At 46.8% G+C, this 72,089-nt stretch overlaps 2 protein-coding genes, 1 long non-coding RNA gene and 1 pseudogene across 3 annotated transcripts; 2 read left to right on the top strand and 2 right to left on the bottom strand.

The window, feature by feature from the left end:
* The first annotated feature begins 3,357 nt into the window (after positions 1-3,357).
* LOC136487456 (uncharacterized) lies at positions 3,358-3,916 on the top strand. Its single transcript, XR_010767264.1, has 3 exons — positions 3,358-3,407; positions 3,501-3,551; positions 3,757-3,916. It is a non-coding gene; the product is annotated as an uncharacterized lncRNA (long non-coding RNA).
* Positions 3,917-4,470: 554 nt separating this feature from the next.
* LOC136487782 (receptor-like protein EIX1) lies at positions 4,471-7,490 on the top strand. The gene has a single exon (XM_066484896.1). It carries the CDS (start codon positions 4,688-4,690, stop codon positions 7,187-7,189), a length of 2,502 nt encoding a protein of 833 aa, XP_066340993.1. The 5' UTR covers positions 4,471-4,687; the 3' UTR covers positions 7,190-7,490.
* Positions 7,491-46,016: 38,526 nt separating this feature from the next.
* LOC136487910 (uncharacterized) lies at positions 46,017-61,186 on the bottom strand (annotated as a pseudogene).
* Positions 61,187-62,062: 876 nt separating this feature from the next.
* Positions 62,063-65,595, bottom strand: LOC136487594 (endochitinase A-like). Its single transcript, XM_066484712.1, has 4 exons — positions 64,399-65,595; positions 63,296-63,511; positions 63,117-63,208; positions 62,063-62,969 (listed from the first exon to the last, which is right to left on the bottom strand). The coding sequence occupies exons 1-4, from the start codon at positions 65,539-65,541 to the stop codon at positions 62,255-62,257; spliced, it is 2,166 nt and encodes a 721-aa protein (XP_066340809.1). The 5' UTR covers positions 65,542-65,595; the 3' UTR covers positions 62,063-62,254.
* Between the last annotated feature and the right edge of the window lie 6,494 nt (positions 65,596-72,089).

The raw sequence follows: 72,089 nt of genomic DNA, 5'->3' as shown, positions 1-72,089 counted from the left end.
CTCTTGTACATTTGTATCCGGAACTCTGTCCTACTTTTTTTCTTCTCCACGTCCTTCCACCTCCAGATGATATGCGCCCTGTTCGTTTGGGCTGGTTTGGCTTATAAGTCATGGCTGAAAGTACTGTTGGCTGGTTTGGTGTGAGAGAAAAATATTGTTCGTTGGCTGATAAGCCATGACTTATAAGCCAGATACGAGCAAGCGAACAGGCTGATGCTCGTGTAACTTTACGCACATGGGGGTGGATTTTTCCAGGTGCCAAAAAATTGGGAGGTGGGTTTAAGAGTTGTTGGAGATGAGTTTTTTTTAGATCTTGCCAAAATTTCTAGATTGGGAGACTGTTTTGGGTACTCTTGGAGATGCTCTTACAAGAGAGGGGTTTGAGGGGTGGTAGGCAGGCCAGGCGGTGAGGACGGCGGCTGGGTGGTTCGGGGCCTTGGCGGCGGCGGGCCAGGTCGGAGCGAGGGAGTTGCGGCTGTTAGCCGGAGTTGGAGAAGAAAGCAGGGGCGAGAGAGAGGGGAGGGAAAGAGGCCGCGGCCGCGGAGCTCTGGCGAGACCCTACCACGCCGCGGCGGATGCTGTAGGCGGCGGCAAGGGCGGGGGCTGGCGGAGGAGGACGAAAAACAGTGCCAACAAAAATCGGGTGTTGGGGCGCTGGTAAACGCGCGGAGTGCCACATAGACAGGTCGTCGTGTGACTAGAGATCATGATCTGGTCTAGCATGAGGAGTGCCGGTTTGAAGAACTTTACGTCAAAATTAACATAACCTTCCACTGTTCCACATGCTCTATCAGCTTTTCTACGCACCAAATGGAAGCTTTTGTGATGAGGTGACAGGCAATATAATATTTTGACCGCCACACTCACACGACTGATCAGTGACCACCGCACTCCAACGTGACGACGACCGAAATGCGGACCGGGCCATGTAGCCCGCCGTGCCGAGATCCTGGACACGGCACAGCCCTTGTGTTCATGTCATGCCGGACTGACCCAAAACATTTTGTGCGTGCCGTGTTTCGGGTCGTGCCAAAAGACTATGCCATAACCCACCCTCAAATGGCACGGCCTAAGTCCCAGCTCTACTCCACCCTCTTCTTCCCCAACTCCGGCGACCGACACCCGTCCCACCCCTTCTTCCCCAACTCCGGTGGGCTTACAAGAGAGGGGTTTGGGGGGAGGTAGGCAGGCCAGGTGGTGGGGACAGTGGCCGGCGGTTCGGGGTCGTGGCGGCTGTGTGGAGGCGGCCGGGCCAGGTCGGTGCGAGGGAGTTTCGGCTGTTCGCCGGAGTTGGAGAAGAAAGTAGGGGCGGGAGAGGGGGGAGGTGGAGGCCGCAGCCGCGGAGCTCCGTGAGACCCTACCGCACCACGGCGGGGCGGCGGAGGAAGAAAAAATAGTGCCAAAAAAATCGGTTGCTGAGGCGCTGGCAAACGCGCGAGTGCCGCATAGACAGGTCGTTGTCGAGTCGGGTGACCAGAGATCATGATCTGGTCTAGCATGAGGAGTGCCGGTTTGATGAACTTTACGTCAAAATTAACATAACCTTCCACTGTTCCACTTGCTCCGACACCTTTTCTACGCACCAAATGGAAGCTTTTGTGATGAGGTGACAGGCAATATAATCTTTTGACCACCGCACTCCAACATGACGACGACCTGGCACGGTCCATCCTGCATCTACTATAAACAGTCTAACACGCTACAACTGATCCAGCCATTGTAGCTATATACCATGCGTTCCAATAGCTAGAACCGTCAATCCGATCGCTGCCACATAGACAGGTCGTCGTGTGACCAGAGATCATGATCTGGTCTAGCATGAGGAGTGCCGGTTTGATGAACTTTATGTCAAAATTAACATAACCTTCCACCGGTCCACATGCTCCATCACCTTTTCTACGCACCAAATGGAAGCTTTTGTGATGAGGTGACGGGCAATATAATCTTTTGACCGCCACACTCCAACATGACGACGACCTGGCACGGTCCATCCTGCATCTCCTATAAACAGTCTAACACGCTACAACTGATCCAGCCATTGTAGCTATATACCATGCATTCCAATAGCTAGAACCGTCAATCCGATCGCTGCCACATAGACAGGTCGTCGTGTGACCAGAGATCATGATCTGGTCTAGCATGAGGAGTGCCGGTTTGATGAACTTTACGTCAAAATTAACATAACCTTCCACCGGTCCACATGCTCCATCACCTTTTCTACGCACCAAATGGAAGCTTTTGTGATGAGGTGACAGGCAATATAATCTTTTGACCACCACACTCACACGACTGATCAGTGACCGCCGCACTCCAACGTGACGACGACCGAAATGCGGACCGGACCATGTAGCCGCCCTGCCGACATCCGGAAGGTGGTGGTGTGCCTCCGGGACCCGGCCAGCATCCGGGCGGGCGCTGGAGCAGTCGGCCGACGGAACTGAGGCATACATACGCGCAGACTGGGCACAGGGCGTCAAGCTTCTTCACCTAATCTGCGTAGGAGTGCGCGTGGGCCAGTACGCAGATGCCTGATCGCTTCTACACGCAAGGTGACCTAGCGACGACCTCAGTCCACGGTCAATTGACCGACCGACCTGCAGTACTATGAGAAAAGAGGGCAACACAGGTTGACTACACAAAGCAACTGATGAGACAAGTAGAAACAGGTACCTCCCAATTCACCTTTAAATCCTAAACCGAAGGTATTTCACGAAATTGTATTGCAATGTATCGTACCATAGATGACAACACATATATAACACGTACATATTGTGAACGTAAGGAAAAAACAAGAAAAATAACTTAACCAACAGTCCGGTTCAGTATAGGAATATAAGTAAGGAAACATGGTCTGTACACGCATGCTAGTGACCTCTAAATCCTAAATCATAAGCATTTCATAAAGCTCTATTATCCATATATTTCTAAAAAGTATTTCTTGCCATGATATGTTTATATTCCGAGCAGATGGACGGTTAACAGACTGATTTCAGTGACGGTAGTGTTTATAATCTGTCTAAAAGAAATACGTTGAGTACTCCCACTTGTCTTCAGCTTCAATAATCCAATATGCTGCACACAAAAAATACTGTCATGATCCAGTCCTATATATATTTATTTTTCATTTGGAGTTCAATCTAAATTTGATTCAAACCTTTGAGTGGAATTTCCGATTTTCGTAAAACTCGCTCATCTTGTTGGGTGCTAACAGTATTACCCAATGGCTAGAGCTGCCCTGCTCCCTGTTGCTTTGTTGTTGTGCCCTTGCATTGGCCTGTCGGGCTGATGTGGCGAGGAAGACGGTTGGGGTCTATGAACTCAAGAACAAGAAGGGAGATTTCTCCATCAGGTCACCGACTGGGGAGCCAGCCACCCTCATGTCTGTTATTGAGTCCCTGATTCCAAAGGTACGGTTTCCTTGCTTCAAAATTCATGATGCATATTGTTTCGTGATACAATGCATGATGCATGACAAGCTTTGCGTGTTTCTTGCTGTGTAGGGAACCTGGGTGATGTCGTCCTTGGGTATGACAACCCTTGCAGAGTATGTGGTAATGTCACAAATCTCTGTTTTTACATACAGTTGCAGAGTCTTATGGATATAAAAGATGCTTCTAGCTAATTGTAGCATCCAGATCTAACTCACAAAATAATCGTGTGGCCGCCGCAATGGCAAAGCAAGCGAGTTTAATGTTTTTTCTTTTGACGAACCGGATTTCTTGTTTTGAACTGTAATCACGAACTATACATATTCAGGACGGCTCTTCAGCCTTAATTTGGAACTGTGGTTGGACGAGTGGCCAATACAATCGCCAACTGCAGTTTTGTACTGGATGGAATATCCATCCGTCTGAACAAAGATGGCACAACTGTACTTCACGGTAACCGGGAATTCACTTACTTTCCTCAACCTTCGTGCGTGGATCTTGTCATCTCGACGTGCGCTGTATATACGGCTGATGGTTCCCTAATTTTGTTTTGCTACCATCTTTATGTATAAATCATCATAAGGTGGCCACAGGGGGTTCCACAGAGTCATCTGGACTGCAGATTGCTCCCGTGTCTGGCACCCCTTACGACCTGCGCCGCTGGGGTCGGTCCTGCATCAGGAAGGTGGTGGTGTGCCTCCGGGACCCGGCCGGCATCCAGGCGGGCGCTGGAGCAGTCGGCCGACGGAACTGAGGCATACGTACATTCGCGCAGACTGGGCACAGGGCGTCAGTACGCAGATGCCTCACCTCGTCCACGGTCAATTGACCGACCGATCTGCAGTATCCTCTGCATCCACCTACTATAATAATAACACTCGGGCTCCAGAACTGATATATCCTGCCATTCTCTTCTAGTATTGTCGATGGTTGCCACCATGCATCGCCTAGCTGCCATGCTTGTGTCGTTGCTCTGCTGCTTCTTGTTCATCGCCACGCTGAAAGCACAGCAGCAGCCCCAGCCAGCCGCTAGTGATAACACAGCTAGTCCTCCGAGCTGCATACCCCACGAGAGGGACGCCCTACTGGCATTCAAGCACGCCGTCACCAGCGACCCTGCAGGCCTCCTCACCTCGTGGCGGCGAGATGGTGGCCACGGCGAGCAGGACTGTTGCCGATGGAGAGGCGTCCGGTGCAGCAACTGGACCGGTCACGTCCATGAGCTTCGACTTCGAAACACCGGAGAAGAAGAAGCAGCTATGGAGGGCAAGATAAGTCCTTCTTTGCTTGCTCTGGATCATCTAGAGCACCTCGACCTCAGCGGGAATGATCTAACAGGGCCAAGTGGTCGTCTTCCCGAGTTCTTGGGCTCTCTAAAGAATCTCAAGTATCTTGACCTCTCTGGCATACCGTTCTACGGTGGCCTGCCTCCCCAGTTTGGCAACTTGTCAAGGCTGCAGTATCTAGATCTTTCCAATTCCATCTTGAGGGAAGGCACAAACTCGACGGATCTATCATGGTTAACACGTCTTCCTTCCATCCAATATCTTAATCTGAACCAAGTGAACCTCAGCACAGTAGTGGATTGGCCTCATATCATAAACATGCTTCCTTCTTTGAGGGTCCTTCGTCTTTCATACTGCTCTCTTGCAAGCGCAAACCAGTTGCTGCCACACCTGAACCTTACAAACCTCGAGGAGCTAGATGCTTCCTGCAACTCCTTCGACCATCCAATGGTGACCAGCTGGTTCTGGAACATAACAAGTCTCAGATACCTTTACCTCGACGCCACTAGTATGTACGGTCAATTTCCGGATGCTCTGGGCGACATGACATCCCTTCAAGTCCTTGATCTTTCAGATAATGATAATAATGATGAGAAGTATCGCATCATGACCACGGATCTGAAGAATCTATGCAATTTGGAGGTCCTGAACCTTCAATTGGCTCTCTTATATGGCGACATAGCTCAGCTGTTACCTCGCTGTTCACCCAACAAATTGCAAGAATTGGACCTATATTGGAACCAATTAACTGGGATGCTACCAAGATGGATAGGGCAATTAACGAGCTTGGTCGTTCTGAATCTTGGTCAGAACAACATCACAGGATCCCTCCCAATATCTGTAGGGCAACTTACCGGTTTGCAGACACTTGACCTCTCTGGCAACAACCTAAATGGACATGTTCCATATGAGATTGGTATGCTCAGTAATCTGACCAATCTGAACCTAAATGGTAATAAATTGGATGGCGTGATAACGGAGGAACACCTTGTTAGTGCAAGGAGCCTGAAATACATAGACTTGTCTTATAATGCCCTGAAGATTGAGATCAGCTCAGACTGGCAACCACCATTTAGATTAGATACCGCATACTTTGCATCCTGCCAGATGGGCCCACTCTTTCCTAGTTGGCTTAAGTGGCATGTGAACATTATCAATCTCAATATCTCGAGTGCAGGTATAGCTGATAAGCTTCCACAATGGTTCTTCGATGCCTTTTCAAATGTTCGAATCATGGACATCTCCAACAATCAACTCAACGAAACTTTGCCGACCGATATGGGCTCCATGTCACTTGAAGAGCTCTATCTCCGCTCAAACCAATTAACTGGTCAGATACCCACACTGCCACCAGACATAAGTTTCTTGGACTTGTCCAACAACTTCTTGTCGGGACCTCTGCCCTCTGCTGTTGGATCCACCAATCTAGACACACTATCTCTGTTCTCCAACCGACTCACTGGTCATATTCCTGAATCTTTTTGTAAATATCAGCAATTATCTGTGTTGGACTTATCCAACAATTTTTTGGAGGGAGAACCACCGTTGTGCCTCAAGGTAATGGATTATGTAGCCTTAAGTAACAATAGTTTGTCAGGAAAGTTCCCGTCTTTTCTGCAAAACTCGACAAATGTGTTCTTCCTAGATTTGTCTTGGAACAAATTCTCTGGAAGATTGCCAATTTGGATTGGAAGCTTAACATCATTAAGATTTATACGATTAAGTCACAACAAGTTCTTTGGTAGCATTCCAATGAACATCACAAACCTTTCTTGCCTTCAGTACATGGATCTAAATAACAATAAGATATCAGGCTCTCTGCAGATCTACCTATCAAATGAGGGTTGTTATCACGGCGCTATACCAAGGACTCCTCATCTTAATAGTGTGTCTACAGTATTCAAGGGGCAGGAATTGAACTACGGTTCCATCTATAGAGTTCTGGACACAAGTATGATGAGCATTGATTTATCTTCTAACAATTTAACCGGCGAAATTCCAGAAGAAATAGTTTTCCATGATGGTTTAGTGAATTTGAATCTGTCGAGGAACCACTTGAGCGGAGTTGTTCCAAACAAGATTGGGGAAATGCAGACGCTTGAATCACTAGACCTCTCGAGGAACATGCTTTTTGGGGAAATACCAGCTAGTCTTTCAAATCTAACGTTCTTAAGCTACTTGGACTTGTCATACAACAATCTTACGGGAAGAATTCCATCAGGATCGCAACTTGATACCCTGTATGCAGAGTATCCATCTATGTACATTGGCAACACCGGTCTCTGTGGGCATCCCCTTCAAAACAATTGCTCAGGTGAGGGTCATGCGCCAAAGCAAGGTGGCCTGGGAAGAACTGAAGAACGTCATGGGATACAATTCTTTTATCTTGGGCTCAGGTGCGGCTTCGTGGTTGGTACCTGGATGGCATTTGGTGTTCTGATGTTCAAGAGAAGCTGGAGAATCGCTTGCTTTTGACTCTCAGACAAGCTGTATGACAAAGTGTATGTCCTTGTTGCTGTATGGGCAAGACAAACAGGAACTGATCACCATGCATGAAGCAAAGGCAATGGCCGGTGCTTAAAATAAATTTGGCCAATGCATGCATGCATGAAACAAAGTGTATCTAGAAGTTGTGACATAATATTGCTGGTTTTCTTTTTGGAATGAAATGTAATATCCACACCCTTTGGCGTAAGAGTTGTAATATCATTACCTTATGATGACATGGCCAAATTAAATAATAATAATTCGAGGTTGTGCTTATGTTGAGCACAGCTTGCCCTGTTTTGGGGTCGGATTCTGCCTCTAATTGCTTACTCATGTTGTGGTGCCATGTTTCCATGTTGGTCATCCACATCAAGAAAGGTTCACGTCTCCTCCATGACCATTGTTTCCATGCTCGTCGTCAACTGTTAATTGCTAAAGTGAGAAAGAGGTGAGTACACATATGTTCAGTGCAGAATTAGCACAATTTACAGACACACGTAATATCCACATCCACATTAAATTTCATGGTTGATTGCTCTGATTTTACATTTGGCCGACATCTCTTCAAGATGGAGGAGATAGATATGGGTCCCACGCTTGAGCGGCTCTCCTCTCCTGTCCTGCCGATTTCTTTTTTTTAAAAAAAAAAACAGTTGCATACTCAAAGTACCCAATAAATAACATTCACTTATACGAACATTGAACAGGCAAGGGGAGCAAATTTCTCAGAAATTGACCAACCCCTCAAAAAAAATCTCAGAAATTGAAGAGCGCAATATATGAGCACAGTTTCCTTGGTGGAGTACACTGCTACAGCAGGAGTTCCACTGCCTACTTGCCTAGTGACGAACATGCAAGGTTTCTTGTATTCTAGACGAACAAAACAAACTGTTACATCGACCGTCTGTACAATCTACTGCAAAACAGTCTATGGCGGTCTTACTGATGAGACCGACGAGACTCAGTTCTCGGAAGCACAGGACCCTGTTAGATACTACATTGTCTCTAAACCGTAGAGCAGGGGTAGGCTTCTTTCTTAGATGAGAAAATCGTTGATGTACCTCGGTCTAAGTCACCATTTGGTCTATGGACGTCGGTGTCGTGGCAGCTCCAGCGTAGTGGTAGCGAGGAGGCGAGGTCCAGTGGCCCGGTGGTGACCCTGCAGGGGCGATGCAGAGGAATCGGTGGAGCTTTCCATCGCTGGCAGCACTCGTCTTTAGATCGGATTAGATCGGATTAGGTTTCTCTATGGGTGGTTACAGTGGCTCCAGTCAACCTCGTTAGTCCGAGCCCAGTTCCCCACTCCTCTATTTATAGTGTTATGCGACAGGGGCCCACCAACCATATTAGGGTTGGGCGCCCCCGATCAGGGTGCAGATCCAAGGGCGTTGGGCCTATTGGTGGAGATCAACTAACATTCTCCTCCTTGATCTCACTACCATCTTTCAATTTCATATCATTTAATTTTGTTCATTCTATTACATATTAGCGCATAGAGCATGTTTCATCGTCACGGTCAATTGCCGATAGATTTAACAGCTACAACACACCACTCTGTTCTGAAATAGATACTTAACTTTGGGCCTTCTTTTGTCCAGAAATTTTAGACTTTCCCTTAAACCCATGCTAGCTACATGTCCTCTGAACACCATGTTCTCTGAACATGTTGGGTGGTAAGCCTTTTGTAAGCGGATCCGCGAGCATCTTTTTTGTACTTATATGCTCAAAACTTATGACATGATCCCAGACTTAATCTTTCACAACATAATACTTTATGTCAATGTGTTTGGCAGCGCCACTTGATTTATTATTGTGAGCATACTGTACTGCCGAATTATTATCGCAGTATAATTTAAGTGGTCTATAGATATCGTCAACCACCTTCCAACCGGGTATGAACTTCTTTAGCCAGTTCACCTGTCCCTTTGCCTCATAACATGCTACAAACTGTCATACATTGTGGACGATGTAGTGACGGTTTGCTTTAAGCTTTTCCATGAAATAGCTCCCCTTGCGAGAGTGAATAGATATCCCGACACGGATTTTCTATCATCTCCCGCATAATCAGAATCTGAATATCCCACTATATGGAGTGAATCAGATATTCTATACGTCATCATGAGGCCTTTCGTTCCATGCAAATAACGCAAGACTTTCTTTACTAATTTCCAGTGTTCTGTTCCAGAATTACTCTGGAATCTGCCAAGTAACCCGGTAACAAATGCCAAGTCAGGGCGCGTACATACTTGAGCATATTGCAAGCTTTAGACAGCTGAAGTATATGGAACCATTTTCATTTGATCGATCTCATATTGGTTCCTAGGGCATAAAGCCTTTTGCCACAAGTCATGTTTTATATGTCTCTATATTCCCTTGAAAGTTAAGTTTTATTTTGTAGACCCATTTACAACCTACTGTTTTGGCTCCTTTAGAAATTATCTCTAAATCCCAAACTTTATTGGCATTCATAGATTTCATTTCATCTTCCATGGCCTCAAGCCACTTTGATGAATGATCACTTCTCATAGCTTCTTCAAATGAGGTGGGATCATCCTTCATTTGAAATTCCTCAGTGTTGTACACTTCGTAATCAGTAGAAATAGCTGATTTTCTAACTCTTTGAGACCTTCTAAGGGCCTCCACATTTGGCACATCTGTTGTTTGAGGCTGTTGTTGCTCCCCCTCATTTGTGGCAATAGGTTCTACAGGATCCTGAAGAATAGGTTCCTCATCATCATTCATTGTTGCCACAGGCGGAATAACAACAGGTGTTGGCACCACAGTATCTTGCACTATCGGTGCAGCGACAGCAGGTAGTGAGAAAATTGGCTCATGAATCATCGGAGTAGGTGCATACATCCGCTTCTCTTCAAAGTCAATTTCTCGAGCTACCATGCTCCCCCTCATCATTTCATCCTCTAGGAAGACTGCGTGTCTCGTTTCCACAAACTTGGTATGTCTGTCTGGACAGTAGAAACGAAAACCTTTTGACTTTTCTAGGTAGCCAATGAAATGATAACTTACTATTTTAGGATCTATCTTCCCAATGTTTGAGTTAAATACTTTAGCCTCAGCAGGGCTCCCCCACACACGTAAGTGTTTAGTGAGGGTACTCTTCCTGTCCACAACTCATACGATGTTTTTGACACCGACTTACTTGGTACTCTATTGAGAATATGAATGGCAATTTTTAACGCCTCCATCCACAGGCTCAACGGTAAGGTGGAGTAACTTATCATACTACGCACCATATCCATCAGGGTACGATTGCGTCTTTCAGCTACTTCGTTCTGCTGAGGTTCGCCCGGTATCAAATACTGGACTACTATGCCATTCTTCTGTAAGAACCTTGTAAAAGATCCAGGAACTTGGCCATATGGGGTATGCCGACAGTAGTACTCCCCCACTGTCGGACCTAACTATCTTAATCTTTAATATCTTAAATTTATCCAATGCTTTTGTTCTTTCTTTGATTGAATAAATGTAGTTATAATGGAGTAATCATCTGTGAATGTTATGAACGAATCATAACCATCCACACTCTTTACAGGAAACTGACCATAGATGTCTATGTAAATAATCTATAAAATTCCTGCGCTTCGTTTGTCATCTTTCTTAATTTTCTTTACATACTTTCCTTTTATGCATTCTCTGCATTGTTCTAAATCTGAGAGCTCTAATGGAGGAAGAATATTATTCTTAACTAGTCTTCTATTCTCCCCCTCGAAATATGGCCTAAACGACAGTTCCATAATTTCGACGACGCATCGTGAGCTCTCTTATGCCACCATTTCCAGATTAACACTCTGTGACCAGCTGCTTTATCAGCTACGTAGCATATGTCTTTGAAGAGCTAGTGAACTGACTCTTTATTCTATCGAGGTACTCGGTGACCATGTCACACTCTGGGATTGAGCCCACAATTGCAGGCTCAATCGTGTTTTTTGTCACAGCCAAATATTTCTTGTTGGTAGTGACACACTTCCTATGCTCAAGGGCATATGACATCTTTCGGGATTCAAAATCCCTCTCTTTAGTTGCCCAAGTGGCATCAGCCTAGTTTGTCTCCCTCACCAGTGCCACATGATCAGTGGGACACGGTGAGGTGACTACCCAGTCCACCTCAGCCAAGATGAAAACCAGGTCAAACCTTTTCTTAACATAAAAATAACACCATTTGTATGCCTTGATTCCAACGTTGGTCAAAATCAAAACATACAACTGTTCGTATACACTAATTCTACATCACCGTTGGGCTGAAATAGAATTAATGTATAAAATCATTAAAATTCACAACTGTTCTTACACACTAATTCTACATCATCGTTGGGCAGAAATAGAATTAATGCATAAATCATTAAAATTCACAACTGTTCTTATACACTAATTCTACATTACAGTTGGACAGAAATAGAATTAATGCATAAAATCATTAAATTACGATATTGTTATTAACGACGTTGGTAAGAAAATAACAACATCATAATCATGTCAAAATCTCTTTTTCTCCAATTAAATATCACGTTGATTCAAAATAACTGGAGAATAAACAATTTCTTTAGCAGTGGAAAAACTCTCTTTTTCTCCAATTAAATATCACGTTGGTTCAAAATAACTGGAGAATCAACTATTTCTTTAGCAGCGGAAAAATAATTCAATTTAATGAATTTTGCCCACAGGGAAAAAACACTTTTTCTAATTTGTTTTGAGCTAATTTCCATTTTTTCAATCTTATGGGAAAAAGGAAAAACAAAAAACGGCTCGCGGGCTCATTCAGCCTTTCTTGGCCCAAAAACCGGCAAAAGCCGGCTCGGCCCACCTCTCCGCGCGCGCGCAGGCCGCACCCAGGCCACAACGTGGGCCTGGGCCGGTAAAGCTCTGCGCGCCCGCGCGCCCGCCTGGGCCGCGATGCGGCCCTTGCATCTGGCGCCGTTAGATCCGATCGGACGGCTGCGCGGCGTCTTCGGGCGAACAAAAATGCCCCGACCGCGTCGGTCGAAACCCTAACAGCCATTCGGCCTTCTCCTCTCCCTTCCCTTTCTCAGTCGAGCGAGCCCGAGCGACGAGCAAACGACGACGAGAGCGAGCAGCGAGATCATGCAGAAGTGCGGATGAAATGTAATATCCACACCCTTTGGGGTAAGAGTTGTAATATCATTACCTTATGATGACATGGCCAAATTAAATAATAATAATAATTCGAGCTTGTGCTTATGTTGAGCACAGCTTGCCCTGTTTTGGGGTCGGATTCTGCCTCTATTTGCTTACTCTGTTGTGGTGCCATGTTTTCATGTTCGTCATCCACATCAAGAAAGGCTCACATCTCGTCCATGACCATTGTTTCCATGCTTGTCGTCAACTGTTAATTGCTGAGGTGAGAAAGAGGTGACTAATTTATGTTCATTGCAGAATTAGGACAACTTACGGACACACATAATATCCATATCCACATTAAATTTCATGGTTAATTGCTCCGATTTTTACATTGAGCCGACGACATCTCTTCCAGATGGAGGAGATGCAGATGGGCCCCACTTCTCTTCCAGGTGGACCGCTCCCATGTGGGCCCAATCTGACTTTGATCCAGCAGTTCAAAAATCTGTTCCTGTGTGGTGTTGGTTAGGTAGTCGGATTGCACTGGTTGATCTAAAAAAAGATGGACTGTACTGGCGTTCAGATTTCAGAAGTTTCTTTGCTGGCAAAACATTGTTTTACTCTACTGTCGTGTCCTGCCAGTTTCTTAAAAAAAGAAACAGTTGCACACCAAAAAATCAGGCCCGCACCAGTCCTAAATTTTAGGTTGGGTCAAAAAAAAAAACAATGGCCCCTCCCAACATGCCGATTTTGGATCGGGTTGGATTTTCCTTTTGGCAGGTCGGATTGAGTTTGTCGAGGAGAAAAGCTATATGACAACCGAATGTTTTACCAAACTTTGACCACAAATTTTTTTCTCGGTGTTGGAGCGTGCGCCGCGTGCCCGACACCTCCCCCACCCCCTTCTCTTTCCCCAACTCTGGCGACCGATGCCCGCGCCTGACGCTCGTCCCACTGAGAGGTGGGACTTGGGCCGGGCCAGTGGCTCGGCCCGGCCCTCTCATGCTTCGTGCCGCTTCGGGTCGTGTCCTCTAGGCACGGGAGGCATGTCGGGCCATGCCGGTATGGTACAGTGAATCTTTTCTTCGGTCAAAGCACGGCCCGTGGCATGCCGGCACGCTTTCGTGTCGTGCCGGCCTAAGCACGGCCCTCAAAAAAAATTATGCTAGTTTTCTTTTTTCACTCGTGATATGAAATATATATATCTTGCGTGTACTATTTTAATGGAAGTTCTAATGATTTTCATAATCTAGATGAGAGATAGTATATTAAATGCTAGAAAATTGCATGTAGAGTTGTAGAAGTGTCTGCATGCTATTTTTGTGCCGTGCCGGTCCAAGCACGGCCTAAAATGCGGACCGGGCCATGTAGCCCGCCATGCCGAGATCTTGGGCACGGCATGACCTTCGTGTTCGTGTCGTGCCGGCATGGCTCAAAATATTTCGTGCGTGCCGTGCTTCGGTTCGTGCCAAAATACCGTACCATGACCCGCCCTCAAATGGCACGGCCTATGTCCCAGCTCTAGTCCCATCCCCTTCTTCCCCAACTCCGGCGACCGACACCCGCCCCACCCTTTCTTCCCCAACTTCGGTGGGCTTAGAGCATCTCCAACAATATCTAAAAAAATACTCCCGAAAATAGGTTTTCCAACCTTTGTAAAATATATTAGGACACATTCAAAAACTACAAGTCCAACAGTTTTCAAAATCTCACGCCTAAAAGACAGAAGGTAATTTTACATCAGGAATCCTGAACTATTTCTAAATTACACTAACCACCTTTATATTTTATTTCTCTCTTGTACATTTGTATCAGGAACTATGTCCTACTTTTTTTCTTCCCCACGTCCTTCCACCTCCAAATGATATGCGCCCTATTCGTTTGGGCTGGTTTGGCTTATAAGCCATGGCTGAAAGTACTGTTGGCTGGTTTGGTGTGAGAGAAAAATATTGTTCGTTGGTGGATAAGTCATGGCTTATAAGTCAGATACGAGCAAGCGAACAGGCTGATGCTCGCGTAACTTTACGCACATGGGGGTGGATTTTTCTAGGTGCCAAAAAATTGGGAGGTGGGTTTGAGAGTTGTTGGAGATGAGTTTTTTTAGATCTTGCCAAAATTTCTGGATTGGAACACTGTTTTGGGTACTCTTAGAGATGCTCTTACAAGAGAGGGGTTTGAGGGGTGGTAGGCAGGCCAGGTGGTGGTGACGGCGGCCGGGTGGTTCGGGGCCTTGGCAGCGGTGTGGAGTCGGCGGGTCAGGTCGGGGCGAGGGAGTTGCGGCTGTTAGCCGGAGTTGGAGAAGAAAGCAGGGGCCAGAGAGGGGGGAGGGAAAGAGGCCGCGACCGCGGAGCTCTGGCGAGACCATACCGTGCCGCGGCACTCGGCAAAAGGTGGCCGGCCCGTGACGGTGGCCACCTGCCGTCAGATTTTGCCGAGTGCCTAACGGCTAACACTCGGCAAATTTTTTTTTATTTTTAAAAACTTATTTTGCCGAGTGCCAGCCCCAGGCACTCGGCAATTTTTTTTTATTTTTTAAAAACATATTTTGCCGAGTGTAAGCCTTGGGCACTCGACATTTTTTTTTAATTTTTTAAAACTTATTTTGCCGAGTGCCAGCGCCAGGCACTCGGCAAATTTTTTTTATTTTTGAAAATCAACTTTGCCGAGTGCCCCCTGGGCCGGCACTCGGCAAAGTAAAGCCCACTTTGCCGAGTGCCCCCCATGGCACTCGACAATTTTTTTTTTGATTTTGGGCCCAAATTTTTTTCTGGGGCCTTGTGATAGTATTTCAAACTCTATTTTAAAATTTGAGGCAATTTTGACTTTTTTTGATATATTTCATTAGTTTATTTCGTTTCGTCGAATTTTTCGGGATATTTCAAATTTGAACTGCAGGTACATGGAATAATAGACTTTGGTCATCCAAAAATTGATACTCATGATATTTAGGGTATGTTTAGGCCGTATCCAGGAACTCACATAAAATCTCGAGCATCTCGTTGACGTAACATGTCGAGGTACTTGTTGAAAATGTGATTTTAAATTATATAAAATGTAAACGAAGTCCGAAAGTCACGAAACTTGTTGAGGCGTCGTGTTATCGCATGTGGAGGCTATGGTAAAAAATTGAGAAGGTTTTGAGCAAGTTGTGACATCGGATGCCAAAAATCCAGACATCTCCACATGTGATCACATGTCGAGATATCCTGGTTTGTAAGCATCGTACGTGACAACGTACACCAAACCTTCTCAAATTTTTATCATAGCCTCCACATACGATATCACGACATCTTAACAAGTTTCATGATTTTCGGACTTCGTTTGCTTTTTATAGAATTTAAAAACACTTCGCACACAAGTTCGCGGTCATGTTTCGTTAACAATATGTCTGAAAATTTGGGTCCGTTCCTGGATACGGCCTCACACTACACTCAGTAACATGACTATCATTTTTTGAATCATTAAATTCCATTATTCATACCACGTGCAGTTCAAATTTATATTTTTCGAAAAAAAATTCAAGTAAACGAAATAAAGTAACTTAATATATCAAAAAGCCACAAAAAATCCCCAAATTCTTAGGAGGAGTTCCTGGTCCTTTAAAAGGGCCGTACAAAAAATTTGGAGGCAAAAAAAAACTTTACCGAGTGCCGGGGCATGGCATTCGGCAAGAGGGCTCTTTGCCGAGTGCCAAAAATAAGGCACTCGGCAAAGGGGCTCTTTGCCGAGTGCCAAAAATCCAGCGCTCGGCAAAGGGCGCGGGTGGGGCACTTAGGCGATTTCGGCCAGCCGGGCATTCCAAGCCTCAGACAGCCAGCCAGCCATCCGTGCCCACGCCGGCCCGCCCACGCCCTCGCGCCGCGCGCCGCCCTCCGCGGCCACGCCGGCCCGCCCCCGCCCCCGACTCCCCTCCGCGGCCACGCTGGCGCACCTCCTCCCTACCAGCTCCCTGCGGCGCGGCTCCCCTGCTCCCCACGCGGCGGCGCGGTGAGGCCACCAACCCCCTCCACGCGGCGGCGAGGCGAGGCCATCGACCGGCCGGCGGGTGCTGCCTCTTCTCCTCTGCCGAGCACGGTCCCCCGCCCACCGGATCCCAGCGCGGCGCCCAGTCCATCACAGCGCCATCGCCTCCTTGCGTCGATCCGCTGGTGCTGGGTCGGTGTTGAGCGGAGCAGGAATTGGACTAGACTCAGGTCGAATTCGTCTCACCTTCTCTTTTTTGCTGGTAGGATCTCCAAAACGTTGCATGGTTGGATTGAAATTGAATTCCCTGTTCGACTTAGGGCTTCTGCGGTTTCCCAGATTACTTGCCGGGGTGGGTGATCCGACCTATCGACTCCAGATCCCCTCTTATATTGATCTATTTAATTGAGCATAAGTTCTTGTGTTCTGAATATATGGATGTGCAGTCACAAGTAGAACCATATGAATTTAGCTGTGTCGCAGCATTGACTTCAGGGCTGCATCAGTTATCTAAATTTGTGAACTGGTATTGGAAATCTGAGTTTTTGCATACCTCATTTATGTAGCTGCTGTGTTGGACACTTAAGTGCATGACTTTCAACCTCTGCCCACCTTGCTGTAAGTAGTCAAAACAATCTGATGGATACACAGGTGTATGTATCTACCTGAGTTAGCTGCCCTAGATGTTAGTTGTGCATCTGAACTTTATAAGCCCCATGGTTAACTCCGCGATGTAAAACACTGCAACTGAGACCGCGTCCTATGTTGTTATAAGGTGAGATTATAGTGCAGGATGGATTCTTAATTTTCAATACATGAACTTCTGACGCCCATATAAATACTGCAAGTCAAGCAAAAAGATAGATGTGTGTGATTTGTAAAGCCCACATGGTTTGATAGTTGTTACTTTCACTCCATCAAATTATATTAAAAATGTGTAATCAGCTCTTTCTTTCCTTGGCATGAATTTTGTAAGTCTGATTGTATCATCCCATGGCACTATCATTTTTGCATTCACTGAAAATGATTCATTTGCGTATGCTTTATGCTTTCCACATGGATTTTGTACCACCACCATTGACTGTCGCCATCTTTATTTATTTTTTTCATCTCCAAGACACAATTTGGAACTTGGCTTGACAAAAAGGGTAGTAGACAGAAGTATGACTTGAGTTAGTGAGAAAGCAATCAAGTTCTGATAAAGTTACAGTTGGTTGCAGTACAATTATAACAACATGGATCACTGCTCAAAAATTGCTATATCAATTGACACTTAAGTATTCAATCACTGCTTAAATGGCCATTGTATAAATCAGAACCAAAGAATTATTTTGTGTATACTTTTTGCTTATTTCTTTCGTTGTTCCTCATTTTGATAGATGTCACCACGTGAGTCAGTTGTTGAAACGACAAATATTGGCAACCTTTAGTTCACAACTGCAGGGAGCAGGGTATACCAATTCCGACTGCTCTCTTACAATATCTTGGCCCTGGTTCTGATTTTACTTAGCTTCTGGCATAGGTGGATGATGTAAAGAGTACATTTTTTCCCTCGCCTACATCTATAGGCTCCTCTTTCTTTATTACATTTTTTAAGAACCTGGCCAATTGAGGTCCGAAGAGCATATTAATTAGTAATTAGTCATTATTGGAGTGATGGATTACTTTACTGCTTTGCTTATATCTATCTCATGACAAGTGCTGAAAAATAATGTAAGTACATTTGTGTTTTTCTTTTTTTCCTTTGCAAGTGGGCAACACTGTATGGGAGGCACCTTGTGCCTCTAGATGGACCTGTGAATCACACTGCTGTGCTGTGAATCCCACTGATGTCCCTAAAGATTTTAGAACCTTCAGTAAACCTTTGCTATAGTATAGAGGTCTGCAAGTATCTCTTTCTACTCCAAAAAAAATTTGTGTCATGTGCACCAACAAATATAATTTCTTCTTGAATCGTACACAAGCTGCAGAAATTTAATCGTACACAAGTTGCAAAGAATTTTCCTTTTGGATCGGGTTGGATTTTCCTTTTGGCAGGTCGGATTGAGTTTGTCAAGGAGAAAAGCTATATGACAACCGAATGTTTTACCAAACTTTGACACACAATTTTTTTTCTCGGTGTTGGAGCGTACGCCGCGTGCCCGACACCTCCCCCACCCCCTTCTCTTTCCCCAACTCAGGCGACCGACGCCCGCGCCTGACGCTCGTCCCACTGAGAGGTGGGACTTGGGCCGGGCCAGTGGCCCGGCCCGGCCCTCTCATGCTTCGTGCCGCTTTGGGTCGTGCCCTCTAGGCATGGGAGGCACGTCGGGCCGTGCCGGTATGGTACAGTGAATCTTTTCTTCGGTCAAAGCACGGCCCGTGCATGCTGGCACGCTTTCGTGTCGTTGTCGTGTCGGCCTAAGCACGGCCCTCAAAAAAATTTCTACTAGTTTTCTTTTTCCACTCGTGATATGAAATATATATATATATCTTGTGTGTACTATTTTAATGGAAGTTCTAATGATTTTCATAATCTAGATGAGAGATAGTATATTAAATGCTAGAAAATTGCATGTAGAGTTGTAGAAGTGTCTACATGCTATTTTCGTGCCGTGCCCGTCCAAGCACGGCCTAAAATGTGGACCGGGCCATGTAGCCCGCCATGCGAGATCTTGGGCACGGCACGACCCTCGTGTTCGTGTCGTGCCGGCATGGCTCAAAATATTTCGTGCATGCCGTGCTTCGGTTCGTGCCAAAATACCGTACCATGACCTGTCCTCAAATGGCACAGCCTATGTCCCAACTCTAGCCCCATCCCCTTCTTCCCCAACTCCCGCGACCGACACCCGCCCCACCCTTTCTTCCCCAACTCCGGTGGGCTTAGAGCATCTCCAACAGTATCTAAAAAAATACTCCCGAAAAAAGGTTTTTCAACCTTTGCAAAATATATTGGGAGACATAAAAAAGCTACAAGTCCAACACTTTTCAAAATCTCACGCCTAAAAGACAGAAGGTAATTTTACATTAGGAATCCTGAACTATTTCTAAATTACACTAACCACCTTTATACTTTATTTCTCTCTTGTACATTTGTATCCGGAACTCTGTCCTACTTTTTTTCTTCTCCACGTCCTTCCACCTCCAGATGATATGCGCCCTGTTCGTTTGGGCTGGTTTGGCTTATAAGTCATGGCTGAAAGTACTGTTGGCTGGTTTGGTGTGAGAGAAAAATATTGTTCGTTGGCTGATAAGCCATGACTTATAAGCCAGATACGAGCAAGCGAACAGGCTGATGCTTGTGTAACTTTACGCACATGGGGGTGGATTTTTCCAGGTGCCAAAAAATTGGGAGGTGGGTTTAAGAATTGTTGGAGATGAGTTTTTTTTAGATCTTGCCAAAATTTCTAGATTGGGAGACTGTTTTGGGTACTCTTGGAGATGCTCTTACAAGAGAGGGGTTTGAGGGGTGGTAGGCAGGCCAGGCGGTGAGGACGGCGGCTGGGAGGTTCGGGGCCTTGGCGGCGGCGGGCCAGGTCGGGGCGAGGGAGTTGCGGCTGTTAGCCGGAGTTGGAGAAGAAAGCAGGGGCGAGAGAGGGGGGAGGGAAAGAGGCCGCGGCCGCGGAGCTCTGGCGAGACCCTACCACGCCGCGGCGGATGCTGTAGGCGGCGGCAAGGGCGGGGGGTGGCGGAGGAGGACGAAAAACAGTGCCAACAAAAATCGGGTGTTGGGGCGCTGGTAAACGCGCGGAGTGCCACATAGACAGGTCGTCGTGTGACTAGAGATCATGATCTGGTCTAGCATGAGGAGTGCCGGTTTGACGAACTTTACGTCGAAATTAACATAACCTTCCACTGTTCCACATGCTCTATCAGCTTTTCTACGCACCAAATGGAAGCTTTTGTGATGAGGTGACAGGCAATATAATATTTTGACCGCCACACTCACATGACTGATCAGTGACCACCGCACTCCAACGTGACGACGACCGAAATGCGGACCGGGCCATGTAGCCCGCCGTGCCGAGATCCTGGACACGGCACAGCCCTTGTTTTCATGTCATGCCGGACTGACCCAAAACATTTTGTGCGTGCCGTGTTTCGGGTCGTGCCAAAAGACTATGCCATAACCCGCCCTCAAATGGCACGGCCTAAGTCGCTTGCTTTTGACTCTCAGACAAGCTGTATGACAAAGTGTATGTCCTTGTTGCTGTATGGGCAAGACAAACAGGAACTGATCACCATGCATGAAGCAAAGGCAATGGCCGGTGCTTAAAATAAATTTGGCCAATGCATGCATGCTTGAAACAAAGTGTATCTAGAAGTTGTGACATAATATTGCTGGTTTTCTTTTTGGAATGAAATGTAATATCCACACCCTTTGGCGTAAGAGTTGTAATATCATTACCTTATGATGACATGGCCAAATTAAATAATAATAATTCGAGGTTGTGCTTATGTTGAGCACAGCTTGCCCTGTTTTGGGGTCGGATTCTGCCTCTAATTGCTTACTCATGTTGTGGTGCCATGTTTCCATGTTGGTCATCCACATCAAGAAAGGTTCACGTCTCCTCCATGACCATTGTTTCCATGCTCGTCGTCAACTGTTAATTGCTAAAGTGAGAAAGAGGTGAGTACACATATGTTCAGTGCAGAATTAGCACAATTTACAGACACAAGTAATATCCACATCCACATTAAATTTCATGGTTGATTGCTCTGATTTTACATTTGGCCGACATCTCTTCAAGATGGAGGAGATAGATATGGGTCCCACGCTTGAGCGGCTCTCCTCTCCTGTCCTGCCGATTTCTTTTTTAAAAAAAAACAGTTGCATACTCAAAGTACCCAATAAATAACATTCACTTATACGAACATTGAACAGGCAAGGGGAGCAAATTTCTCAGAAATTGACCAACCCCTCAAAAAAAATCTCAGAAATTGAAGAGCGCAATATATGAGCACAGTTTCCATGGTGGAGTACACTGCTACAGCAGGAGTTCCACTGCCTACTTGCCTAGTGACGAACATGCAAGGTTTCTTGTATTCTAGACGAACAAAACAAACTGTTACATCGACCGTCTGTACAATCTACTGCAAAACAGTCTATGGCGGTCTTACTGATGAGACCGACGAGACTCAGTTCTCGGAGGCACAGGACCCTGTTAGATACTACATTGTCTCTAAACCGTAGAGCAGGGGTAGGCTTCTTTCTTAGATGAGAAAATCGTTGATGTACCTTGGTCTAAGTCACCATTTGGTCTATGGACGTCGGTGTCGTGGCAGCTCCAGCGTAGTGGTGGCGAGGAGGCGAGGTCCAGTGGCCCGGTGGTGACCCTGCAGGGGCGATGCAGAGGAATCGGTGGAGCTTTCCATCGCTGGCAGCACTCGTCTTTAGATCGGATTAGGTTTCTCTATGGGTGGTTACAGTGGCTCCAGTCAACCTCGTTAGTCCGAGCCCAGTTCCCCACTCCTCTATTTATAGTGCTATGCGACAGAGGCCCACCAACCATATTAGGGTTGGGCGCCCCCGATCAGGGTGCAGATCCAAGGGTGTTGGGCCTATTGGTGGAGATCAACTAACATTCTCCTCCTTGATCTCACTACCATCTTTCAATTTCATATCATTTAATTTTGTTCATTCTATTACATATTAGCGCATAGAGCATGTTTCATCGTCACGGTCAATTGCCGATAGATTTAACAGCTACAACATACCACTCTGTTCTGAAATAGATACTTAACTTTGGGCCTTCTTTTGTCCAGAAATTTTAGACTTTCCCTTAAACCCATGCTAGCTACATGTTCTCTGAACATGTTGGGTGGTAAGCCTTTTGTAAGCGGATCCGCGAGCATCTTTTCTGTACTTATATGCTCAAGACTTATGACATGATCCCAGACTTAATCTTTCACAACATAATACTTTATGTCAATGTGTTTGGCAGCGCCACTTGATTTATTATTGTGAGCATACTGTACTGCCGGATTATTATCGCAGTATAATTTAAGTGGTCTATAGATATCGTCAACCACCTTCCAACCGGGTATGAACTTCTTTAGCCAGTTCACCTGTCCCTTTGCCTCATAACATGCTACAAACTATCATATATTGTGGACGATGTAGTGACGGTTTGCTTTGAGCTTTTCCATGAAATAGCTCCCCCTTGCGAGAGTGAATAGATATCCCGACGTGGATTTTCTATCATCTCCCGCATAATCAGAATCTGAATATCTCACTATATGGAGTGAATCAAATATTTTATACGTCATCATGAGGCCTTTCGTTCCTTGCAAATAACGCAAGACTTTCTTTACTAATTTCCAGTGTTCTGTTCCAGAATTACTCTGGAATCTGCCAAGTAACCCGGTAACAAATGCCAAGTCAGGGCGCGTACATACTTGAGCATATTGCAAGCTTTAGACAGCTGAAGTATATGGAACCATTTTCATTTGATCGATCTCATATTGGTTCCTAGGGCATAAAGCCTTTTGCCACAAGTCGTGTTTTATATGTCTCTATATTCCCTTGAAAGTTAAGTTTTGTTTTGTAGACCCATTTACAACCTACTATTTTGGCTCCTTTAGAAATTATCTCTAAATCCCAAACTTTATTGGCATTCATAGATTTCATTTCATCTTCCATGGCCTCAAGCCACTTTGATGAATGATCACTTCTCATGGCTTCTTCAAATGAGGTGGGATCATCCTTCATTTGAAATTCCTCAGTGTTGTACACTTCGTAATCAGCAGGAATAGCTGATTTTCTAACTCTTTGAGACCTTCTAAGGGCCTCCACATTTGGCACATCTGTTGTTTGAGGCTGTTGTTGCTCCCCCTCGTTTGTGGCAATAGGTTCTACAGGATCCTGAAGAATAGGTTCCTCATCATCATTCATTGTTGCCACAGGCAGAATAACAACAGGTGTTGGCACCACAGTATCTTGCACTATCGGTGCAGCGACAGCAGATAGTGAGAAAATTGGCTCATGAATCATCGGAGTAGGTGCATACATCCGCTTCTCTTCAAAGTCAATTTCTCGAGCTACCATGCTCCCCCTCATCATTTCATCCTCTAGGAAGACTGCGTGTCTCGTTTCCACAAACTTGGTATGTCTGTCTGGACAGTAGAAACGAAAACCTTTTGACTTTTCTAGGTAGCCAATGAAATGATAACTTACTATTTTGGGATCTAGCTTCCCAATGTTTAAGCTAAATACTTTAGCCTTAGCAGGGCTCCCCCACACACGTAAGTGTTTAGTGAGGGTACTCTTCCTGTCCACAACTCATACGATGTTTTTGGCACCGACTTACTTGGTACTCTATTGAGAATATGAACGGCGATTTTTAACGCCTCCATCCACAGGCTCAACGGTAAGGTGGAGTAACTTATCATACTACGCACCATATCTATCAGGATACGATTGCGTCTTTCAGCTACTTCATTCTGTTGAGGTTCGCCCGGTATCAAATACTGGACTACTATGCCATTCTTCTGTAAGAACCTTGTAAAAGATCCAGGAACTTGGCCATATGGGGTATGCCGACAGTAGTACTCCCCCACTGTCGGACCTAACTATCTTAATCTTTAATATCTTAAATTTATCCAATATTTTTGTTCTTTCTTTGATTGAATAAATGTAGTTATAATGGGAGTAATCATCTGTGAATGTTATGAACGAATCATAACCATCCACACTCTTTACAGGAAACTGACCATAGATGTCTATGTAAATAATCTATAAAATTTCTGCGCTTCGTTTGTCATCTTTCTTAATTTTCTTTACATACTTTTCTTTTATGCATTCTCTGCATTGTTCTAAATCTGAGAGCTCTAATGGAGGAAGAATATTATTCTTAACTAGTCTTCTATTCTCCCCCTCGAAATATGGCCTAAACGACAGTTCCATAATTTCGACGACGCATCGTGAGCTCTCTTATGCCACCATTTTCAGATTAACACTCTGTGACCAGCTGCTTTATCAGCTACGTAGCATATGTCTTTGAAGAGCTAGTGAACTGACTCTTTATTCTATCGAGGTACTTGGTGACCATGTCACACTCTGGGATTGAGCCCACAATTGCAGGCTTAATCGTGTTTTTTGTCACAGCCAAATATTTCTTGTTGGCAGTGACATACTTCCTATGCTCAAGGGCATATGACATCTTTCGGGATTCAAAATCCCTCTCTTTAGTTGCCCAAGCGGCATCAGCCTAGTTTGTCTCTCTCACCAGTGCCACATGATCAGTGGGACACGGTGAGGTGACTACCCAGTCCACCTCAGCCAAGATGAAAACCAGGTCAAACATTTTCTTAACATAAAAATAACGCCATTTGTATGCCTTGATTCCAACGTTGGTCAAAATCAAAACATACAACTGTTCGTATACACTAATTCTACATCACCGTTGGGCAGAAATAGAATTAATGTATAAAATCATTAAAATTCACAACTGTTCTTACACACTAATTCTACATCATCGTTGGGCAGAAATAGAATTAATGCATAAATCATTAAAATTCACAACTGTTCTTATACACTAATTCTACATTACAGTTGGACAGAAATAGAATTAATGCATAAAATCATTAAATTACGATATTGTTATTAACGACGTTGGTAAGAAAATAACAACATCATAATCATGTCAAAATCTCTTTTTCTCCAATTAAATATCACGTTGATTCAAAATAACTGGAGAATAAATAATTTCTTTAGCAACGGAAAAACTCTCTTTTTCTCCAATTAAATATCATGTTGGTTCAAAATAACTGGAGAATCAACTATTTCTTTAGCAGCGGAAAAATAATTCAATTTAATGAATTTTGCCCACAGGGAAAAAACACTTTTTCTAATTTGTTTTGAGCTAATTTCCATTTTTTCAATCTTATGGGAAAAAGGAAAAACAAAAAACGGCTCGCGGGCTCATTCAGCCTTTCTTGGCCCAAAAACCGGCAAAAGCCGGCTCGGCCCACCTCTTCGCGCGCGCGCAGGCCGCACCGAGGCCACAACGTGGGCCTAGGCCGGTAAAGCTCTGCGCGCCCGCGCGCCCGCCTGGGCCGCGATGCGGCCCGTGCATCTGGCGCCGTTAGATCCGATCGGACGGCTGTGCGGCGTCTTCGGGCGAACAAAAATGCCCCGACCGTGTCGGTCGAAACCCTAACAGCCATTCGGCCTTCTCCTCTCCCTTCCCTTTCTCAGCCGAGCGAGCCCGAGCGACGAGCAAACGACGACGAGAGCGAGCAGAGAGCCCCGGCGCCGTCGCCGGCCCCCTCCCCGGCGTGCGTGCTCCCCAGCGGGTGAGCGCGCCGTCGCCAAGCGACCTGGCCGTGGCGCCCCTATGTCCAGAGTCCGACGAGCAGCTCCCCTGGGCTCGGCCTTCTTCTCCCCGCGCGCCGGTCTGCACGACCGCGAGGTAAGCCCTCTGGGTCTACCTATTCCCCTTTTCCCTTTCTTTGGATCTTGTTTGCTCTTCTCGGTTTTGATCGATTGGGATGGGTTAGGGTTTAACTGTGTTTGGGTTACACTGTTCTTCTTCCCCAGAGGGTCTCTACGGGTTTAGGGTTCGGCTCTCATCTGCTTAAGGCCGAAACCCTCTTCTTCTTCTTCTTCTTCTTCTTCTTCTTTCCTTAACCCAATTAGGGTTAGGGTTCAATCGAACCCCCTGTTCTTCTTAGATCCGGAAGGATCTAATTCGATTCTTTTATTTTCTAGTCTGTTTTTTCTTGGTTCTTTGCCGATTGGGGATTAGGGTTGCGTACTGTTCTTTTTCCCCGAGCTATTTCGCGGGTCAGGGTTCGGCTTTGAGATCCTTTCCAAAAACCGACACCCTTTCTCTTCTCTGCGTTTCACCCGATTAGGGTTAGGGTTAGGGTTAGGATAACCCTCTTTTTTTCTCAGATCCGAACGGGGTCGTTTCTTTTCTTGCTGTGTGCCAGTGAGGACGGCGGTGCGGCATCTTTCCCCGCTCGGTGGCGGTGGTGACCGGGAGTTGGGTGTCATCCGCCACCCCCGGTCTCTTTTCTATTTTTTTTTACCCGGTTAGGGTTAGGGTTTCAATCTGAAATGGATCGAACCCCTTGTAATTACTTTTCTATGCTCTACCCCATACTGTAACCTTAGCGCTGGTACCATTGTTAGATACTACATTGCCTCTAAACTATAGATCAGGGGTAGGCTTCTTTCTTAGATGAGAAAACCGTTGATGTACCTTGGTCTAAGTCACCATTCGGTCCACGGACGCCGGTGTCGTGGCAGCTCCAGCGTAGTGGTGGCGAGGAGGCGAGGTCCAGTGGCCCGGTGGTGACCCTGCAGGGGCGATGCAGAGGAATCGGTGGAGCTTCCCATCGCTGGCAGCACTCGTCTTTAGATCGGATTAGGTTTCTCTGTGGGTGGTTACAGCGGCTCCAGTCAACCTGGTTAGTCCGAGCCTAGTTCCCCACTCCTCTATTTATAGTGCTGTGTGATAGGGGCCCACCAACCATATTAGGGTTGGGCGCCCCCGATCAGGGCGCAGATCCAAGGGCCCAATGGACCGTTGGGTCTATTGGTGGAGATCAACAGACCCTACTCTTTTAATCGTCTTAAGTTGTGACCGATCCTGTGCTTCAAGCGCATGATCATCTCCTTGGTCCACTCCTCCTCCACGATCTGATGATGTACCTGCTCCAACCAGTCGCTGATCTTTTCGAACTGTGAGAGAAGCGTCGGTGTGTCGCTGCTGTGCTTCCACTTGTTCTCCACATCCAGTGCCTCCTCCACAAAAGCCAGGAACCATCTTTGCATCTGCCCACACAAGTCCTTGGCAAGCTCAGCCGTCCTCTCCTTCGCCGTGCTCTTTGTCTTTGGTGCATTTGGCAAGCTCAGCTCGTGGACAACATGAGGACCACCACCGACCCAGTACTTAGTAGCTGATAGCTCCTCGGATACCACAGACTCCGCGACGTCCTTCCACCGAAGCGTATCTTCATGGACACCGAGGAAAGGTTCAACTGTTGGGAGTAGATCGGAGACCATTGCAGAATCGCAGATTTCAGAGAATTCGCTGTGTAGGCAGCAAAAATGAACAAGACATTAATTATCACTCCACTAATTTCTGCTGCACAAATACAATACAATACACTGGGCATTGCTTTAATTTGAATGGTTGTTCAGTGGGTTCGACTCGGATCTGGGGAAAAATAGATGTCTCTAAATATATATACCTTTCCTTCCTGAGAAGTGAATCACAGATCGATGCCTTTTCCAGGTGGCTAGCTGCAAGAATTGCTTCTGTGTCTCTTATTTCAGTAGCTTCCTTCTAAATTTGGTAAGGAAATTGTATATTAGATAGAAACTCAAGTCAGGAACTCCGTATGAACGGAGATTGTGAGGCCAACAACAAATTAAACTACAGCTGCCTACCTTTCTGATTTCTGATGAAATCCTTAGTCGTCTCGACGTTGCTTCCTGATAATAGCGACGACGACGAAGTGTTTAATGAAAAGGTGCAGAATAATGTATCCTGAACAAGGACACCAATACTTTCTGTTGTGATTCTTCAAAAAAAAAACTTTCTATTGTGCACATGCAAAATGTTTTTTTTTTCTCGAATACGCAAAAGATTTGCGTATCATTGTAATTAAGAAGAAGAGTTTAACCATACACACAACACGCTTCTAATGGCACATGCAAAATGGTTATCCAGCAGCCATGCTACCGAGTAAAATGGAGAGAAAATAACCACAACTATGAACCAGAAAATGACTAATAATTCACGATTATGTCACGCTATATGTATGTTTATTTGAAGTTTCAAACCAATTGTGTAATAATAAGTGAAAATCGTAGCCAGGATGTTTTATACTGGTATAAAGAAAAAATTCGGCACCATCCAATTAATGCGGGATTTTGGAACAAATTCAAATTTAAATAAATTCAAGTTTAAACAATTTCGACACCACGCTTGGACCGGAGCTTTTCTCCATGTATGTAATTTGTATTTGTAGTCATAGATAGCACCAAAGTTTTAAATCTCGGGCTACAGTGGATGTTATAGCCGGATATAGTGCCGAGGCAGAGCAAATGCTAGGATAATCAACATTTAGCGCTATGAGATTTTTGGCGTTAATAGCGGGAGGTAAATTGGCTAAATGGAGAAGACTTAGCGCCGGCTAAGCAGTGAAGTATACAAATGGGCTGAAATGAACATAGGTTTCTCAAGATCTCGTCACATCGGGGGCCCAAAACAGCCATATAGGAGGGAGTGGAGTATAGATCTGCCAAAGGCCGCAGTGCAGTTGCTCGGAGTGATAGCAATCGCCGGCGGGCTGAGCAGTGGAGGCCGCTCGGCCGGGGGCCGTCCTGATCGTGGGCACGGGTTGCTAATGTAGGCCGGCGGCGACGGGCTAGCTGCTGCTGGGCGTGGATGGCGGGATCTGATGTGTGGTGTTGCCGGCGTTGGTGGCACGGACACCATGGCCGAGCAGGAGTGACAACCAAATTTGCAATTTGAGAAAGGGAAAGGTCCAGTTTTCATACCAGGTGCTTGGAGGTCGGCGTTCTTGAAGTGCCCCTGACCGCCGGCGTGGCTGCTTTTCCGGTAGAGCGAGGCGCCCTCGAGGCAGCTTTCACGGACGACGACGACGTCGCCCCCGGCGTGCGGATGCCTCCGACCAGCCGCGGGGCGCTTTTTCCGGCAAAGCGGGTGGGAGACCACACCAGCCAGGTGGCGGTTTTCACGGACGACGACGACGTCGCCCTGGTGGGCGTGCGCGTGCCCCTAACCGCCCGCGCCCTTGGCGCTGTTAGTGTTTTCCCAGCGGAGGGAGACGGAGACGTCACCCGCCGCGAGGTCGCGGCTTTCACGCACTACTACAAAAACGATTTGTAGCAACGCCTTCCTTTTTTGTAGAGGTGGCTTTATATTGAGCCGCACCTACAAATAGTTGCCAAATGAGCTGCCCTCACAAATGGATTTATAGGGGCAGCCGGTGTTATCAGCCGCCCCTATAAATGGCCCGATTTGTAAGGGCGGTTCTATATCCAGCCGCCCCTACAAATCGGATTTGTAGGGACGGCTCAATATTGAAGTGCCCCTATAAATAGACGCCGAGTATTAAAAATTAAGAACTAAAATTCAAATTTTGTAAACGACTTTGGATGGAGAAACAACCAAAATGAAAGTTGTAGATCTCGAAAAGTTATGAAACTTTATAGTTGACAACTTTTTGATTTGAAATCATCTTATCAAGGAAAACTATGTTTGAATTTCTAAAAATTTGAAATTTGAATTTTTTTAAACGACCTCGGATGGACAACAGTAAAAATGAAAGTTGTAGAACTTGAAAATTTATGAAACTTTGTATTTGATAACTTTCTCATTTGAAATCATCTTGTCATGGAAAACTACGTTTGAATTTCTCAAATTTAAAATTTAAATTTTATAAGTGACCTCGGATGGAGAAACTACCAAAATGAAAGTTGTAGATCTCGAAAAGTTATAAAACTTTGTAGTTGACAACTTTTTCATTTGAATTAGTTTAAGGCCTCAAATAATTAATTTATGCTCAGTTTTGTATAATACGTGGGGAACCAAAATGGAATATACACACAAGTGATCGTGAGGTGCAGTGGTAGGGGAGTTTACGCGCGAGTGAGATGTTACGGGTTTGAAACCCAGCCGACGCAAAGTGTGTAACAATCGTAAAAAAAATGTTGCAATGACAGAGTGGGTGTGTGTGGCTGCCGGTGGGGGACCTCCTCGGATTAAAAAAGATTGCTATTTTTTTGCTTTTTTTTGTGATTTCTGAAAATTGATTTGTAGGAGCGGCAGCCGTCCCTATAAATTAATTTGTAGGGGCGGCTGATAACACCAGCCGCCCCTACAAATCGATTTGTAGGGATGGTCTGAGAACCGCCTCTACAAATCAGCGATTTATAGCCACCCATTCGTAGGGCGGCTGACAAAACCGCCCCATTACGAGCCGCCCCTAAAAAAAATGTTTTTTACGTAGTGACGGACAACGAAGACGGCGGGGACGCGAATGTGAGCCGACGGCGCTTGACTGGCGGCGTGGCGGGGTCAGCGGGACTGAGGGCGGCGACGGTCCTCTTGACGGTGGTGGTTTCCTCGTAGACGTTGGCGGCGTTGGGTGCTGAGGTGGGCTGTGGCCTGTTCAGTGGAGCGCTTCGTCGGTGGACGGTGCGGCGGAAGCCGTGGCAGTCGAGCGCGATTGCGCGAGGCGGTGCCGGTGGTGGTGGAGGTGGGACGGCGAGCGGGCGACGGCTGCTGGTCGATCTGCTTTATAAAATGAAGCAGGAGGGTCAGGGTGTCGCTCACCGAGCGAGGCCTGAGAGATGAGAGCGCCGCTTGCACTATTTCAGGTGTGGAGGTTGTTACGCGAGCGACCCTTGATTCCCTGCATGCGTGCCAATTAAGGGCAAGGCACCCGTCAAGGGGGATCGGATCCATCCATTTCCATGCAGAGGATCCCGGCTGCCCAATAATTGTTTTGTGAGAGCCATCACCTTGCTTCCCCTCATGGCTCGTGATCATCATTCCATTGACCTCCACCTGACGGATCCCATTCCGTCTTGGGCGCATGGATGCATGAGCATGATGGAAATAAAGCAGTGTTGGCATCTCCTTCCCGAATTGCCCGAACTCCGCTTCCAATAAGTGGGTGTTAATTTCCTTGGGCGCCTCTGGCAGGCGGTCTCTGAAGTCCGTGCGCACCTGCATTTCTGCTGGGGAAAGACCACGAACTTCTTCGAAGGTGTCAACTAATTGGATTAAGATTTTACAATTTGGAATGATATAGGGTGGCGCCCTGAAACGCCTTGACCAAAACCTTGGAGGCAGATCGTGTCGACTTGATGATGCACGCGGCAAGCATACCAGCAGCGTCAGCACAGGGAAAAGCATGTGTCCAAGCCGGGAGAACCGAGGGGAGGAAAGAAGAGTCATGCAGCAGGCAGGCCCTTTCAAACCGAAATAGGTTGGCATTGTCAAGAGAATAGGGGTGGGTGTGATGAGAGGTTGGGCGTGGTAGGGGAGGGCGGACAGGGTACCAGAGGGGAAAAACATGTTATGGTTGAGGTTTGTGAAGGCACGATCAAGGCGTGCAAGAATGGGGTTTGGTTGTTGATTGGTCCAGGTGAAGCGTTTTCCGACCAATGCAAGCTCACTTCTTCGAGACCAAGGTCGTGTTTTGAATGAAAGAGGATATGTCCTGAAGCTTAGATTCTTGAATGCAGATTATCGAAGGAGCAGCAGAGGTAACAGCGCCACGAACGATTGAGCACTTATCCGGGTCGCCTAAGCCTCGAACATTCCAAGATAAAACAGAAAAGTTTCTTAAGTTGCTAAACATTTAACTGAAACAGACTCCCAGGGGCTGCACCACCCAGACAGGTACGAACTGAAACTTAAACACAACTACCACAAACTGACGACTGACGCCAACTAAAACCATCAAGGACCAACACTACAGATGGTACAAGATGCATGGAACAAAAGCCCAGACACAAATAACTGGCAGAACAAACACCGTCTTCACTCTTCGTCCTGCCGGAACGAAACAAAGCCTTCCCGTCATTCAGCAACATCTGTCACCACGCCAATCACTAGTAGAGAACAGACCTTTGATCCTCGGCCAAAATGGGCTCTAGTCCCGGAATTTTTTGCCCCCGGGACTAGAAATACCTTTAGTCCCGGTTGGTGGCTCCAACCGGGACTAAAGGTCCCTGCCCAACGGCTACTGCGCCAGACAGAGGTGGCAGGGACCTTTAGTCCCGGTTGGAGCCACCAACCGGGACTAAAGGTATACTTTTACTCCCGGTTTGTGGCTCCAACCGGGAGTAAAGGTCTACTCCTGGGTCGTGGCTGCGCCCGGGGTTGGAAAGTTACCTTTAGTCCCGATTGGATCTATCAACCGGGACTAAATGTTCTCCCTTTATAAATCGGCCGTCTCCTCCTTCCTCCCCGAGCCCGAGCTCAGCACATTTTGAAGCTCACTGCAGTAGTGTTCTTGCTTCCTCCCTCCCTCCATTGTTCCTCCATCCATTCTTCGATTCCTCCGTCGATTCTTCAGTTGTAAAGGTTACCAATCTCATACTCTCATTTTTTACCATTTTCTTATGCCATTTTATTCACTATATATATTTATGGTTCTTTATTGTGGTTTTTTTTCATTTGTAAGCAATTTGAGCTCAAAATCACTTTAAGCTTGCATATTTACATGAAAGAAGGTTAAAGTATATATAAATATAAAGTTAGAAAATAGTTAGAAAATTATAGCAAATCCTTACTAGTTGAACTTGTGGACCGTGTTCAGGTCGGCGAGGATGTTCTCTGCCGAGCGGTAACGGACGTCAAGGAGGAGCTTTGATTCTACGAGGGAGAGCGATAACGGTCGTGGAAGACCGTGTTCCCTTCCTCGTAGAATCGGAGCTCTTCCTTGACCAAGTACGGTGCCGTCCGGTGGAGAAATCCTCGCCGAGCTGATCACGTAAGCAAGGTCAACTAGTACGGATGGTTATTTATTCACATGTCCCGATATCGTCGTAGTAGTCTGTCAATCACCGTACCTAAATGTAGTATATATAAATAAAAACTTAGAAAATAGTTAGAAAATTATAGAAAATCCGTACTAGTTGAACTTGCGGACCGTGTTCAGCTCGGCAAGCATGTTCTCTGTCGAGCGGTAACGGACATCAAGGAGGAGCTTTGATTCTACGAGGGAGAGCGACAACGGTCGTGGGAGACCGTGTTCCCTTCCTCATAGAATCGGAGCTCTTCCTTGACCAAGTACGGTGCTGTCCGGTGGAGAAATGCTCGCCGAGATGATCACGTAAGCAAGGTCAACTAGTACGGATGGTTATTTATTCACACGTCCCGATATCGTCGTAGTAGTCTGTTATGTGTGTACATTCCCATTCTTCTGTTAATTTGCGGAAATATCATATGAATTACTTACCTGCCGCAGTAAAAGACGAGAACACAATGACCATTAAAAATATCATTGTTTAGAGATCTAGATAATTTTATAGTTTGTTAATTTTATTTGTTTATAAAAGAAGAAATTTATAGTGTATTAAAAAATGAGTATAGAGAGTAGATGGCAACTGCTTCCGGGTCCTCGGCCTCTCATGGGTTTCCAAAGCGACTTAGGCCGGGCCTTCCTCTCATTCCATGCGGCAAGTGTCGTGATGAGATGAAGATTGTGATGGAGTACCGAGTGAAGAAGGAGGGTCCCAACAAGGATCGTATCTTCTACAAGTGTCCGGATCGCAATGTGAGTTATTTTATCGTATTTAATGATTATGGTTAGTTTATACCTATTTTCATGATGGTTGTGATTAAAGTTCTAGTTTTTTGTTTTAATTTCAGTGGGATGGCAGTGGACGATGTTCAGGCTTCTACTGGGAGGAAGAGTATGTTGAACTCGTGCAAAAATATCTTGCACAACAGGCAGATACGGCGGCTAATGAGGCAGTGATCCAGCCGAAGAAGCCCAAAGATGTTGCACAATCGGGGGATCTGTCTGTTTTAGTTGAGATTGGTCGCGAAATCCTTGTGCTCCTGAAATGTATTTTAGCTTTAGTTCTTTTAGTGGTAGTTGGGATTGTCTACATTGTAGCGATGCTTTCATAAATTTGTATCTTTTGTGGTGGCACGCATGTTGTATAAATAATTAATTATGATCTAGGTTTTAATATGATATTTATGTCATGTAATGCAGATGAGCCGTCATTGGATGTATAATGCTGATCGCCGCTCACAAGAGTTCATTGACGGCGTGCATTCTTTATTACGTGCGGCCGAGACAAACAAACGCGACGGTTTCATGTGCTGCCCATGTGCCATATGTAAGAATACGGTGGAATATCCTTGCTCAAGGACTCTTCATTCACACTTGTTCAAGTCGGGTTTCATGCCAAACTATATTTGTTGGACAAAGCACGGAGAAACCGGTGTTGTAATGGAAGAAGATGAAGAAGAACAATGGGACGACAATGATATTATTCCTGATGGTGCGTGCTTCAATGATACTGCAATGGGAGAAGCTGAAGAAGAGGTAGCCGCAGAAGATGAGCCGGCTGATGATCTTTGTCAGGTCATTCGTGATGCACAAAGAGAATGTGAAAGTGAAAAGGAGAAGATCAAGTTCGAGCGGATGCTAGAAGATCACAAGAAATTGTTGTACCCAACTTGTGATGCAAGGCAGAAAAAGTTGGGAACCACACTAGAATTGCTGCAATGGAAGGCAAAGAATGGTGTATCTGACAAGGGATTTGGAGAGTTACTAAAAATCCAAAAAAGATGCTTCCGAAGTACAATGAATTGCCCGCCACTACCTACGAAGCAAAACAAGTTGTCTGTCCTATGGGGCTAGAAATAGAGAAGATACATGCATGTCCTAATGACTGCATCCTATACCGTGGCAAAGAGTACGAGAAATTGGATGCATGCCCGGTATGCCATGCGTCGCGGTATAAGATCAGGCGAGATGACCCTGGTGATGTTGAGGGCGAACGTCCACGTAAGAAAATCCCTGCCAAGGTTATGTGGTATGCTCCTATAATACCACGCTTGAAACGTCTGTTCAGAAACAAAGAACATGCAAAATTGTTACGATGGCACAAAGAAGACCGTAAGGTAGACAATATGTTGAGACACCCTGCTGATGGGTCCCAGTGGAGAGCAATCGATAGAGAATTCCCGGAGTTTGCAAATGACGCAAGAAACTTAAGGTTTGCTTTAAGTACAGATGGTATCAATCCTTTTGGAGAGCAGAACAGTAGTCATAGCACTTGGCCTGTTACTCTAAGTATCTACAACATTCCTCCTTGGTTATGCATGAAGCGGAAGTTCATTATGATGCCTGTGCTCATCCAAGGCCCGAAGCAACCTGGCAATGACATCGATGTGTACCTGAGACCACTTATTGATGAACTTCTCATTTTGTGGAATAAAGAAGGTGTACGTGTGTGGGATGAGTACAAACAGGAACACTTTGATCTGCGAGCATTGTTGTTCGTAACAATCAATGATTGGCCTGCTCTAAGTAATCTTTCAGGACAGTCAAACAAGGGATATAATGCATGCACACACTGCTTCGGTGATATTAGAGGTGTATTCTTGAAAAAATGTCGAAAGGTCGTGTACCTTGGCCATCGTCGATTTCTTCCTGCAAATCACCCCGTAAGAAAGAAAGGTAAGCATTTTAAAGGGAAAGCAGACCACCTGACCAAGCCTCGCAACCGAACCGGTGAGGATGTACTCGATATGGTCAATGATGTGAAAGTCGTCTTTGGAAAAGGACATGGAAGCCAACCTATTCCGAAAGACGCTAACGGTCACGCACCCATGTGGAAGAAAAAGTCCATATTTTGGGACCTACCCTATTGGCAAGTCCTGGAGGTCCGTAGCTCGATCGACGTGATGCACCTGACGAAGAATCTTTGTGTGAACCTGCTAGGCTTTATGGGTGTGTATGGAAAGCCTAAGGACACATTTGAAGCACGACAGGACCTGCGTTGTTTGAGAGAAAGAGACAACCTGCATCCAGAGAAGACAGATGATGGACGCCATTACTTACGTCCTGCTAGCTACACTCTAAGCAAAGAGGAGAAGGAAATCATGTTTGAATGCTTAAACAACATCAAGGTACCATCTGGATTCTCCTCGAATATAAAGGGTATTATAAATGTGACAGAGAAGAAATTCTGTAACTTAAAGTCCCATGACTGTCACGTTCTCATGACGCAATTACTTCCAGTTGCATTAAGAGGAATTCTACCTCCAAATGTACGTCTAGCCACCGTAAAGCTATGTGCATTCCTCAATGCAATTTCTCAGAAGGCAATTGATCCAACTGATCTAGCTAAACTACAGAATGATGTGGTTCAATGTCTCGTCAGCTTTGAGTTAGTGTTCCCTCCTTCCTTCTTTGATATTATGACACACCTCCTAGTTCACCTAGTCAAGGAGATTTTCACTCTCGGTCCTGTGTTCCTACACAACATGTTCCCCTTAGAGAGATTCATGGGAGTCCTAAAGAAATATGTTCACAACCGTGCTCGCCCAGAAGGAAGCATCGCCAAGGGCTATGGAACAGAAGAGGTCATTGAGTTCTGTGTTGACTTTATTCCCGACCTTGACTCGATTGGTGTTCCTGAATCGAGACATGAGGGGAGACTAAGCGGAAAGGGGACACTAGGGAGGAAAACATATATTGGTACGGATGATGATTATTTCAATAAAGCGCACTACACAGTTCTACAGAACTCCTCTTTGGTAGATCCGTATATTGAGACACACAAGGATCTCTTACGATCCGAGTTTCCAGGCAAGACTGAAGCTTGGATTACGCATAAGCACATGGAAACTTTCGGCGGTTGGTTGCGAAAAAAATGTCAAGGTGATGAGAGCATCCATGAGCAACTGTATTTATTGGCTATGCAACCATCATGGCATATCGTCACATACAAAGGGTACGAGATAAATGGGAACATATTCTACACAGTAGCCCAAGATAAAAGGAGTACCAACCAAAACAGTGGTGTCCGCATAGATGCCACAGACCCGAATGGGAATAAGCAGACATATTATGGACGCATAGATGAAATATGAGAACTAGAATATGCACCTACTTTGAAGATCCCATTGTTCAAGTGCCAATGGGTCAAGGTGACCGGAGGCGGAGTAACAGTAGACAACGAGTATGGAATGACAACAGTAGACCTTAGTAATATTGGGTACAAAGACGAACCATTCGTCCTTGCCAAGGATGTGAATCAGGTGTTCTATGTCAATGATATGTCTACCAAACCAAAAAGAGGGAAAAACGATAATGACTCAACCAAAGAGCCAAAGCGCCACATAGTTCTTTCAGGGAAAAGAGTCATCGTGGGAATTGAGGACAAGTCGGACATGTCAGAAGAATATGAAAAGGATGACCGAATTCCGCCCTTCAAAGTGAACAAAGACCCTAGCATCTTGGTAAATGATGAGGACACTCCATGGTTACGAAGCGATCATAACCAAGGGACATACGTAAAGAAGAAGTTCACTGCTGTGCCCACTTGATGATATAGTGATTTAATATAGTGTGTGTTTGAGATATTATGTAATAATTGTGAATTCAGATGTTTATTATGTCATATTTCAAATTAAATCAATGTTTGATTTGGTGGGATTTCTCTCTCAAAAAGGTAAATTAGGATACTGAGTGATGAAAAATTAAAATATTAACGTTAAAATGATGTGAAAACAAATTTCCTGTCCAAAACCAATAATTTTAATAATTTTAATTAAACACTACATTTTTGCATTAACGAAATAATAAATATTAGTTACATTATGTTTTATAATTCTAACAAAAAATAAAAAAAGTTAGGTTATCGATTTTTCCTATGTGCAATAAACAAAAATAAAATTCAAATTTTTAACAAAATAATTTTATGCCTTTTATTTAATTTACTATGTATTTAATAAAAACTATTGCATTTCTATTGTATTTAACAAGACTATTGCTTAAAACAGGCGGGAAACGAAACTGCAGGCCACCTTTACTCCCGGGTGGGAAGCCCACCCGGGAGTAAAGGTGGGCTGCAGTTTCGTGGCCCGCCAAAAAAAAGCCTTTACTCCCGGTGCGTGTTACCAACCGGGAGTAAAGGTATACCTTTACTCCCGGTTGGTAACACGCACCGGGAGTAAAGGCACCTTTACTCCCGGTTGGTAATACGCACCGGGAGTAAAGGGTTTTTACTCCCGGTTGGTGGCTGGCACCGGGAGTAATTCTCCTCTGCTATATAACCTCCAGCGCCTGGCAGATCGATCTGCTCGTCTTCTTCCTCGTCGAACACCGCCGCCCTCTTCTTCGACCTCGCGCCGCGTCCGTTCGCCTTCTGTGACACCGGCGCCGCCGTCTTCTTCCTCGTGCGGCCTCCACCGCGCGCGCCCGTGCCCCTCCTCCGCGCTTGCCCGTGGCCCTCCACCGCGCCCTCCTCCGCGCCCGAGGCCCTCCACCGCGCGTTGCCCCACCGCGCCGGCCCGAGGCCCTCCAGTACGTACACTGCCGAGCTTCGAGGTGATATATTCGTCGATCTCTTTGTACATTCGTCCGAGCCCTCCACTGCCGAGTTATAGATCACGTCGAAAACTACAACTTTGGTGTAAGCCATGTCAACGGTCGAGGTCGATTGAAAATTCCAAATTTTGAATCACAAAATCTATAGAAACTAAAAATGAATATTTGGAACTCTAAATGATTTTAAATAAAAACATATCTTAAGGCAAGTTTTGAATATTTGGAACTCTAAATGACAAGTATAATTAAGGATCACCAATGAAATTACTTTAGAAATTAATTAGATCGATGTAAATCCATGGCTTGTATAATAAACACGCTATATATTATTTGGAAACAACGCTACGAACCATCCGCTAATGATCCAGCCCATCAACCGCCATATATTCATCACTATATGATATGCCATTATTTCAAGATGCAGTTTCAATAGAAGAATTTTTTCTATCTTCATAGATCAATGTTTGTTAACGAAATTTTATCCAAATATATTCATGTAGGGTCTTTTTTTTGAAGGATTTGTTGTAGGATATATAATGGTCAAATAGGAACTCAATTTTGATACCCAGTTTATAAACTAAGCGTTTTTTAGTTTATCAAAAATATCACATGTTTCTTCATTTGTGAACTTTGAATATACAGATATAATATATTAATGTTGCTAAAGTAATATGAGCATTACATATTTTTTTCCGGGAAGACTATCTTCAAACTTTATATCATAGCATCAGAGATCGCCTGTAGAAGAAGAAAATAAATTCTTATCATTTCGGAAATAGTAATGGTTATATGAGCAATAAGACACATATACTTACATTTCATAATGGCTTATACTTATATTATTAACATAGAATTTTCTCATATGATGAATGACTACATGGTTGATCACATGGTACATAGGATCACAACATCACGCACCGACACCGCCCCGGCCCGCCTCACGTCGTCGTCGTCGTCAGCACGCCGGCCCGCCTCACGTCATCGTCGTCAGCACACCGGCCACCGCGCCGACACGTATATATACGTCATTTGTATTCATATGCATTTCGTCCATGCGTTTCTATGTATACGGCGGAGCACCGCCGCCCTCGTTCACCCATGTGTATAGACATATATACGGCGGAGTGGAGCACCGCCACTCTTGTCACACCGCCCTTTCTCGTGCCCTAATTCGCCCTAGTACCGACGTAGTTCGTCCTAGTGTGGCGAATTGCGTCCGTGATCGAGGGGCAAGATTTAATAATGCATATTGTTTGTAGATTTTACGCATGTAATAAGCAAAGATTTGACGTACTATATATTGGTTTTGTTTTTTGAAGCTAGATGGCCGACCCGAGAAATATGGATGAGGAGGAGTTGATGATGAATTTGATCAACACTGGCACTCAAGTTGCCGGCGATGATGGTGCTAAAAATAACGTGCAAGAGGATGTAGATGACGGGAGTCAGTACTTAGCTCTTGAACAAAATGAGCAACAACATATTGGCCAAGTATATATTTTTTATTATTAGCTATATATATATATTATCATATGTCTTATGTGTGCTCATGACATTAAAAATAATGTTTATGTTTTGTAGCCCTCTGGATCGACATCAACAACTACAACGAAGAGTAAAAATGTTCAAGGTCCCAAAAAGCCATTGGAGGGTCGCTTCATCATCTCGGAGTTCAATGTGGATACAGGAGAACCGGGGGGGCCGAATAAAATGAAATTTGTGCACCACTGTGGTTACCTTGTACGGGACCGGCTCCCGATTAGTACCCGTGAATGGAAGAAGAAGACCAATGCTCCTCATATCAGTTTTGTCTCCGATCGTGACAAGGCGTTAATTTGGAATGATGTCTTGGTACATTTCACGCTCCAAACAGATGATTATGATGATATAATAGATGGTGATGAATTGAAGGAGCGAGTTAGGGATTGGGCAATGAAGAAGATGGCCACCCAGTTTCAGACTTGGAAGAAACACCTATACACGACGTATGTCAAGAAGAACATAGCACCAGATTTTACTGTCCCAGGCCCGATCTCAAAGCAGAGGCCCTATTGGGATGAGTTTGTACAGTACCAGACTTCAGAAGAGGGTGTGAGTCGGGTGATAAAGAACCAACGTAATGCCCAACAGAAGACATACCACCATACCTTGGGATCAGGTGGCTACCCGACTGCCATTAAGAAGTGGAACAAAATAGAAGCAGACCTTCTTGCCAAGGGTATCAGACCAGAATCACTCGAGTGGGGAGAACGTGCAAAGAATTGGTTTTTCGCTCATGGGGGAACACTAGACCAGGAGACAGGGAAGTGCGTTTATGGCGCAAGACTGCAAGAAGCAGCAGAAAGATTGTTTTATGCTCAGAGAGCTGCTGCTAGTGGTGCGTTCAGGCCCAACAGAGAGAAGGATGAGCTGACATACGCCATCGGGACTATTGAACATGGTGGTCGAACTAGAGGCAAAGGAAGTGTCTCGTGGGAGCATGGATTCCCTCAGGACAGACCTTCCTACAGAAGTCGCCAGAGAAAGAAGGAAGAAGAGGCACACCGGCTCCAGAGGTTGGAGGAAGCGGTGCGTGAAGCACAGGAGCGGGAAAAAAACCTTGAAGCGAGAATGCAGGAGGAAATCAAAAGGCAAGTGCAAATAGCAGTGAGTGCAAGCAAGCAGGCATCAGAGCCAGGAATCAACATTAGCCAATCTGTTCAGTTGAAAAGCAGCTGCGCTTCCACGGAGATACCAAATCAAGGGGACACAGGACTGCGCTTCCCTGTGGATGACGTCACTGAACCTTGTACAACGTGTGAGCTACACATTCCGAAGGAGAATTCCACAATCAAGGTGGCTATCGGTCTTGTTAATCCTATCGACCGAACCAAGACACCAAGGATTCATGGGAATATAATCCAAGAAGGATATGCCACCATCTCGGTAGATAAAGCTGAAAAAGGTTTTAGTGATTTGCCTCTTGACATTCCTGGAGGTGATGGCGAGAAGACTCTAGGAGAAGCGGAGAAGACATTCATTCTATGGCGCAAGCGCTACATCATCATTCCAGGGATGTCGGCTCCACCTCCTTCTGAACTACCTCACCATAGGTACGTGCGGATGAAAACACTACATCATTAATTTGTATTGGCTTAAATAATTAACAATCTGCTCATAATAATATGTCATTCCTTTTTTTGTAGCAGATCCTCCCCCAACCTAAATCCAATTGTTCAATCGCCAGATCATCATAGTGCTCTGTACGATGACATTGTGTTGGAAGACGAGGCTGCATCCACACCCTCTCCAAGGAGGTCTCCAACGCCACAGCCGCCACCTCCAAGGAGGTCTCCAACGCCGCTGCCAACACCTCCAAGGAGGTCTCCAACGCCGCTGCCAACACCTCCAAGGAGGTCTCCAACGCCTCCCCCGCCCCCGCCTACCAAGAAGCCTAGCAAGAGGCCAGCCCCTCAAACGAAGAATCAGTCCCCGCCTGCAAAGAAAGCCACCGTGAAACCAAGGGCTATTCCCAAAATAATATCTGAAGAGAAGGAAGAAGGAACTGATGCATATAAAAAAGACATGTCTAGATTCTATGACAAACTTAAAATGAATCAAGAAGCAAGGAGAAACCCAGAGAAACCGTACTTCTTCGTAGCTCCGGATATTTTAAGAAAAAAGGTGACTTCTTACCAGCATCAACAGCGGGAATCTCGTAAGCCGTCCAAATCAACGTTATCAGACTATGACCGCACTCTCACCAAGTCAATTGAGGCAGCACAGAAAAAGAAGCGGGCAGGGAAAGGAGTTGCCCAACTCGGACAACAAGCGCACCAATCAATCCCCCCGCTAGTTGTTGGTAATGAATATGGTTCGAATTTAGGATTAATGCATCAGGCAAACATACCTCCGGATGTCGATTTGGATCACCTTGGTGAATTTCTTGATGAGACTGGTCTCGACCTTTACCAGATGTTTGGTGATGGAAACATTGAGAGTGCGGCGGAGGTTGATATTTGGAAGAAAAAATTTGTACTAGGCCAGAGTCTATACAACCCTCAAGCCTTATCTGATCTGGGGACGCAAATGTACCTGCTAAACAAGTGGTACATGCAGGCGTCTACCAGTGGAGACTTCTGCGTTGGTGTCAGAATTAGAGACGAACATTGGTTCCGTGGCGATGATGTTATGTATGTTGACTTTGCAGAATTTCATCAACTATGCCACCTTACCTCTCTGGACAAAGTTATCATTAGCTGCTATTGCCTGTAAGTAATAATTCTTTCGATCTATTATTAAACTCATCATATGTGTGCATATGCATATAAATTATCCTAACAAGTACTATATATATGCAGATTTACAATGACAGAGCTCAGAAAGGAAGGCTGCAATGAAATTGGTTTTGTTGATCCCCATATAGTATTCAAAGACCCAATTACTCCAATGACTAATTGGAAGTCTGAGTCAGAGAGTAACATCATGAACTTCTTAGTGAACCAACGCCACAAGAAGGATATACTCTTTCCCTATAACTTCAAGTGAGTGTTAATCATGTCGATCATAGCCTTAATGGCTCATATGTTGATTCTAGTTAATTAATGAGTGTTATGCGTTATATCCTATAAACACATGCAGCAATCACTGGATATTGATGGACATCGATCTGGTGAAAAGTCACTTGATAATCTATGACTCGATGAGAAAACCACAACAAGACTACCAAGATATGATAGATATTATCCAGAGGTAATTTCGGGATCTCTAGCAACTATATATACACACAAACATGATGATTAACTATATCTGATGACGTGGCAAATTTTTTATTGGGCAGTGTTTGGAAAACCTTTATTGAGAAGCAACACATGGAAAAATGCAAAGCGCCACTGAATGTAATCCCATTGAAAGTAAGTCCCCTGAATCGCATCATCTTTATTAATTAAACATATAGCTTTCACCGGATCACCAGATTGGATGACAAATCTTTTTCTCGTAAAGTGGTGTCTGAGGCAGGAACAGGGGAACAACTACTGTGGTTACTATGTTTGCAAGTTTATCAAGGTGCTCTCCCAAAGAACTCCTACAGAGAGACTCAAAGTACGTTAAAAATACACTATATATTCATTTAATTATTATTATTGATTGTGTTACTATGTCTTTATATATATATGTACATATATTAATTTATTTTCCTTTAATTCAAACCTGTAGACTCGATGGTTGGAGGAAAAGGTCATACGGCAAGACCAAATCAAAGCAATTCAAGAGTCTATAGCCGGATTTTTTAATGAGCAGGTCATCGATTCCAAGGGCGAGTTCTACTTCGACCCAACACTGCCATTGAAGCCAAGCTAGAGGATGAGAAGAAACTTGTTATGTCACAACAACTATAATGCAATCTTTTGTAATATATGCACATGAAATAATATAATGTAAAATACACATATGCATGCATGCATGTAAATATATATATATATATATATATATATATATATATATATATATATATATATATATATATATATATATATATATATATATATATATTTCTATGCTTGAATTGTGTGATTTAATACGTTCATTGTGCTTGAACCGAAACATACTATATGCGCATATAAATGTATAATTAGCAGCGTACAATACGACTACGAAAACCTATTTTGAAAAGAAAACAAAAAAATGAAAAGAAAAGAAAAAAGAAAAAAACCTTTAGTCCCGGTTCATATTACCAACCGGGACTAAAGGTGCCGGCCATCGTGGCATGTCAGGAGGCACCTTTAGTCCCGGTTGGTGTTACCCACCGGGACTAAAGGTCCTCCTTTAGTCCCGGTTCCTGACCCGGGACTAAAGGACCCCCCTTTAGTCCCGAATGCTTGCTCCCGGGTGGGGAACCGGGACTAGAGGGGGTTCCCCACCGGGGAGTAAAGCTCGGTTCTCTACCAGTGAATGGAGGCCGGAGAGCGGCAGCCCAGACCTGCTGCCGACACAAGCTTGCGGAGATCAGACACTCCCACTGGCAGTTTGCTACGCGACAGGATGTTGTTATGCTTGTTGGCTTGTTTCTTCAAGCTAGCAGAGACCGGCGACGGCGCGGGGTCGGTGACGACGGCGATGGCGTTCTTGGGGCCGAAGGCGGTCCTCTTGACGGCGGTCTCTGCCTCGTTGGCGTTGGGACTGCGAGCGGAGGCGGAGGAAGCCATGTGGGCCGTGGGCTGTGGGGGAGGCGCGCTTGCGGAGGTGTGTTACTATGTGCGGAGGCCGAGAGCGATTGCGCGAAGGGGTGGCAGTGGAGGTGGACGGCGAGCGGGCGAGGTGCGGGCGACGGCTGCTGGTCGATCTGCTTTATAAAATGAAGCAGGGAGGGTCAGGGTGTCCTGAGATGAGAGCGCATTCAGGTGGTGTTTGTTACGCGAGGCGAGCGCCCCTTCATTTCCTGCATGCGTACTACTGTATATAATGTAATGTCAAGATCGAATAATTTAACATGAAGTAGTTATGGAAACTCAAACGGCTCGAGGTGAAAATGTAGACATTTTACTACAATCTGTATGTACGTACGTAACTCTCTTGCGTGTTTGAAGAAAACAAAAACAAAACTTCAGGATATCTGTATCATAATCTGCACAAATAAAGAATATGAAAGAGCTTAATCTACTGGATCATTCCCAGGACCTCTGTTCAATGTTAAAAACTGCATTGGACCATCCAACATTCACTGGCACGGAAGCTCCACCCAGCTCAGGATCAGCAATCATCAGTGTCCTCTCTTCGTCTGATGAATTCAATAACCATTCATATGGCGACAAATCCAACCGGTGAAGGACACCATACGGCCACGGCAGTGTGCAATTCCATTTCATTTAGCTGATAGAAAAAAATTCTAAAAGAAAACAAAGAAAGTACATTAGCCCAAAAACAACCAAAGGAGAGTTAACTTCTAAACTTTTTACCGAATGATGATCATGAATCAGCTACAGATTACAAATATAAACTACTACCATTAAATGCTTCACCAGTCAAAATACGTTCTATAGAACTTTTCTTGAAACGCTAGTATTGAATGCCAATTATGAGGACATGGTAGTAGGGTCCTCACAAATATCAACGTTTAATTTCAGTGCTCAGATTTTACACTTCGCCGACATTTATATATGGCTCAACGTTTTCATCTTACAGTCCAATTAGAATGCAACTGTCAGTCTACCAGATGGCTTGATGATGGAACACTTGAAATTCGGTTGGTTCTTGTGTGGTGTTGCCTTCAGTGGATGTCATTCAGGACCCGGGAGTTTCTTTGCTGTTGGTTTGTTCAAAAATGTTACGTCAGTTGCATACTCAAAGTAAACTCAGCAACATTCACATATGCACATTGAGCAATCACACATTTGACAACATGACTTTTGCTTTACCGTTGCATAAAGAGAAAAAGTTATAGGCAGCAGCATGATTGTCTTTACCGTTGCATATGCCTTTTGCTTTGAAAGGGCATAATCATCTCAATCTGCGCATAGTCACAGCTCTCAGTACGACGGCTGACATGGACATATGGTCACAAACTCACAACAAAATGCAAACTGAACCAAGAAATGGAGATAGCCTCGCTCTCTTCATAATCATACCTGACAAACCACACATAAGGCAATCCATAATGATAATACGATAATTTATTCACATGACGAAACAAGTCATAAATTAGGCACCCCAAAAGAAAACAAAGAACTACACCAACAGGCTACATGATTGTGTAACCTTCAAATCTTAACAATTTGAAGAACCAATGTGAACAGAAACTGTGAGCAGCAAGCTTCAGAGCATGAAGCATCCCCTCAACTCCTGGAAGAAACCGAGACAGAGCTCTCGAATGCAGACCCCATGTGGCTAATGACAAACCCATAGATCTTGCGCTTCAAGCACTCGATCTTCTCCTTGGTCCTCTCCTCCTCTGCAATCTTCCCTACTTGGTCCAACCAGTCGCTGATCTTCTTGAACTGTGAGAGGACATCGTTATGTGGCTGCTGTGCTTTCTCTTGCTAGCGACGTTCTGATCTTCGAACCGGTGGAAGCCCACATCCAGTGCCTCGTCCACAAAAGTCAGGAACCACGTATGCATCTCACGCCACAAGGACTTGGCAAGCTCAGCTGTCTCACTCATGCTCTCGGTGTTACTCCATGTGCACCTCAGTGGAGAGCTTGGTGCAACCTTAGACTGCACTTTTGCTGAAGCTCCATGTGTTGGCTTCTTCGACAGGCTTGTTCTTGGTGGTTCCACTGAAGATGCATTTGGCTTGTTGGTGCTCCTCGTCCGAGAGAAGGATCCAGTGGCACCGTTCAGCAGCTTGAGGACCTCAAGATCAGTGGCTAATGCAGCGCCAACCCAATGCTTAGCTGATTTCTCGAAGAATTCCTCTTCAGCCCCATTGGTCACCATAGACTCAGAGATGGTCTTCCATTTGAGAGTATCCTCGTAGACAACCAGGAAAAGATCGACTGTTGGAAATGGATTGGAGACCTTTGACGAAGTGCAGATTTCAGAGAACTTGCTGTAGGCAGAAATAAACAAGATATTATCACACCACTTTTCTGCTGAACAATAGGAAGAAATAAACAAGATATTATCGCACCACTTTTCTGCTAAACAAATGCACTGGTTTTGTTTTTAGAAAGGGAAAATATATGTGTCCAAATACCTTATATTCCTGATTACAGATTCAGAGACCAATGCCTCTTGCAGGACGTTAGCTGCAGCAGTTGCTGCTAAATCTCTCCTTTCAAAAGCTTCCTGAAATTCAGTAGAAATTATATTAGAAACTCAAGTCAAGTCAGGAACACTAAATGGAGACTGAGCCAATAAACTAGAGTTGCTTACCTTTCCAATTTTGGAGAGTTTATCAGGAAATGCATCCAATGGAATGCTGCCGTCAGACCATTTAGGATCGTGAAGTATAATTTTTGGAGCTGTGGTTTTTGCCTTTACTGAGGTAGATTCTATCTTCTTACGAGGCTTTGGCCTCTCATCAACAGATGAATCGTCATTACTGGATTGTTCCGTTGTAGCATCACTTAGTCGCCTCGACATTGCTTCCTGATGATAGAGACAAAGAAGAAATGTTTACTGCACAGGCACAAAACATTCTACTATTCACTACAAGGATACGGCTTTCTGTTGTACACAGGCAAAATGGGTTTATCCAACCATGCTACCTAATGATATGCAGAAAAAAAAAATCAGACTCTGAACCTGAAAATGACCAATATACCATTCTATATATATATATATATGTAGCTATATGTTTGAAATTCCAAACTAACTGTAACAGTTATGATCGTCGCACCATGTGCTTGGAATTTTCTTTCAATTAATTTGTAGTCATAGCACCAATTTTGCAAATTAAGCAAACATTGCGACAGAACTGTTCACAGTACATATCTATTTGAAAATGGTTATTACTGAAAGGATCAAATTTAACCATGGTTATGATTTTCTGAGCCAACAATTAAGGGTATACAGTCACTTCATACTTCAGTTTTTTTCCCAACAATGTTTCTTTGTCTACTATCCTATCCATATCCAACACCATCTAGCTATGTCAGATCTTAATTTGCATAACCAAATCTGACCAAGGCTATGATCCAATGAATCAAGTATGTGTTAGGTGATCTCCAACAATTGGCCCAACGGCCAATTGGACCCTTGGATCCGCGCCCTGATCGGGGGCGCCCAACCGTTCTATGGTTGGAGGACCTACCCGGACTCTTCCGCCGCACGTTACCACCGCCGTCGCGTGGGTTGTCTCCTGTCGTCGTGCGGGAAGGAGCTCCGCCGCCGCCTCATCGGCGCGCGGGGAGAAGCCGAGCCGGGCTCACCGCCTTGCGCGCAAGCCCGGCCGAGGGCACCGTCATAGGACCGCTCGACGGCGACGCGCTCACCCAGTGGGGAGCGCGCGCTCCGGCGAGGGGACCTGCGGTGGCACCGATCAGATCTAGGGTTTCGGGAGCTTCTCACCGCAGCGCGTGTGGGGATCAGGGCACTGTCGCCTAGACCGCTCGACGGTGGCGTGCTCACCCGCTGGGGAGCGCACGCGCCGGCGAGGGGGGCGGCGACGGCGCCATCACCTCTCTTCGCTCTCGCTCTTTCACTCGATCGCAGCTGCGCTGAGAGAGGAAAGGGAGGGAGTCGAATGAGCCTAGGGTTCGGGGATGGACGCCGCGCGCCGGTTTTGATCCGCCGAGGAGCGCGCTCGACCGTCGATCTGCGATGAACGGCCGAGAGCGAACGGGCCAGCATTCGGCCCAGGCAGGCGCGCGCGGCGGGCGGCTTTGCCGGCCCAAGCCCAGCGCGCGCGAAAGCAGAGCAAGCTGGGCCGTTTTGATGCTTGGACCAAATGAACAGTGTTCTACGAGTTTAAGTTTTATTCTTTTTTCAGAAGCAATTTTTGATGATATTTGTCTAGTTTAAAATCTCTGTCAAAATTTGAATCAATGGGATAATTTTTCAGAGAATAGTTGAGAAAGGTTAAATGCTTCTGAAAAATAGATAATGAATTTGTGAGAGCCGTCACCTTCCCCTCCCCTCATGGTTCGTGATCATCATTCCATTGGACCTCCACCTGACGGATTCCATTCCGTCTTAAGCGCATCGATGCATAAGCATGATGGAAATAAAGCAGTGTTGGCATCTCCTTCTCGAATTGCCCGAACTCTGCTTCCTTCTCTGCTTCCAATAGTGACTATTTCCTTGAGCGCCTCTGCATTTCTGCTGGGGAAAGACCACGATCTTCTACGAAGGTGTCAAATAATTGGATTACGAATTTACAATGAATGATATAGGGTGGCGCCGTGAAATGCCTTGACCAAACCTTGGCAGCAGATCGTGTCGACTTGATGCACGCGGCAAGAATACCAGCAGCGTCAGCACAGGGAAAAGCATTTGTCCAAGCCGGGAGAACTGAGGGGAGGAAAGAAGAGTTTGTTCTGTTGATCTCACGAACGGTCGAAAGACCGAGTCCACAGGAGAAACCCCACGTGGCGACTTGATCCGAGTCGCCAAATGAAACCTACGGTGTTCCCTCAAAAAAAAAATGAAACCCACGGTTGCCCCGCCCACCCACCCCCCTCGTGGTTACATAGCACTCATAAATAGGGGCTCTCCTTCCCCCCTCGGTACCCAATGAAACGAGAAAGGTTAGCCACATAACCCTAAGCGTCCGATCTAACTCGAGCGCTGAAGTGAAGGGAAGGCCGCCGCCTCCCTTGACCTTGTCGAGGGGATCATCAAAGTAGCGCAGGGGAAGCAAGGAGGAAGTCGCCACCACCAGGAAAACGTATGACTACGGGATACAACTTCACCGACACACTCCATCAGCGCCTGCATCATACAGGCATGGGTCATCGCTAATGGCTTCATCATCCGCCAACGAAGGTATAACCCAAGATCTAATTCTATGTTTAAGATTAATTAGGTAATCCTAATCAGAACTAGAGATCCTGTATAAGTGTATAATCCTAAGTAAATCCTAACAGAGTTATGCAGCCAGGCCCTTTCAAACCGAAATAGGTGTGGTCTAGGAATGGAGGTTGACATTGTTAAGAAAATAGAGGTGTGATCAGAGGTTGGGCGGACAGGGTACCAGTCCGACCAAGCTCACTTCTTCGAGATCGAGACCAGGGTCGTGTATTGTGTCCGTCATTGAAGGCATTGGCAACGGAAAGGTTGAAGGATTGGTTGTTTCTTTCAGCAGTAATCCTGGTGAGATTGAAATCACCAATGATAACCCAAGGTCCCTCAATGAGCGGCTGAAGATCAACAAGATCGCGAGTAAAAGTCGAGAGTCTCGGTGATCGGACAGTGCATAAACATTAGTGATAGTGAGGAAGTGCTCCGCAATGCAAGACACCGTTAGAGTATTGGTCAAGCTGCTGTGCATCGTTTGATCCCAGTCAGTAACAATATCACCATGGGACCCAGACGCAGGCACATAATCGAAATTTGCGGCAAAAAAAATTAGCTTTGAAAGAGGAGATGTCATCAAGCTTAGATTCTTTAACGATAATGTTACCATTAAAACGTCCGGAAGGCCGGACGCCTCGCTCCACTCACTGTCGCATGCGCCACACGTCTTAAAAAACAAAATCAACTCCAGCATGCCTCGCTCCGCTCCCGCCCTAACTCCTTCCGCGCTCCTCATCCCCTGCCGCAGCGCACCAACACCCGGCGTCCTCCCTACTGGGAGCCCCCAACGACCGCATATTCGGCGGCCCTATCCCCCACCCTGCCGAGATCCATGGAGTAGGAGCGAGATCTACTCACCGCGGTGCGTGTGGGGATCAGGGCACCGTCGCCCAGACCGCTCGACGGCGGCGTGCTCACCCGCTGGGCAGCGCGCGCGCCGGCAAGGGGGCCGGCGACGGCGCCATCACCTCTCTTCGCTCTCGCTCTTTCGCTCAGACCGCCGCTGCGCTGAGAGAGGAAAGGGAGGGAGTCGAATGAGCCTAGGGTTCGGGGACGGACGCCGCGCGCCGATTTTGATCCGCCGAGGAGCGCGCTCGACCGTCGATCCGTGATGAACGGCCGAGAGCGACCTGGATGCTGGCCCGTTCGCTCTCGGCCGTTCATCGCGGATCGACCGTCGATCCGCTTGTAGTTGACCCGATCGTTGGCCCAAAGCGACTCACGAAAGTACTGATGGACGGAGGCAGCGGCCTCAACATCATGTACACCAAGACACTCGACGAGATGGGCGTCGATCGATCGAACCTCCACCCAATCCGAGAGCCTTTTCACGGCGTCGTACCTGGTAAACAGGACGTGCCACTAGGGCAGATCGATCTGCCCGTCACCTTCGGGGATCAATCCAACTACAGGATTGAGACCCTCACCTTCGACGTGGTGGGGTTCCCCGGAACCTTCCACGCCATCCTGGGATGCCCATGTTACACGAAGTTCATGGCCGATCCCAACTATACCTACCTCAAGCTAAAGATGCCGGGCCCCCGCGGGGTCATCACCATCGGCACCTCCTTCCAGCGTGCCTACGAGTGCGAGGTCGAGTGCTGCGGCCACGCCGTGGCAACCGTTGCCTCCGAAGAGCTCGTTGCCCTCCAGGAAGAGGTGACCGAAGAAGCACCCGACGCCAAAAAGTCGGCCGGGTCATTCGAATCGGCAGAGGGTTCTAAAGAGGTCCTCATGGATCCCAGCGACTCCGAGGGTAAAACGGTACGCATCGGTACCACACTGTCCTCCGAATAGGAAGGCGCGCTCGTCGACTTCCTCCGCGACAACAAAAACATCTTTGCGTGGAAACCCTCGGATATGCCGGGTATCTCGAGGGTGGTCGCCGAGCACACCTTGAAGATTCGCCCGGGCTCTAAGCCAGTAAGGCAACGCCTACGTCGCTTCGACGAGAAGAAGCATAGGACCATCGACGAAGAGATAGCGAAACTATCGGCCGCCGGGTTCATCAAGGAAGTATACCACCCAGAGTGGTTAGCTAATCCCATTCTTGTGCGAAAAAAGAGCAGAAAATGGAGGATGTGTGTTGATTATACAGGTCTCAACAAGACGTGCCCAAAGGATCCGTTTCCTTTGCCACGCATAGACCAAATAGTCGACTCTACCTCAGGGTGCGAAACCCTCTTCTTCCTTGACGCGTACTCCGGGTACCATCAAATCGCGATGAAAGAGTCCGACCAGCTCGCGATGTCTTTCATCACCCCCTTCGGATCGTTCTGCTATGTCACAATGCCGTTCGGTCTAAAGAACACTGGGGCTACGTACCAGCGCTGTATGCTCAAATGTTTCAGAGACCTCATCGGGCGGACTGTTGAGGCCTACGTCGACGACATCATAGTTAAGTCCAAACGTGCCGACCACCTAGTCACCGATCTTGAGCAAACCTTTGTGAAACTCTGGGCGAATGGCATCAAACTCAATCCTGAAAAAAGTGTTTTAGGGGTCCCAAGTGGCATGCTGCTCGGCTTCATCGTCTCCAAGCGTGGCATTGAAGCCAACCCGGAGAAAATCTCCGCCATCGCAAGAATGGGCCCAATCCAGAATATAAAAGGGGTTCAACAAATCACCGGATGCCTCGCCGCACTCAGTCGATTCATCTCGCGCCTCGGCGAACGAGGTCTCCCCCTATACCGACTTCTGAAGAAAACCGACCGCTTCGAGTGGACGTCCGAGGCCCAGGAGGCACTTGATGAGGTCAAACAGCTTCTGACGAGACCCCCGATCCTGGTCCCTCCGAGCGACGGCGAATCCCTCCTGCTATACATAGCAGCCACCACACAGGTGGTCAGTGCCGCCCTGGTAGTAGAACAGGAGGAAGAGGGACACGCCCTTAGGGTCCAGCGTCCTGTGTACTTCGTCAGCGAGGTACTATCCGACTCCAAGACCTATTACTCCCAGATCCAAAAACTCCTATACGCCGTCCTCATCACCAAGAGGAAGCTACGCCATTACTTTGAGTCACACCGAGTGACCATCGTGACGTCGTTCCCCCTCAGCGAGGTCGTCCATAGCCAGGACGCCACAGGAAGAACCGCAAAGTGGGCGCTCGAGCCAATGGATCAAGGCATCACATACGCCGCCCGAACGATGATCAAGTCCCAGGTGCTAGCTGACTTCATCGCGGAGTGGACCGAAGTCCAGATACCGCTGGTTGTCGTCAATCAAGAGTACTGGACGATGTACTTCGACAGATCGCTGATGAAGAAGGGCGCCGGCGCGGGGCTGGTCTTCGTTTCACCCCTCGGGGTCTGCATGAGGTACATGGTTCGTCTCCATTTTCCCTCATCAAATAATGTGGCTGAATACGAAGCGCTCATCAACGGCCTACGAATCGCCATCGAGTTGGGCATCCAACGTCTCGACATCAGGGGCGACTCCCAGCTGGTCATCAACCAAGTCATGAAGGAGTCGAGCTGCCATGACGCCAGGATGGCTGCGTACTGCTAAGAGGTCCGACGGCTGGAAGACAAGTTCGACGGTCTCGAGCTCAACCACATCTCGAGGCGCCTCAACGAGGCGACCGATGCACTTGCAAAAGCCACGTCTGGTCGAGAGCCGGTGCCAATGGGTGTGTTCGCTAGCGATCAACACAAACCCTCGGTACGCTACGAATGGTCAGAACCGGCCAACGATGGCCCGTCAGATCCGGCCTTGGGGGCCAACCTACCGATGGCTCTGCCCGACCCCGAGGTCATGGATCTTGAAGTAGATCCAACAACGGAGCCCGACCCTCTGGATGACTGGAGAACACTCTACATCGACTACCTCCTCCATGACGTGCTGCCAGCAGACAAGACAGAAGCTCGATGGCTCGCACGTCACGCCAAGTCCTTTGTTCTTGTAGAGGGCGAACTCTATAAATGGAGCCACACCGGGATCCTGCAGCTCTGTATCCCCGACGAACAGGGAAGACTTCTCCTGAGTGACATCCACCATGGGGTCTGCGGTCACCATGCCGCGCTGAGAACCTTGGTTGGAAATGCATTCCGATAGGGCTTCTACTGGCCCACTGTAGTAGCCGACACCGAGCAAATCGTACGCACCTACGAAGGGTGTCAGTACTACGCTCGGCAAACTCACCTCCCGGCCCAGACACTCCAGACAATTCCCATCACGTGGCCCTTTGCGGTCTGGGGGCTTGACCTGGTTGGGCCATTCAAGAAGGCGCCTAGGGGCTTCACCCACCTACTTGTCACCATAGACAAGTTTACGAAATGGATCGAAGCTCGGCCGATCTCCATGATCAAATCTGAGCAGGCTATGCTGTTCTTCCTCGACATCATCCATCATTTTGGAGTACCAAACTCCATCATCACAGACAATGGCACGCAGTTCACCGGCAGGAAATTCATTCGATTCTGCGATGAACAACACATCCAGATCGATTGGGTGGCCGTCGCGCACCCCTGGACGAACGGGCAGGTCGAGCGCGCAAATGGCATGCTCCTACAAGGCCTCAAGCCTAGGATCTTCAACCGGTTGAACAAGCTCGGTGCACGCTGGTCGCCGAGCTTCCCGCAGTACTCTAGATCCTAAGAACAACTCCCAGCCGAGCCACCGGCTACACGCCTTTCTTCATGGTCTACGGTGCCGAGGCCGTCCTCCCGACGGACCTCGACTACGGAGCGCCAAGAATCAGAGCATATGATGAACAGGGAGCTGAGGCATCCCACCAAGATGCCATGGACCAACTCGACGAAGCCCACGACATCGCCCTCCTCCGATCGGCCAAGTACCAGTAGGTGCTACGGTGGTACCACGACCGACGGGTGCAGAACCGAGCCTTCAACGTCGGGGACCTTGTTATCCGCCTTGTGCAGAGCAACAAGGACCACCACAAGCTCTCCCCACCCTGGGAAGGGCCGTACATCATCACAGAAGTACTCTGGCCAGGCGCCTACAAGTTGAAAACCATAGATGGCAAGGTCTTCACAAACGCCTGGAACATCGAACATCTACGTCGCTTTTACCCTTAAATAAACGCATACTTTTCCTTATCAGTTTTCGGCCTTTACAAATCCCTGATCTTTAGTGACATCCAACCCATGCAAATTGCGAGGGGTCGGACCTCACTCAGGGGCTAATACAAATGATACAAGTGCGTTTATCTTGCAAACACTTCCTGTGTTATCTTTGCAAACATTCTCTAAGTTTTCCGTTCTTCTCATAACAAGTTCTAAGGGCTAGAATTACGGGAACAAAGTCTGAGTATAACTGGTAGGACTACGGGAAACCCACGCCCCAGCGGCTACGGCCTCCTTGCTCACCAGCGTGATCAGAGCTGTTTCACCCGCACTCTTAGCCTTCACAACCTGGGCCATGAGAAGGGTCGGAGGGCACCGAAACCTCTTCTACAAAAAGAGGAAGCTGAAAAACTGTTTGCCATAACAAAAGATGAAAATTTGTTCGTTTTTGCACAAATTCACCGCTTACAAAGTGATTTCATCACAAAAAGGACTAATGTACTCTTAAAATTCAGAGGACTATTCTCTCGGGGGCTCCCCCACAAACTTATTCAATTACAGTCTCTACATAGCTTTACTACGAGTACTACCGTTGTCGCCGTGTCATGATCTCCATCGACAACATCAGGGCATGAACATGGGCCAGTTCGTCTACTGCGGCCACCGTGCCACGCCCTCCATCGGTGACGTCTGGGCATGTACACGGGCCAGTTCATCTACTACGGTCGCCGTGCCACGCCCTCCATCAGCGACGTCCCACCGCTCTGCAGGATCCTCGAAGGCGCCGTCATCTGCGACATCGAGCACCACGCCGGTGACTATGGTGCCCCTCCACCGGGGCATCCGGGGACTACGCCATCGTCATCAGCCACAACCTCGATAATGGCACCTCCGCCAGGGCATCCGGGGACTACGCCATCATCATCAGCCGCAACCCCGACAACGGCGTCTGAACGGGGGACGCCTGCCACCGAAGGAAGGCCGCAACGAATGACGGCGAGGCCAACGACGCTCGGCACTCTCCAGTGCCCCTCCTCCTTCGACGGCAGCGACCCCTTCTCAGCTAAAGCGATCCGCACCATCTCATCTACGTTGGGTGACCTCCAGCTCGACATCACACTCCGTATTCATGAGCGGATCAGTGAGTTTCTCTCTCTCTGGCATTGCCCTCCCTCACTCAGGAACCGCCACGACGCACGAACGCATTCGGTGGAAAGAAGAAGAAAAGGTAGCAGCTAAGAGGCAGGCCAAGAAGTGGGACGAGAACTCCCCTCCCCCTCCCTATTTAAGGAAGAGGCGCGGCAGCTAAGGAAAGACGAAAGGTGGGGACAAAAAACTCTCTGCCTTCCCTTATTCAATGCAGGTGGGAAATCAATGCCGACGGGAATCTGAGGGGACGCACCGGAACCGACGGGACACGCTCTGGACTGACGGAATGCGCTCTAGTCAAACAAGACGTTATCAGGGCATGGCCCACCACTATCGCACACCGGGCGCGGGAATCAAGGCACACATGCATGCTGGCGAGCCTCTGCTTCCCCAGGCAGAACCACGGAACGATCCGATGACGGAACCCCTGCCTAGGGGGGCCCAACGGGCCACCCGGACCGATCAGACGGCCCGGGCAAAAACGACGAACCAACGACCGCTGAAAGATAAGCACCCCTATTTACTTACTTTGCACATCAATTTCATTACCAAGCTTCCGACCCCAGCAACGACAGGGGCATGGACATCGCTCAGGGGATGCCGAGGGTGTCTACCTGGTTAGACACCCTCTTCGCCCGACCCCTCCGTATGTTTAAAAACCAAAGGCGCGGTACGCGGGTGTAAGACTTTGAGTAAAACTGAACGAACCGCCAGACCCTACGCCCCAGGAGCTACGGTGTTTTTTGGTTCACCAGAATAAATCAAACTCACAATCCCTCGCATCCCCAGCCTCGGCATCCACCTTCTCAAGAAGGGCTCGGAGGGGTCCGCCTACAGAATCTCCCCTAAGGAGAAGCTGTCAGGTCACCCAAATCAATCAAACGGCTCGGATCGCCACCGAGATATAGAATCGAAAAATACTCATGTAGGTCGCACCGGCCCCATCACGAGACGTCGGGCTCGAACCCCGCATGAACACATTCGGTAGGAGCTTTCCGTCGCTCGTACCACCAAGGTAACATTACCGACCCCGCCTTCATTTCGATTAAAATTACACATTCAAACATTGCATATGCAAATCACTGCATCCCAATGCTTTGTGTCGCGTCACGAAACGGCAGTCGCCTCATTCGATATGAGCCGCAATAGGCCGAGGTTCGAAGGTCGGCCCGCAAAGGGCTCGAGGCTGCCTCGTGTCAAACAGAGCCAGGGAGAAATAGCTGAGACGAGCCCCAGCGGCCCTGCCCAACCCCGCTCAGAAGCGGACTGGGACATCTCAACCTTTTCTCGTTCGATTCTAACCCCGAGACAAACCCACAGAATCTCCACCGAGGAGAGGCCAGCGGGCCGCCTGAGCCTATCAAACGGCTCGGGAATCTGCCGGGAGGCGAGTTAAGAAGTTGTAGAGTGCCACCTAAGGGCTCTGCCGACCCCGTCAGCAAATGATGGACCCGGATTCCACATGAACGTACCCGTTAGCGAGCTCATTGAGCGCAACACTTGAGCAATTGAGGCAAGTGTCGTCAACTCAGCCCCTCCGGTTGCGAAAACCGAGGATGGGGTAACGCGCGAAATACGGCCGACCCCTATCAGACCCTAACAGGGCTCGGGCGCTCGAGCCGCTCGATTCAAGATCGAAAGACAGAGGTTCGAAGGCTGACCCGCAAAAGGTCCGAGGCCGCCTCGTGTCAAAACAGAAACCAGGAAGGAAACGTAGATGAGCCTCAGAGGCCTTTGCCCATCCCGCATTAAGACGGACAGGGTCGTCTCAACCTTCTAAGTTCAATCCGACCTCCTGCTGAGACCATAGATTCCCCATTGAGGGGGAATCTGTTGGAAGGCAGGACAAGGAGTGGCGAACTTATCAGGCATGTCATTCGAGCCACCGAGGCAGGTGACACCGCCCCAATCCCTCCAAATTACGAAGAATTGCGGACGGGACGAAACGTCACGAAATAGGCCAGCCCTCGACCAAATCCCCACAACGCGCGGGGGCTCGGGGAAGGCCAAGCCAGCGGTAAAGACCAAACGCACGGTCACACAGCGATCGCCAAAATCCTAAGTAAGGGGTACGAGCAAATACAAACGTAAGCTCGCTTCTCTCGCTCCGATCTCCAGTAACATCCGACCCCATCAACCACAAGGGGTCGGATCTCACTCGGGGGCTGATAAAGGTACTGGTACTTCCTCTCTTTTTTCGAAAAAAGTCATTACATCAGACCTCTTCCTCGCATCAAGATTGGCGGCAAGGTTCGGGGGAACAGATTGGTATAATCACAAAGAGCCCACGCCCAGACGGCTACGGTAATTTTTTATCACCAGTACAATCAAAATTTCCCCTAAAAACCTCGGGCCCTACGGTCTTAACAAACGGAACGGTCGATCGCGTAAAACTTTTTCATCGCAAAAAGGGAAGAAGGTAAGATCAAACAAACAAAACAAAATTACGAAACAAAATCACGAAACTGGTCCCAGGACATGAAAGTACCGACACTTGTTCATATATTACATATAAGTATTTATCAAACTAACTACTTCCGCGAAGGGAGAACCTCTTCTTTCAGTCGGTTCGCCAGGTTCCGAGCGAGGGGAGCTATTGCCTTCTCCATCTCATCCAGCTCAGCATCTTCATAGACAGGCGCGAAGCCTTGGCTCATTACCTCCAGGTTGATCTTCCCAGTCTAAGAAGAAGACCCGGCGCCTTCGGAGGGGCTTCTTGGTCTCTGGTTTTTTCTCCTTCCTCCGACATGTAAGCCCCGCTCCCCTTGGTCTATAAAAGGAGGGGCAGGGCACCCCGCTAAAGAGGGCCTGATCGACACAATTCAACAGCATACCCACATACTCACGGCCAAGCAGACACCAAGCTCTTGGTGTCCTTTCAACCCTTTCCATCAGAGACCTGGGACCAGTCCCTCTCTCGATCGTTTGTACCCCCTACTACGAACCACTTGTTCAGTGGGTTCGACTCGGATCTGGGGGAAAATAGATGTCTCTAAATATATATACCTTTCGTTCCTGAGAAGTGAATCACAGATCAATGCCCTAGCTGCAAGGATTGCTTCTGTGTCTCTTATTTCAGTAGCTTCCTTCTAAATTTGGTAAGGAAATTGTATATTAGATAGAAACTCAAGTCAGGAACTCCGTATGAACGGAGATTGTGAGGCCAACAACAAATTAAACTACAGCTGCCTACCTTTCTGATTTCTGATGAAATCCTTAGTCGTCTCGACGTTGCTTCCTGACAATAGCGACGACGAAGAAGTGTTTAATCAAAAGGTGCAGAATAGTGTATCCTGAACAAGGACACCAATACTTTCTGTTGTGATTCTTCCAAAAAAAAAAAACTTTCTATTGTGCACATGCAAAATGGTTATCCAGCAGCCATACTACCGAGTAAAATGGAGAGAAAATAACCACAACTATGAACCAGAAAATGACTAATAATACACGATTATGTCACACTATATGTATGTTTGAAGTTTCAAACCAATTGTGTAATAATAAGTTAAAATCGTAGCCAGGACGTTTTATACCGGTATAAAGAAAAAAATCAGCACCTTCCAATTAATGCGGGATTTCGGAACAAATTCAAATTTAAATAAATTCAAGTTTAAACAATTTCGGCACCACGTTCGGACCGGAGCTTTTCTCCATGTATGTAATTTGTATTTGTAGTCATAGGTAGCACCAAAGTTTTAAATCTCGGGCTACAGTGGATGCTATAGCCGGATATAGTGCCGAGGCAAAGCAAATGCTAGGATAATCAAAATTTAGCGCTATGAGATTTTTGGCGCTAATAGCGGGCGGTAAATTGGCTAAATGGAGAAGACTTAGCGCCGGCTAAGCAGTGAAGTATGCAAATGGGCTGAAATGAACATGGGTTTCTCAAGATCTCGTCACATCGGGGGCCGAAAACAGCCATATAGGAGGGACTGGAGTATAGATCTGCCAAAGGCCCAAAACAGCCATGCATGAAAAGCACCGGCGATTTGGGCGGCCGGCGTCGACCGGCTCGCGGACGGCGCGCAGCGCAGTTGCTGGGAGTGACAGCAATCGCCGGCGGGCTGAGCAGTGGAGGCCGCTCGGCTGGGGGCCGTCCTGATCGTGGGCACGGGTTGCTAATGCAGGCCGGCGGCGACGGGCTAGCTGCTGCTGGGCGTGGATGGCGGGATCTGATGTGTGGTGTTGCCGGCGTTGGTGACACAGACACCATGGCCGAGCAGGAGTGACAACCAAATTTGCAATTTGAGAAAGGGAAAGGTCCAATTTTCATACCAGGTGCTTGGAGGTCGCCGTTCTTGGAGTGCCCCTGACCGCCGGCGTGGCTGCTTTTCCGGCAGAGCGAGGGGCCCGCGAGGCAGCTTTCACGGACGACGACGACGTCGCCCCCGGCGTGCGGATGCCTCTGACCAGCCGCGGGGCGCTTTTTCCGGCGAAGCGGGTGGGAGACCGCGCCAGCCAGGCGGCGGGTTTCACGGACGACGACGACGTCGCCCTGGTGGGCGTGCGCGTGCCCCTAACCGCCCGCGCCCTCGGCGCTGTTAGTGTTTTCCCAGCGGAGGGAGACGGAGACGTCGCCCGCCGCGAGGTCGCGGCTTTCACGGACAACGAAGGCGGCGGGGACGCGAACGTGAGCCGACGGCGCTTGACTGGCGGCCCGGCGGGGTCGGCGGGACCGAGGGCGGCGACGGTCCTCTTGACGGTGGTGGTTTCCTCGTTGACGTTGGCGGCGTTGGGTGCTGAGGTGGGCTGTGGCCTGTGCGGTGGCGCGCTTCGTCGGCGGAAGCAGTGGCAGTCGAGCGCGATTGCGCGAGGCGGTGCCGGTGGTGGTGGAGGTGGGACGGCGAGCGGGCGAGGTGCGGGCGACGGCTGCTGGTCGATCTGCTTTATAAAATGAAGCAGGTGGGTCAGGTCGTTCAGGTGGTGTTTGTTACGCGAGGCGAGCGCTCCTTCATTTCCTGCATGCGTACTACTGTATATAATGTAATGTCAAGATCGAAGAATTTACTATGGAAACTCAAACGGCTCGAGGTGAAAATCAGACATTTTACTACAATCTGTATGTACGTACGTAACTCTCCTGCGTGTTTGAAGAAAACAAAAACAAAACTTCAGGATATCTATATCATAATCTGCACAAATAAAGAATATGAAAGAGCTTAATCTACTGGATCATTCCCAGGACCTCTGTTCAATGTTAAAAACTGCATTGGACCATCCAACATTCACTGGCACGGAAGCTCCACCCAGCTCAGGATCAGCAATCATCAGTGTCCTCTCTTCGTCTGATGAATTCAATAACCATTAATATGGCGACAAATCCAACCGGTGAAGGACACCATACGGCCACGGCAGTGTGCAATTCCATTTCATTTAGCTGATAGAAAAAATTCTAAAAGAAAACAAAGAAAGTACATTAGCCCAAAAACAACCAAAGGAGAGTTAACTTCTAAACTTTTTACCTAATGATGATCATGAATCAACTACAGATTACAAATATAAACTACTACCATTAAATGCTTCACTAGTCAAAATATGTTCTATAGATCTTTTCTTGAAACGCTAGTATTGAATGCCAATTATGAGGACATAGTAGTAGGGTCCTCACAAATATCAACGTTTAATTTCAATGCTCAGATTTTACACTTCGCCGACATTTATATATGGCTCAACGTTTTCACCTTACAGTCCAATTAGAATGCAACTGCCAGTCTACCAGATGGCTGGATGATGGAACACTTGAAATTCGGTTGGTTCTTGTGTGGTGTTGCCTTCAGTGGATGTCATTCAGGACCCGGGGGTTTCTTTGCTGTTGGTTTGTTCAAAAATATTACATCAGTTGCATACTCAAAGTAAACTCAGCAACATTCACGTATGCACATTGAGCAATCAAGCAGAACAAGGAGAAGGGTGAATTTCCCGGTTGGTTCTTTGCTGTTGTTTTTTTGTTTTGCTTTACCGTTGCATAAAGAGAAAAAGTTATAGGCAGCAGCACGATTGTCTTTACCGTTGCATATGCCTTTTGCTCTCAGTATGACCGCTGACATGGACATATGGTCACAAACTCACAACAAAATGCAAACTGAACCAAGAAATGGTGATAGCCTCGCTCTCTTCATAATCATATACCTGACAAACCACACATAAGGCAGTCCGTAATGATAATACGATAATTTATTCACATGACGAAACAAGTCATAAATTAGGCACCCCAAAAGAAAACAAAGAACTGCACCAACAGGCTACATGATTGTGTAACCTTTAAATCTTAACAATTTGAAGAACCAATGTGAACAGAAACTGTGAGCAGCAAGCTTCAGAGCATGAAGCATCCCCTCAACTCCTGGAAGAAACCGAGACAGAGCTCTCGAATGCAGACCCCATGTGGCTAATGACAAACCCATAGATCTTGCGCTTCAAGCACTCGATCTTCTCCTTGGTCCTCTCCTCCTCTGCAATCTTCCCTACTTGGTCCAACCAGTCGCTGATCTTCTTGAACTGTGAGAGGACCATCGTTATGTGGCTGCTGTGCTTTCCCTTGCTAGCGACATTCTGATCTTCGAACAGGTGGAAGCCCACATCCAGTGCCTCGTCCACAAAAGTCAGGAACCACGTATGCATCTCACGCCACAAGGACTTGGCAAGCTCAGCTGTCTCACTCATGCTCTCGGTGTTACTCCATGTGCACCTCAGTGGAGAGCTTGGTGCAACCTTAGACTGCACTTTTGCTGAAGCTCCATGTGTTAGCTTCTTCGACAGGCTTGTTCTTGGTGGTTCCACTGAAGATGCATTTGGCTTGTTGGTGCTCCTCGTCCGAGAGAAGGATCCAGTGGCACCGTTCAGCAGCTTGAGGACCTCAAGATCAGTGGCTAGTGCAGCGCCAACCCAATGCTTAGTTGATTTCTCGAAGAATTCCTCTTCAGCCCCATTGGTCACCATAGACTCAGAGATGGTCTTCCATTTGAGAGTATCCTCGTAGACAACCAGGAAAAGATCGACTGTTGGAAATGGATTGGAGACCTTTGACGAAGTGCAGATTTCAGAGAACTTGCTGTAGGCAGAAATAAACAAGATATTATCACACCACTTTTCTGCTGAACAATAGGCAGAAATAAACAAGATATTATCGCACCACTTTTCTGCTGAACGAATGCACTGGTTTTGTTTTTAGACAGGGAAAATATATGTGTCCAAATACCTTATATTCCTGATTACAGATTCAGAGACCAATGCCTCTTGCAGGGCGTTAGCTGCAGCAGTTGCTGCTAAATCTCTCCTTTCAAAAGCTTCCTGAAATTCAGTAGAAATTATATTAGAAACTCAAGTCAAGTCAGGAACACTAAATGGATACTGAGCCAATAAAATAGAGTTGCTTACCTTTCCAATTTTTGAGAGTTTATCAGGAAATGCATCCAATGGAATGCTGCCGTCAGTCCATTTAGGATCGTGAAGTATAATTTTTGGAGCTGTGGTTTTTGCCTTTACTGAGGTAGATTCTATCTTCTTACGAGGCTTTGGCCTCTCATCAACAGATGAATCGTCATTACTGGATTGTTCCGTTGTAGCATCACTTAGTCGCCTCGACATTGCTTCCTGATGATAGAGACAAAGAAGAAATGTTTACTGCACAGGCACAAAACATTCTACTATACACTACAAGGACACGGCTTTCTGTTGTACACAGGCAAAATGGGTTTATCCAACCATGCTACCTAATGATATGCAGGAAAAAAAATCAGACTCTGAACCTGAAGATGACCAATACACCATTATATATATAGGTATATGTTTGAAATTCCAAACTAACTGTAACAGTTATGATCGTCGCACCATGTGCTTGGAATTTTCTTTCAATTAATTTGTAGTCATAGCACCAATTTTGCAAATTAAGCAAACATTGCGACAGAACTGTTCACAGTACATATCTATTTGAAAATGGTTATTACTGAAAGGATCATAGTTAACCACGGTTATGATTTTCTGAGCCAACAATTAAGGTTATACAGTCACTTCATACTTCAGTTTTTTTCCCAACAATGTTTCTTTGTCTACTATCCTATCCATATCCAACACCATCTAGCTATGTCAGATCTTAATTTGCATAACCAAATCTGACCAAGGCTATGATCCTATGAATCAAGTATGCTGTTCAATGTTCATGGTTAAGTCATACTTTGGGTTTTCCCTAGCATGAATTTTGCAGTCATCCGTTTATAATCCCATCTGAGTGTACCTTGGAAGATCTTTCGTTTGAACGACAATACAACACACCCACAAATGGTATACCTTCAAGTTCAAGATCATTTTCAATTAATACGGTTATAACGCTTCAGAAAGAGTTATTTACTACTACTATTCCAGTCACAATGCAGGCAGTGATAGAATTATATTCCTCGAATTATCAGATGGTTATCTTGACAGTCTCGACAAGTACGATGTCCCAAATGTAACACAATAATGTAGTAACAGAGGATCCAGACCTGAGTCCTGAGGATGGAATCCTTGTCCACCTTGGCCTTAGACTTCATCACGGATCCTGGCGCCGCCGTCCCAAGCGAAACCGTGGGGTCGTCCCAGCTCTTCCTCCCGGGCTTCGCAGACGACCCACTCCCCAAATCCGACATCTTGGAGATCCCAGCCACCAGCACCCCAACCTTCTTCTTGCCGGTGCCTTCCCCAGACAGCCGGCGCGAGCCAGGCGACAGGGAGGTCCGCCTCCCGCCGCCGACGGCCGGAGACGCGGTGCCCCTCCTCCCTCCCGCGGGCGACGGCTGGCGGTACCTCGACGGCACAATGATCGCCGGCTCCCTCACCACCCTCCGGTTCTCCTCCCTGGCGGCGACGAGGCTCGGCACGACGCACTTGGACGGCGCCGGCGACGTGGCCCGCGGCGTGCCCCTGACCGCAGGCGAGGACGCCCGCGAGGCGCTTTTGCCCACGGAGGGAGACGACGCCCGCGACGCGGCGGGCTTGGCGGCGGGCGACGGGTCTCGCTGCTTGGACGGCGGCGCCGGGGACGAGAACCGGCGCTTGACGGGCTGCTGCGGCGCGGGGTCGGCGACGGCGTTCTTCGGACCCAGGACGGTCCGCTTGACGGCGGCGGTGTCGCTGGCGTCGGGAGCGGCGGCGGAGGAGGTGGAGCTGGAGGAGGAGGGCATGAGGGGCGGCGCGGCGTCGGCGGCGGACGCGGCGGGCTGGATGACGTAGCCGCGGGCGCAGGATGCGGGGCGGGCGACGAGCGGCTCGGGCCTGCCGACGCAGGGGAGGGCGCGGGAGGACGGCACGGTGCGGAGTCCAACCGCGCGCGGCACGGGGCGCGCGAAGCGGAGGCGGTCGAGGTGGACGAGGTGGCCGACGAGCTGCGGGCGGGCCGCGGCCAGCAGCGCGTCGGCGTCGGCGGGCGGGACCTGGACGTAGGTGCAGTGGAGGCCGTCGGAGAGGTTGAGGAGGACGCCGTTGGAGGGCGGCGCGGCGAGGAGCGGGGAGTCGGAGGTGGACGCCGTCAGCGCCGGGACCACGGCCGTCACCTGCAGCACCGGCGAGCGGTGCTCCCCCGCCACGCGATCCTCCGTGTGCATCGCCTGCAGCAGCCGCAGCAGCACCCCCTGCGTGACCGTCGCCATGGCGGGCGGGTGGAGATGGGATGGATCGAGGGATGGGATGGGCCGTGGGCGAGGAGGGATTTGGGGGGATTTGTTTGGGTGGGTGGGGTGTGGGGGGAGGGGTGCGCGCTGAGGAGGTGGAGAGAGAGATTCGGGGGCCGTGCTGTGAGTGATGGAGAGAGACGTTGGAGTTGGTTTCAAATTTCGAACGCCCCGCGTGTGGCCTGAGCGGCGGGACAGACAGGTGGGGCCGAGGAGGTATTGATAAGGTGGCCGCCGCGTCCTGGTCACTTGGTCAGTGTGACATTCTCGTTGGGCCATGATATCTAATGGGCCTAAAAGAGGATCCTTGCTGCGTTTACTTCTGAAGAAAGGCCTGAGGATTTCAGGGCCCACAACGGAATCGATGGCCTCCGCCAAAGTGGATCAAGGCGAGGCATAAGATCAAGTGATCAACAGTTGTACAGTAACTTAGCCCGAGCGTCCGGACAGACGGACGTCGCTTCCCACGGAATCGTTCGTATCTATTTATTATGAGTCTGACCGAATCGTTCTTATCCATTTGTTCTGAGCCCGACGACACAGCCGGCTCCCGGGAGCCCAGCACCAGCTCCTCCCTCTCCCTTCGATACGCCCTCACCTCACTACCACCCTCGCCCCCGAATCAAGACGAGCGAGGGCGCAGACGACCAGCAACGCGCCGGCCGTAGGGGTAGGCGGGAGTGTGGCAGCGATCATGTGGGCACTACACGCCAGGCCCCATCATCGATGATTTCGATGCGGAACAATGGGGCAAAGGCTGCGGCAGCCGTGCCGACGAGCTTTGCGCACGCTACCAGCCGCTGACACCGTCGAGCTCCACGCATGCGCCACCGAGCTGGCGAGCCTCCGTGATGGACGCTCTAGCCAGCAGGCGAGAGGAGCTTTGTGTTACGCCACCCCTCTGGTGAGTTTCCTGCGCTACTGCCGCACGAGCGAGCTCTGCGTTGGTGTAGAGCTCCGCAACGACGAGTATCCCCCCGCCCTAGCAGCAAGGTGACATTGCGTTGCAATCCCATGTTGCAAATATATGTTCCAGGTGTTTCAACTGTTTGAGATGAATGTTGCAAGTTGTTTACCTGGATGTTGCAAAAATACATCTAGATGTTGCAATACGTTTATAAAAATGTTTCATCTGTTTCAGATGTATATTGCAAGTGTTTTATCTAGATGTTGCATGTTTCAGTATATATTGCATGCGCATGTTTCAAATGTTTCAGTTGTTTTAGACGTATATTGCATTTTTGTTTCATGTTGAGTGTTTCATGTTTCAGAGGTACGTACGGAGGGGCGCAAGGATTCCTACATGTGCGCGCGAAACGGAGCACGCGCGGGCGGTAACGCCTGCGAGCAGGCGGCGCGGGTGGTCCCCGCATAGCCTTCTTCCTCGGCAGCGCAGTCGGCAGTCGGCACACACGCGCTAGGCTGGGGCTGAGAACGGGCGGTGGAGTAAAAAGCACATGCACGCAGCTGCATTCCGGCGCGCACGGACGTGGTTTCCTTTCCTACCGCCTCCTCGTGCTGTAATTTGGCGCGTTTCGCGGAAAACGTAGGTGCAAATCGGAGCGGGCGGGGCACGCAACACAGAGTAATCGCGTGCGTTCGGACGTCCGGGCACTAGCTCTACCGTTTGTTCTATCCCATATAATTTGATGCAAACTATCCTGGAGTCCTGGTATTTCGTGCGTTTGAAAAGCTTAACTAGATAATGAGTTAAGGGTATGAAATAACCAACTAATTTGCCTTGTTTATTTATGTTAGCCTTTTACTGACTTATTTATTTATTTATTTCTGGAGGGAAAAAACGAACAAAATTTGTCTTTGTGAATCAAATCTTTAACTTTTTCTGAAATTTATATAATACAAACTAAATTATTCTTTTTACTCTCGTGAGATGTGGACCTGTAATGTTGTGTGCACTTGGCATGATAGCTTAGTTCTGAATTTTGAATTGGTATAACGCCATAATAACGGTATAAGCACCCACGTTGAGATGAATTTGGTCAGGTCTAGTTCCACAGGTTACACTATAAGAATCCTGTTAATCCATGATGGAAAATTTTCGTCACGGATCACTGAAAAACCGTCGGTAAACAGCATCTGTGATGGTTTCAGAAATCATCACAGATTGAGCATCATGGATTGACATGCGTGACGGTTTGTCAAAAACCATCACGGATTAACATAAACGGTGACGGTTTTAAACCGTCACGATAGAGCCCGAGGCCTAGTTAGTCCAGCCCGAACCCATTTCCTGTGACGAAAAATAACCGTCACGAATCAATTGCCACATCAAAGATACACCAGCTCATTTGTTAACAGGCCAGAATCAAAGATGGGCCAAGTTTGGCCCAATTTTAGCCATTTTCGCATCAATTTTTCAGCCATTTTCACAAGCCCGTTTCAGCATATTGCAACCCAAATTCATCACTAATTTTTAGCCCACTTTTCAGTCCACTACTACAGCACATATAGCCCATATACACAGCCCATTTTTGAACATTCAGCCCATATACACAGCCCACACACAGCTCAAATAATTACTGTTGCAACAATATACACAGCCCACACATTAAATAAAATAATACACAGCCCACACATTAAATAAAATAACTCATATTTCCATCCAACAATATATCACATAAATTTGCAACCAACATCAGATTACAAGTATTCATCCAACAATAGTTAACATACAGAAGTGCATAAAGCCATATAGTTTACCATGGCACAAGCCAACAACACAGAATGCATAGAAGCCCAGCAGGATGCATGTAGCAGCAACAGCAAAATGCGAGCAGCAGCAACAAAATATATACCACCATGTATCGCTTAACTTGATCGAAATTGACTTGACACAAGTTAGCAGCAGCAAAATGCATCAAGTTAGCAGCACCAATAGTTACTGTTCAACTAAAAATCTGGAAGAACATGTCCAACTAAAAAAAAGACAGTTGCGGTTACAATAACAGCAGTAGCTTATTACAATAGCACCAGTAGCTTGTACCAAATTATACAAAGACAAATCTAAAAAATAGCAGCAGTAGCTTGTTACAATAGCATATGCAGCAGCATGTTACAAATAGCTTAATATGGTGGTTAATAGCAGCAGAAGCTTAATATTTTTTTTATGACAAAGGAACCTTTATTGATTAGCAGCAAGCTGCTGCAACAAGGGAGAACCACTCCTGGTTTACATCATACAAAGCCTCATGAAGAGGACATCTACAAATATGTTCGGAACTGATACATGTGAAAACAGCAAGGCTACAATTATCTGGTGAGGCTCTAAAGGCTTGGGAAGATAAAATATGCTTAATATTGTCATCACAAGAGCACAGCATGTTAAAAACACAATATTCTGTAAACTTATCCTTACATTAGAGCAGCAGCATGACAAGTAGTTGTGTTCTTACATAGCATTAGAGTTAGATTGAATTAGGAAGGGAAGAAAAACAAGTTAAGACTTGACAACATGGAGGAATTAGGACCTTAGAATTCTCATCGTCAATCAAATCTCCTTCATCTAAGCCAACTAATAATTGTTGCATATCAGAAGCTATTTTTCACTAAGCCAACTACACATATGTAGAAAATTTGGTTGTCTAATGTATAACCATTTTCCAGATTAAACATTTGGAATAAATAAGAAATAATTATACTTCAGGTGTTATAAATATGAAAATTCTAATAATCAGAGGACACGTAATACTCATTTGGCATTCTATTCCATCGCAGATACCTGTACAAAAATCTTCAAGACCTCTATTGCTGCTGCCACCAAGTTTAACTTAACATAAATCATCGCAGAGAGAAAGTACCTGTACAGAATTTATCCAAATTAGCCAATAAATCTGAAATTTACCCACAGCCGAACTGCACTACTGCTACTGTACTGAACCAAGGAAAGAAACAACTAAGCTGAAGTTAAAGGTTTTAAACTAACTAAACTGATAGCTAAAAGAACATGGTAAAACTATTACTAAGGTACCAGCATGCAACCGAGTGTGCCTGCAAGTGACAATTACCTTCACTGTTGCATTCCAAATAAGATAATCGAGTTGCTGAAAGTAACATAAACAGATCCAAACTCTGTAGTTGTAGAGCTGATCAAGGTCGAGAAAGTAGATAGCTACAGCTATTGTTGTTAAAGAATAGCTTATGTTGTTGATATGAAAATCAAGGCTGCCAGCTGCCAGAACAAATTGTTGCTCACTAACGATAGGCTGACTTGCTGCACTAGAACAAATTCAGAGCAAAAGCCAGGCACGCACTAGAGAAGAAACTACAGAGCTGTCGACAGAGACCCAGAACAACCAAGAAATCAAGAGCAGCTAAAGCTGCAGGTGCTGGTTTGCACCGAACAGCAGCTTTGAGAGAGCACGCCCAGACGCCCAACACCAGAACATACACCGGTCAGAAGCACAGAGCAAAGACAGCAGCTTGAGTGCTAGAGAAAATTGACAAACTGACCAAATCAATTCCAATTTCTCTTCTACTTAAGCTAAATTGGCACAATAAATTATGTAACAAAGAAGAAAGCATCCTCAAGCAATGCTTTTTATATACATGCCAATCATAGACTGATAATATTATGTTAGTCATTTATATTTATCTAGCAGGATTGTTTATCAAATATTCCCTTAGCATATGTGTTAAAAATAAAAGTGCAAAGGCAAACACAAGCTGCAGACATGAAGCAAACAATTGCTTTTCATAGATAAATTACTTGCTGCCTTAACTCAAACAATAGTAGCCTAAGTTCATCACTCCAATACACTAAGTCCCTACAGTTAAGAGCCATGAAAAAATGCTAACCACCTTTTCTAATGTAAAACGCACGGGCTCTAACCAGATTACTTCAAACCTAGTACCATTTTCATATAAAATAAAACTTCTATGCTGAAATCTGTCTCATGTAACCTCAACTTTTCCTGAAAACAAAAGAGCAAGTTGGATAAATACTAAATAACAGACCCTACTTAAGGTCATATAGACTATAGATGACATTATTCTTCAAATCATAAAGAAATCAACAAATTACTACTTGGAACTTCTAAGTAGCCCTACACAATTGTTACCCAATCTTTTAGGTGCCAGACAGATTAGACGGAGGAAAGTGCCTGTGCACAACAGCAATATATCAACGCCATTGCCATGAGCGCACCTAACAGCCAGCACCAACATGCCTTTTCGATTCCCCCTCTTATGGTGCACCTGCAACAAATCCAAACCGGCCCCAAGCACCACCGCTCAAATCTGACCCAAAAATCGATTGCAAGAGAACGAAGTGCTGCTCACCTGGGAGCTGATGGCCAAGAGGAGAGACGCAGGGGCCAGCCAAGGCCAAAGTAGATCAGAGCCACCACTGTCACCAGAATCCCCATGGTCGTCCCACTCAGATCCACCTGCGCGTGTTGCTGCTGCACTTCCATACGCTCTCGCCTAGGGTTTCGGTGTAGCGACCTCGGGCATGGGTGTGCGGGCGCGCAGGCGCACAACGGCAGGCCTCCGCCGCTCCGAGGGCCGGGGTGGAGCGCCGCCCTCGGCCTCCTCCATGCTGGGATGGTCGTTGTGCCAGGGGATGGCTGTGCCAGGGGAAGAGAAGGGAGGCAGCCTAGATGGGAGAGGGTTGGGAGCGGCGGCCGGCGGAGAGGAGGGGCAGCTGTTGTTAGGTTAGGCCTCTGTATATGCAAGCGGGTTTTGGATATGGGCTGGATATCCTAGGTTGCAAATCCTGTTAGTGACGTTTCCTGAATCCATCACAGTGAATCCGTCACGGATTAAAGGATTTCTTGTAGTGTTAGCTGGTAGTGCTTTGTGACCAAACTGTGCCCTAGGTATAAGCAACCATGTTAATGGGCTATTTGGATCATCTGACTAAAGTTTAGTTCGTCATTGGATAATATGCTAAATATGGACTAATTAATTTTTTTTCTTTTTTTCTAATGAGTTCTACTCATTAATTAGCCTCTATTAGTTGTTCCGGCACTAGTGTCCCAATAATAGGGGAGTGATAACTAAGTTGTTCCAGCTTTCACGTAGAAAAAATTTTCCCAACCTTCCTCTACTATGTTATGATCGAATTTACTTTCTAAAACTGAAAAATCGGATGTTTTGGCTCCCTTTATCTATTAAAATCGGTTTGTTTTTTCTCCTTGGGTGGTTTTCAAGGCGGTTTAACCTGACAAGCCGCCACATTATCCATGAGAGAGGTAAATTGGGCTACGTTGATAGTTTAAGGGTTAAATAGACTTTACTGAAAAAGTTCAAAAATATATATTTTTTAAAAAAACTACCTAGATATTTTTTTTGAAAATGTTGAAATTAAATTCAAAAATCTAGTTTAATCTTAGAAAATAAAAAAGGAACTAATTCTAGCTCAAAAAAATATCAAAATAGTTTCATTTTTTAATAAAATAATGCTCTATATTATGATGCATAGACTATAATGATATATATATATATAGTCTCATTTTGATGTCTATTTACTAGTATATTATTTTATGTTCTTGCTAGATGTTATAGTT

The sequence above is a fragment of the Miscanthus floridulus genome, chromosome 10 (genome assembly GCF_019320115.1).
Source record: "Miscanthus floridulus cultivar M001 chromosome 10, ASM1932011v1, whole genome shotgun sequence".
Classification (NCBI taxonomy): Eukaryota; Viridiplantae; Streptophyta; class Magnoliopsida; order Poales; family Poaceae; genus Miscanthus; species Miscanthus floridulus.
Note: the sequence above shows the minus strand (reverse complement) of the source record. Positions and strands in the feature narration are given on the sequence as shown.

What these genes read in the sequence shown, in the direction of transcription:
- LOC136487782 (XM_066484896.1), top strand. Translation starts at nt 4,688, where the DNA reads ATGGAGGGCAAGATAAGTCCTTCTTTGCTTGCTCTGGATCATCTAGAG.
- LOC136487594 (XM_066484712.1), bottom strand. Translation starts at nt 65,541, where the DNA reads ATGGCGACGGTCACGCAGGGGGTGCTGCTGCGGCTGCTGCAGGCGATG. An exon ending in ATTCCATCCTCAGGACTCAG is followed by an intron (nt 63,512 to 64,398) that starts GTCTGGATCCTC and finishes CTCTATCATCAG; the next exon opens with GAAGCAATGTCGAGGCGACT. An exon ending in AACTCTCAAAAATTGGAAAG is followed by an intron (nt 63,209 to 63,295) that starts GTAAGCAACTCT and finishes ACTGAATTTCAG; the next exon opens with GAAGCTTTTGAAAGGAGAGA.